The 72,089-nt window shown below is 41.0% G+C and overlaps 2 protein-coding genes across 2 annotated transcripts; one reads left to right on the top strand and one right to left on the bottom strand.

Moving 5' to 3' along the window:
• Nucleotides 1–14,703: 14,703 nt before the first annotated feature.
• Nucleotides 14,704–17,092, bottom strand: LOC109397490 (nose resistant to fluoxetine protein 6). The gene is made up of 4 exons (XM_019669787.3): nt 16,657–17,092; nt 16,265–16,586; nt 15,577–16,201; nt 14,704–15,513 (listed from the first exon to the last, which is right to left on the bottom strand). The coding sequence occupies exons 1-4, from the start codon at nt 16,883–16,885 to the stop codon at nt 14,746–14,748; spliced, it is 1,944 nt and encodes a 647-aa protein (XP_019525332.3). The 5' UTR covers nt 16,886–17,092; the 3' UTR covers nt 14,704–14,745.
• Nucleotides 17,093–28,139: 11,047 nt separating this feature from the next.
• LOC134287887 (uncharacterized) lies at nt 28,140–34,945 on the top strand. Its single transcript, XM_062851033.1, has 2 exons — nt 28,140–28,390; nt 28,452–34,945. The coding sequence occupies exon 2, from the start codon at nt 28,850–28,852 to the stop codon at nt 34,898–34,900; it is 6,051 nt and encodes a 2,016-aa protein (XP_062707017.1). The 5' UTR covers nt 28,140–28,390; nt 28,452–28,849; the 3' UTR covers nt 34,901–34,945.
• The last annotated feature ends 37,144 nt before the right edge of the window (nt 34,946–72,089 follow it).

The following is a 72,089-nucleotide window of genomic DNA, read 5'->3' as shown; positions in this document are numbered from 1 at the left end:
CAAAAACCAACTGGTTTTCAATACCAGCGTTTTGTCGATACACCTCATACTGGTAATTTAACACAGGAGCCGTCATTGAACAACAAGCCTAATTAGAATAATAAAGCTTGAAAAAAAATCAAACACTTGGTTCGCTTTGGCTGATCGAAAAATGGCGTTTTCGCGAAAACCATTCTTGAGAATAATGTTTAGAACTTGATTCAGACTTAACGAGTGACCTTCAGCAAGGTAATATGACCTAGAGGTAACGCGCTTGGTTATCACTCAGATGATCCAAGTTCGAAACTCTTTTATATTTTTGAAAACTTTTTTGTACTTGGTGCACTTTGGCAGAACATTTTCATGGTTTTCTTTGACCAGCATAGCAAGTTCGAAGACACAAATTTCTCCACATTCACATCTCAGGACCTCAGGGCATGCAAGGACATCGTTTGACATAATCACTCTTGCTTTATGCCTCCCACATGCACCGCTAATGAAGAAAAAGTATGGAAAGGGCTGAGCTGGGAGGGCTTCCGCCGTTCATATTTCAAACTATTTTGAGACCTTCGTGCTACGCGTATAGTATGCGTCCTCGTTCATGTGAAGGATTGTGAGTGATATCGATTTCAACTTGATAGACGATGAAAAATCGAGATTTTTTTCACTATCCAACTGTTTTTTTCTGGAACAAAAAAACACATTCAGCCAAACTGAACTATGAACCATTTTCTAATATTTTTGATCAGCCAGAGTGAACTGAGTGCAAAGTATCAAGAAATGAAATGTAATTATATCAATGATTCCAAATGTTTTACATGTTTTCTTAATTTCTGGTGGCTAATGAAGGCTTGTAAGTTACATGTGTGCGGAAAAGTTTCAAATAATCTCCGCTGTTGTTTATTTGTGAGTGGTTGAACTTTAAACTTAATTATCTCGGAATTATATTTTTGGCGCTTAGTTCGGTTTAGCAGAACCCCGGCCAAATATCATTCAAAAAAGAACATTCAAAGCCTATTAAATTTAAATGGAAATTCACTTCTATTCGTTGTTGCCGATCCAAAGTGAAAAGCTATTGGTTTGGTAATGACTGTTTTGGACATGAAAGTAAATTGTAAATATAGATGACAGGTGGTAGAAAGTGTTTCGCTTCGATATGGACCTCTCTAACAGATGTGAAGTAGTGTAGTGGGAAAACAGAGGGTCGTGAATCTCAAGGTCCTGGTATCGAATCTGGGTGTGGTGAACACTTTTTTTTTAATTTTAATTTTGAAATCAAAACATTGTCAACAACGAATGGAAGTGAATTTCCATTTAAATTGAAAAGGCTTTGAATGTTCTTTTTCGAATGATATTTAATTGATGACAAACTGATTAGACAGTAGTGCGAATTCAAGTGCCAATCAGGTCATATTTTTTACCGTGTAGTGCAAATTGAAGTGATTTTCAGTTAGTTTCTCCGGTGGGTTTGTTTTGGTTCTGAAATCAACACTGACAGCATTGTGATTTCAAAGGAAAAGCATTGTTAATCATGTTGATTGGGATGTTGAATAGTTGATGGATTTTTCCCTTACACCGAGCGTGCAGAATTTTTACCGTGTAGATAAATTTATGGAGTATAATTTGCAGACGATGATTGGCTTGACGATCAACTCTACCCAGACGAAGTACATGAATGCGGGTAGAGACAGAAGCAGTTAGTAATGTTAGTGCTGAGGTGGTGATTGATGGCCATGTTTTTAAAGTTGTTGAATAATTTGTTTTTATTGGAACACATATGACATGTGACAATAATGTTTTCCGTAACGTGAAAAGACGTATTGCAGTTGCGAATAAGGCTTTAATTTCAATTTTTGGTCAGTTGCTCTTCCTCCCGAGAGCGGCTGACACCTGACCCTCTTCTGAGCATATGCCCTAAAGGACCCGGAAGCTTGGATATCGGCTAACAGCAATTAATAATGGCCCCCCAATCGGACTGGAAAAGGAACAAGAGCCGCACATCAACATCCTCGTGCTCATCATTCTACCCATGGACAGGGTAGAAAAGTGACAGCAGCTCAAAGACAACTAGTTCGATATAGTAGAATTAGAATAGAATACATTTAGGCGCTGTACAAAATGTGAGTGCAGCTGCCAAGGAATCGCTCACGCAGTGCCCTAGTGGACAAAAGAGCTGTAAAAATAGGTTAAGTGGAAGAATGAGAAAAAAGCGATCAACTTGCATCCAGCTCATAACAAGCCTAAGCTCATAACAAGTCTACAGCTGATGTCGCGATACAAACAAAAACCTGATTGAGGAGTCGTACTGTGTATAACGCTACAACATTCGGAGGGCTGATGCACTATCTTTCCTTCAACATGTACATCTGGCACTGGAGAGATAGATTCAATTAAATTGGTGAGTTCGTTTCATGCTATAATTTTATTGTGACATTTTATTAAATATCAATTTTGAAAATAATACGAAGTTTTTCGATAGTATTATTATTGCGTCATGCGTTTATATTAGTAAAAAAAAGTGTTTTATTACAATAGAGGTTGCATGCATCACATTACTTATCAAAGTTAACCCAGAGCATGCCCTTTCCCAATAACAATGGTAATGCTACTTTTCATTCGCAGGTACATATTACGCAGGGTTATATATTGAATATTCCTGAATCATTCTTTCAATATCAAAGCTGGTACTTATTTAGTAAAACAAACAAAAGTGCCTCCATGAGCAAATTACATAACCGCAAACATCGAATCGCTTTTTGCATTATAGGTATCGAACGATACCATCATTAATCAATGCCATCGTTACAAATCCCAGTCGATGCCCATCTAGAAAGGCTTTTCGCCACTCAACCAGCCGTTGTTAGGAGTATAGCTATCCTATATTCATTAATCACTCCAATTAGCGGTATTGGCTTCGACGCGAGAATTTGACTGTTTTCGGAAATCATTTTCTTGTGTTATCTTCTACGACTCCAACATCTACGGTTTTCAAAAAATAAAAAATAAAAAAGCGGAGGCTCAACATTACGGAAAATATTTTCTCACCAAAAGCCAAACGGGTCCTTCCCTCTAATTCACCCTCAATAACTGTTAAATTGTAAACGATAAGTATAAAAAAACATATTCTCCTGTCAGGAGGCTCGTCATCCGCGCGCGCTGGCTGGTACCGAACGATCCTCATCGTGGTGGCATCGTCGCTTCGGTTCGCAACCCAAACATCCCGGAGGGGTGGGATGATTTATGCTCATTGATGTTTATTATCGAGAGACGGCCCGATGTTGAAATCTGCCAACCATATAGTGGGATATAGAATAAGGCTGATGGGGAGAGCAAAAAGAAGTCAAATCTTGAGCATTCTGACATATTCGATCTGTTTTCACGTTTAGACCTATACCCACCAGCGCTCTACCGTTGATGCTCTGCTTTTGAGAAATGCTATACTATTATTATTCTATTAGGAGCAAATAGATGTCGGAGGGGTCATCAGTTCCTCTGGGTTGGGTTTTTCAGAGCTGGCCTAGTGGTGAAATTTAATAGACTCTTGCTAAAACCGGAATTCGGTTAGTTTCACACCCTCAACAGTTTCGTGGTTGGGCCAAATTGATCGCTGGTCTTTTATACTGTGGCAAGAAGTGTGCCATCCTGAGATACCCTCATTTCACACTGGAAAGTATTGGGTTTTGAAAATAGTTCACGTTACCGTAAAATAGAGCAAGGCGGGCGTGAGAACCTGTGAGAACTATTGTTAGACTATATTTTGTTATGTTTCACCTGATTCTGAATCAATTCAGCATAATGAAGAAGACAATTGTTCACGTTTTAGACTTTCCTAGTTCATCAACACAAAAACAGTTCTTGGCGAAACAGACATCACACTCTACACGCCTCCCATCGATCACCTTTTTCAACGGCAGATTCAAATATTCGGTAGTAGGTCGATTGGCCACTTGCGGCGCTGTCATAGTTTTTGCTCGTTTAACGTTTGCTCATGTTTGACGTTTGCTCACTGCCGCCCGGCCAAACAAAATAAATTTAGCATTGGGCGATAAATAACGTTTTCGTGACGATAGTTTTTAATGAATTTTCTTCTAAGTGTTACGCCTGTTTCTCTGTGGCGTAATGTTTCGACTGGGACAAAACCTGCTCATCAGCTTTAGTAGGTCGGCTCCAGAGGCACGTTCTCCTACATTTGGGAAATTTGCTTAGTGTTCTATGAACACCTTCACAGTTATTAACTGAGATCATCCTCTACCAATGACCCATTGCGAACATATTTCATACCCAATGAAGTCAATGAAATATCCATTACGATTTTCTTGGATCGACCGGGAATCTAGCCCGTCACCCTCAGCATGAATGGTCTTGCTGAATACCCGAGCGCTTACCGCATCAGATGCGTCCTAAAAAATGACAAAATATAGAATTTTAAATCATATACCTTCAAAATTCAATTAAATTTTGCGTCAACACGGTTTTCGTCAGTACGCTCAATTGTATCTGTATTCTAATTAGGTGTTTTTTATTGTGTGGGTTTTTAAAGAAACTTATTTTTCATTTCTTGACCTGAAAATAAATCAATTCTTTGTATGCATGATGCATGAAGCAGCATCCACTTGAACAACAATGGCGAGGATGTGTGTTGTCAAACAAAAGTGACATGACCAGATTTATTGTCGAAAGGGTTGAATTGAAAAGGGGTGGCCTTACGTAACGAGAGATGATGATCCTTTTTTCTCAACCATGCCAAGCGGCTTCCACTTTCTGGTATCTGTTTGTTTGTCGGTTTGTTCAAACTGATGTGAAAATGAAAAAAATAAAAACATGAATAGCACGTGAGTGATTTGATTTATGTGATGTCGTCGTTGTGTGGGCCCATATAGCCGAGGCGGTAAACGCACGGGTATTCAGCATGACCATGCTGAGGGTGACGGGTTCGATTCCCGGTCGGTCCAGGATCTTTTCGTAAAGGAAATTTCCTTGACTTCCTTGGGCATAGAGTATCTTCGTGCCTGCCACACGATATACACATGCAAAATGGTCATTGGCAGAGGAAGCTCTCAGTTAAAAACTGTGGAAGTGCTCATAGAACACTAAGCTGAGAAGCAGGTTTTGTCCCAGTGAGGACGTTACGCCAAGAAGAGAGAGAGAGAGATGTCGTCGTTGTACACGATGGACGTTTTAAACTTTTGCACATTGACCGTGTGTGTATCATTAGTGTGGAAACGATTTACACCAATTTACTGCCAGATAGGGAATCGCGCCACTTGGGCAGTGGCTTCTATTTTCGTCTGTTTTCTATAGAAGCCTCAGTCAAATTTGAACCAATTGAAACAATTTTTGGAATGCGGTGAGATAGGTATAGTATCTACCCGCGTACAACATTTCAAGTCAACTGGTTCAAAATTGACTGAGTTATAGTGGAAAACAGACGAATATAGAAGCCACCGCCCAAGTGGCGCGATACCCTACATTTCCGGAAGTCAATAGCGTACCCTTTAAAGTCTACTGTTGTAAGTGAAGCACCGGATCCATACAAGTAGAAATCACAACGCTTATCTATGTGTCGAAAGGGGCACGCGTTCTTTTGAATGTTTGCTGTTTTCTGTATCATTGTCGGCAAGTAATCGTAATAGACTAGAATGAGTCTTTATCCATCGTATGTAATATATGCACATTGTACATTAAACTGTATTCTCCCTGTGTCCCACTAAATTCAGGCAGACATGGGCAAGTCATTTAAGGTTTTTGAAGGAGGAATTATTGTAGTTTAGGAGATACTAGTTAATTATCACTTTATCACCCCACTTTTCACAGAACAATCGTAGCGTGCCTGCAAGTAGTTGGTGGGTCGCGAAACGAAGGGGAACCATGATTTAGGAAAACGATTTCGAAAATGTCGATGGATATCTAAGTGTACCATTCACTCACAGCTCTATAGAACGACTTCATATGCAATGCAAATATACTGCATCACTTTGTCAACGCGTCATCTGGTGCGTACAAGAAAAAGGGGTGAATAATTTTGTTGAATGGTAGGTACATCCTTGGAGGTGCATCACACAGCTCAGTGGAGAGCTAGGTATCAACTGGTAGGTAAATGGAAATAAATTGTAAATATGTTATACCTAGATTGAATAAAGGAGAGGCACTGAGCTGGTAGCGATATCAGTCAGTGCCTGGGTTTGGAGAACAAAGCCTCGCCTGCGTTTTTATTTCCAACAGGTTATGGGCCCAGGGACGCCCTGGTGGTGGTTCGGGAAGCGAGGAGACCGAGATGCGGTATCCAAGATACGATGAGGAGGCCAATACCCGATCAGGTGTCAAGATGCGATGAGGCCTGGTGCCAATATTCGATGAGACACCATGATGCGGTGAGGGGACCAACACTCAATGAGGATTGACAGCCGTGTGGGACCTGCGCTGGAACCAAGAGGCAGAGGGCGCTGGCTGATCGAAGACGCTGGAGCTGGATGGCAGAAGGTACTCGGGGCGAAGACGCATTGAGCCAGGAGGAGCTTGGTAGCCTCTTAGTAGCAGACGTAGCTTGGAGCCAGTGCACTGCAGTGCCTGGTATCAGAGTCTGCTTGGAGCCAGGAGGAGTCTGGTAGCTCGGTTGCTAAGGAGGAGCTCGGTAGGCTGGAGGAGTACGTGGCCAGGTGAAGCTCGGGACGCGTCGGAGAGTGTGTGATGAGGAGGAGTGTTGAATGGTAGGTACATCCTTGGAGGTGCATCACACAGCTCAGTGGAGAGCTAGGTATCAACTGGTAGGTAAATGGAAATAAATTGTAAATATGTTATGCCTAGATTGAATAAAGGAGAGGCACTGAGCTGGTAGCGATATCAGTCAGTGCCTGGGTTTGGAGAACAAAGCCTCGCCTGTGTTTTTTATTTCCAACAAATTTTGCCATTAATTCAACGATCAATTCAACGAAACTTACAAATCGATAAATATTCAAACTTTTGTGTGATAACAGCTGCCATGGGGAAATTTAATCATTCCTAAATCAATAATTCTATCTTGATCATGATGCACTTATAGGAACAATTTTCCAATTAACTATCGAAATAATTTCCAGGAGAAGGGTTTATCACATAACAAATCTTCAAACTCCCATGCCCTTAGAGGTCACCATAAAAAATAAATCAATTTGTTATTTTCTCAGTTTTTCAATTAATCAGCTAGCAGGACTCACACCAAATAAAACAAAACAAAAATCGTTTGATGAATTGCTGCACAAAGTATTCGAAGATAGTTACACAATCCAAATGTCTGTGTCTACTTGGAGGTGTGTGACCCAGAGATCAAGCGAAATCCATTTATCATGTTTGAAACAGACGACGTTCTTCGCTTAAGGTTGATCGGGCGCCAACACTTTCATCTGCGCATTTCTACTGCCTAGCTGGGATGATAAGACCGTAGAATTAAAACCGAAAACAAACAGAAATGACGTGAAGATGACTAATGAGTGGGAAAGTTTATGAGAGATTGAGACACAAAATGAAGATATTCTACAATTGAGGGTTTTGCAAACAATGCTTCAGGAGTTTGGCATTCAAAACATTGTATCTAGGGTGTCTGTACTAGTAAGAAAAACTATTTCTACAAAAATAAGAAGAAGACTGACGAATGTCATCGATATGTCTAATAGTCCGAGTCGATTTTTGCAAAATTTCGATTACACAATCCCGAATAGTCACAAATGGTTGCAAATGGACCCAAAAGAAACCCTGCAAAAAAAATCTAAAAAATCGGTAAGCTAGTCCGCAATCGACTTGAAGTTTCATATGGAAATTTTTATATCTCAGTATGGGGGAAGCGAACTTTTCAAACTTTTCAAGAAAAAGGTACTTTAAAGCAACTCTAAAAACCCGCTGCCCCCCTGAAGATTTAGGGCATATATTAGTGAACATTTTGTTAGAAGACAACTTTTTGGTTGCACTTAAGATAAGGGAGTTATTAAATTTCGAAACAATGGTAATTTTATTCGCATGATTTGTAACTTCTTTAATTGTCATCACTGCACGTTTTGCGTGTGGAAGAGGGTGGTAACAGCACTCTGCAGCGTCACCACCCGCCGCTGGATGGAGACGCCAGTAGCTTATTAAAATGGGATAGTTTGGATGGTAAATAAATCTTGCGATATCACACGGGTCTCCAGTTACTATAGTGGTTAAGGCTATGGATCGCCAATCCGAAGACAGTGGGTTCGATTCCCGGGCGGGAAAATTTTCTCGCCTCACTGGGCATAGTGTATCATTGTGCTTGCCTCACAATATACTAATTCATGCAATGGCAGGCAAAGAAAGCCCTCCAATTAATAATTGTGGAAGTGCTCAAAGAACACTAAGTTGGAGAGAGGCAGGCCAAGTTGCAGTGGGAACATAGAGCCATACAGAAGAAGAAGAAGAAGAAGAATCACTTTATAAAAACTTGATATATTCGGCAAAGTTGTTAGCATGGTCAAGAGCTGTCCAGTGATGAACTAAATCATTGTCAAATCCATCGCTGGGCGGCGCTAGTGTGCATACAAACTGCATGCAGAAGTATAAACGTATATGTGTGTATCTCAGTATCGTGATAATTTAAGTAGGGGAGCATTCACTTAGTACGTCACGCTAAAAATGAGAATTTTTACCCCCCCTCTCCCCTTCGTACGGGTTTTTCCTATACTTATTACATTGCTTGTCACACTTTTCAGAACCCCCTCCCCCTCAAGCGTGACGTACTTTATGGATGCCCCCCAGGTGGTATCTTCGACAAAGTTGTTGGCTGGGCCACGGGCTATCCAGTTACGAACCGAATACAGTCTAGACTCCTAGTACACGGCTTCCATCTAAAGGTTACATATTACACGGCAAACCGTGTTGTAGGAATCCCAGAGATTTCGCCTAATTGGGGGTGGGAACGAATATCTCAGGCGTAATACAAGATAGCGCCATACTTTCTTTGGCAAAGTTGTAGTACTACAATATATCTACCACATAATGCCAACTAACATCCAATTATTTGGCAATTTTGCCGATAGAGGCGCTATGTAGAAGTGGTTGCTATCTACACTCGCTAGTAGAAGCTCTCGTCAGTTGTCACATGGGACATCTCAAGATCTACTTCATTTGGAACAATGTTGTCTTCGGCTAAGAAATTCAGTAGATCAAAAACTATCTGATTATTCACCAATTATTTTGTGATTTCATCGCTAGGTGGTGCTAGTCGTCAAGTAAAGTTAAACTTCTCTAGCTCACGATCCAGAGCAGATAGAAGAGTGTCGTCTTCGGAAAAGTTCTTCAGGAAGTCAAGAGCTATCTGATAATTCAACAATTCGTTGGTGCTTTCGCCACTAGGTGGCGCTAGTTGTCAAGTAAAGTTTCAAACTTCTCTATCTGGGGACCCAGAGCAGATAGAAGAGTGTCGTCTTCGGCAAAGTTCATCAGGAAGCTATCTGGTGATTCAGCAGTTAATGAGTGATTTCACCTCTAGGTGGCGCTAGTTGTCAAGTAAAGTTAAACTTCTCTAGCTCACGATCCAGAGTAGATAGAGAAGTGTCGTCTTCGGCAAAGTTCATCAGGAAGCTACCCAGCTAACACAAAGTCTTATATGATGTTGAATAGGATGCTAAAGTGGAGGCCATATGCGTACCTGCTTCCATTTAACCGTGTGTAAAGTGTGCGTATATCGCCTCCACTTTTGCATCCTATCCAACATCATATACGATCGTGTGTTGACTGGGTAAGAGCTATCTGGTGATTCAACAGTTAATTGGTGATTTCGCCTCTAGGTGGTGCTAGTTGTCAAGTAAAGTTAATCTTCTCTAGCTCACGATCCAGAGCAAATAGAAGAGTGTTGCCTTCGGAAAAGTTCTTCAGGAAGTCAAGAGCTATCTGGTAATTCAACAATAAGTTGGTGATTTCGCCACTAGGTGGCGCTAGTTGTCAAGTAAAGTTACAAACTTCTCTAGCTCACGATCAAGAGCAGATAGAAGAGTGTCGCCTTCGGCAAAGTTCTTCAGGAAGTTAAAAGCTATCTGGTGATTCAACAGTTAGTTGATGGTTTCACCGCTAACTATATGGGGATCCAGAGCAGATAGTGTCGTCTTCGGCAAAGTTCTTCAAGAAATCAAGAGCGATTTGCTGATCAAACAATTAGTTTATAACTTTGCCGCTAGGTGGTGTTAGTTGTAACAATAGAATTTTGAACATCTCGATCTCGGGATCCATATCCGATCCGATCCTATCGGGATTTAAGGACAAGGTATTTGGAGTACATAGCTCAAAATTTATAGAGCACCGTTTTTTAGAACCGTTGAACGGATTGGATTAAAATGCAGCACACTAATTGTTCAGTGGTTGTCAACAGCGTGATGCATTTTAATCTAAATCCGTTCAACGGTTCTAAAAAATGGTGCTCTAGAAATTTTGAGCAATGTACTCCAAATACCTTGTCCTTAATAGAAAAGTGTCTACTCAGTTTTAAACTTTCTTTCTCGAGATCCAGACCAAGGTTGACAATCGTCGTTCTCTTTACCGCCGCGCAAAGAAGAAAATAAAAACATCTTCTCCCGACTGAAAAACTTTGATGACTATCGTTTTCATCGCCTACAAAGGGTTCCACGGTGAACCTCAATGATGAATAATCGACCACCAACGTTTTTGTCGTCCTCTGTGTTCCTTGTAAATGAGCAACGACATGCCAAGCAAACGCCACCAGGGAGTTGCTTTTATTGTTTCAGCGCGTATGATAATGTGGCACCGCAATAGATCTGTTGATAAGAGTAATCCCAAGTAATACACTTGTCACATAAGAGTCAAGGCGGTTCAGGTTTTGGTTTGGTTTGGGACATTGTCTAATGATAGATTAGTTTTCATACTTTACAGGAAAAATATAGAAACCGAGCCAAAACTACTTTTAGTATGTATTACGGCGTGTGCCAATGATAGGAACCCTGTACCAGTTATGGAAATAATTGTTAGTATGGGTTCCACTTCGCACTATTTACATGCATTCCTTACGGGATTAGCCCTAACTGGTACACTATGGCGAAATAGGGTACAAGAAAGCCGAAAAGTAAGGGAAATGAATTATTTGTATCATGATTTGCGCAAATTATGAAGTTTAAATGATTACAACCAACTTTTGTGATCGTGATATGTTGTTCACGATTGTTTTCTTCTTGATTTGCATCATTAAAGGTTGAAAATAAACTATGGCGAATTTGAGGTACTATAGCCATAACTGATACACTGAGCCTATTTAAAAAGTATCGTCTAGCAATTTTCTGCCACAATGGCACCCACGATCCCAATGATTTGCGTGCAAATTAGCAGTGATGTTATTTATTCATAATCAAATTATTAATGCTCATGTTGACCATTAGCATTTATTCATTGTATTCATTTAGTAGTATGAATCGCTAATTATTGCACGGCTAAAAACTCACCTTTGTTGCACACCCTTGTGCACACCTCATAAGAAAAGCATTGAGTATTCAATAATTGGCGAATTTTTAGCCATGCAACAATTAACAATTTACCCTACAACATCTTTACATACAAGGAGATGGACAAAATGATCGGGGCAGGCAAAGTTTTCATTTTTAAAAATATAATCAACTAGCTGTAACTTTTCGAAAAGTGGGCTATTCTATACGAAATAAGAAAGATTCTAGTAAAAGGCATAATTACCCGATTTTTGTCTTTGAACTATCATATCTCCGGATTCAATGAACCGAATGCAATGAAACTTTGAGCGCTTTTGGCTTATACATAGAATGATCTTCAATTTGGCTTAATTTGAGATTGTTTACATGGAAACAAATTATAGCGCTAAGATTATTTTTCTAATAAAACACGAAATTAGCCAAAACTTCGCTTCAACATTCAAGATGGTAATTATAGTTTAGTTATATTTCTTCTAATAGACTTGAATATAAGTGTGTTTGGATAGGAAGTAATAAAATATCCGGTAATAAGTTGAAAAAGTTGTAGGATGCTAGCGCTAGGGCATGAATACTCGAAACTTCATATCATTTAGTTCATTAAATCCGGAGATATTACATTTCAAAGTTGGCTATTGGATGGATACGCCTTTTACTAGAATCTTTCTAACTTCATGTTAGTGGGTCGATTCCTTATTTGAATGATGAGCAGGACTCAGACGAGGCAAGACATGTATGGTCGACAAATACCATCAAAAAGCTTGTAAAATCTTCACGCCATCTAGGGTCGAATGGGCATTGAGTTCTTTTGAACCTTTCAAATCAGCAGGGAAAGATGAAACCTTCCCAGCGCTACTTCAACAAGGTAAAGAAGTGCTTTGTCCGCTTATAACTGAAATGTTCAAGGATAGAGTCACTCTGGGATACATACCTAAAGCATGAAGGAAGGTTCGAGTTGTGTTTATTCCGAAAGCTGGCAAAAGGGATAAAACAACTCCAAAAGCTTTCAAACCGATAAGCCATTCCTCAGTTCTATTGAAAACAATGGAAAAGATATTGGATGACTTTATCAAGTCAACCAGCTTAGTAGAGATGCCTCTTAGCAAATTTCAATTTGCGTATCAAGCTGGTAAATCTACAATAACAGCGCTTCAGTCGCTAGTAAATAAAATTGAGAAATCGCTCCAAGCCAAGGAAATTGCCATGGCTGCCTTTCTCGATATCGAAGGAGCATTCGATAATGCATCCTACAGCTCAATGCGTTCAGCATTGGAAGCTAGAGGCTTGGATATATGCATAATAGAATGAATAATGGCTATGCTGAAAGATCGGGAGATTTCTGATGATCTTGGAGGTGCCCAACTATCTGTTAGATCTATGAAGGGCTGTCCTCAAGGCGGAGTATTATCGCCCTTGCTGTGATCTTTAGTAGTAGACGAACTCCTCAAAAAGCTAGCTGATCAAGGTTTTGAGATCATTGGATATGCAGATCATGTGACCATTATTGTACGTGGGAAATTCGATGACACGATCTTTAATCGGCTACAATTTGCGCTCAATATTACGCTAGAATGGTGTAGGAAAGAGGGCTTAAACGTAAACCCCTCAAAAACTACTATAGTTCCTTTCACTAGAAGGAAGAAATTGAGTCTTTATGCAGCCTTATTTAGACGGAGTTCGAATTCACTTCTCAGAAGAAGTCAAACATCTTGGCGTTACTTTGGACAAGAAACTGAAATGGAATTCTCATCTGAACAAGGTTATTACAAAGGGTACTAATGCTCTTTGGGTCTGCAGTAAAGCCCTAGGTAGAACCTGGGAACTTCGACCAAATATGGTGTACTGGGTTTATTTGGCAATAGTCCGACCGAAAATAACATATGCTTCACTTGTCTGGTGGCCCAAAACAAATGAGGTAACCACTCAAAGGAAATTAAACAAGCTTCAAAGGCTTGCTTGCATATCAATAACAGGGGCAATGAAAAGTACACCATCAGCTACTTTAGATGCCCTTCTCAATATACTACCACTGCATCAATTTGCGCAAATGCAAGCGGCAAAAAGTGCCCTGCAATTTATTCCAAATTGGGTGAAAATACAGGGGCTGGAATTGTAGGCCCTGGCATCAATAAAGCTATACCAATGGGATACAGTCCCACTGTGTTTCAAGCAGAAATTCATGCAATTTTGGAATGTGCTTATACATGCCTCAAGAGAAACTACAGGTTTGCCAAAATCTGTATCTTCTCACATAGTCAAGCTGCTCTGAATGCGCTAAAGGCATTCACGTGCCAATCTAAGCTGGTGTGGGAATACATTCTTTCTCTGATGCAATTGGCCATTAGGAACGAAGTTATATTATATTGGATTCCAGGTCATTGTGGAATTCAAGGAAATGAAAAAGCCGACCACTTAGCAAGACAGGGTGCAGCATCGTGTTTTGTTGGCCCTGAACCATTTTGTGGAGTTCCGGAGTGTACTCTTAGAATGAAACTTAAAACCTGGGAAATGTCTATGGTAGAATCTAATTGGAATGCCACGGATACCTGTAGACAAGCTAAAGGATTTATAAGACCCAGTGCAGCAAAAGCCAAGGCCATATTAAATCTGAACAAAAAAGATCTCAGGGTAATAACCGGTCTGATGACTGGGCACTGCCCATGCAGATATCACTTAAATAAGATTGGTAAAATTCAATCTTCTGAATGTCGTTTTTGTCAAACGGAAAACGAAACTGCTGAACACATTCTATGCAAATGTGGAGTATTATATAATTTAAGGTCGTCAATATTAGGAAAAGGGTTATTAGAGCCCTTGGAAATTTGGCAGTTTAATCCGAACAGGGCAATCGACTTCATAAAACGAGATGAGCCTAATTGGGATCAAGTGCTACATCAACCAATGTCCATCACATCTCAATTGTGACAGGATATTTGATAAGCACTAAAGCAAACATGGGTCATGCCCTAGGTCATGCCACAATATTCCTACACAATGGAAGCAGTGGTTTCAAAGGCTCTACAGATAAGGAAAAAAAAAACTTCATGTATACATAGAACAGCCCGATCTTTCCTAAATTTGGACCATTATTAATAAGGGGTGTGTATTACGCGTTGCCTACATAGAGCCAACATAGCCCTTAACGTGCCCAATCGGATCATCCGTTATTTCCATTTCTTGAAGATCTTGCTTGGCTATTTTACAAACAAAAATATAGTAAAAACTAAATACTGCTGAAATTGTTATTGAGTTGTTCATTTATTTAATTCAAATAAAATATTGTTATTTTTTTATATGTAACATCATACAAGCACCCGGCTGTTTCAGGAACAGATTACCCTTTCAACAAAAGTTTGCTCAAAGTCACGAATGGCAACTCGAAACACGCACTCCAAAAAAGCGAAACGCTCGTCGTTAGTCCGATGGCCGCCCAGATTCGGTTTAGCATATCCATAACGCTGAAATATCCTTCCAGTTTCACCGAAGCAATCGAGCTCATCATTATCAGCAAAGAATGCAGTAAATACATTACAAAAGACAATTTGGCCACTGGTTGCCACAGCGGAGCACAAAGGATATCGTTGGCCGGTCCGGCTTTCCCGTTCACGCAAGCCAGTATGATCCACATGATACAAACGCTGAACATTGTTCGATGAAGTGAGGCGTAAGTAGCGTCTACCACTCCGGAGAATTTGTTATAATCTGTGTGGTTGAATCCATAGCTACCACTAAGAACTATCATAAGGCAGACGATACAGGTGATCCAACCAATGATCCAGGATCGTTTGGAAAGTCTCACTCCATTCGTTCCAGTTTCATGCAGAACGTAGCCAAATACCAAACCCCACAACCAAACTGACATCCTGGCGTGCGTTGCAAAATATGTCAAGGACTGCTTCAAAACATGCCTGTTTGGGGCGGATTGACTATTGCGGAAACCATATGATACGTAGAACACAAACACTGAACTCATTGAAAGTAGACCTAGAGCGGTGATAACAAGAAGGAATCGCTTTCCGTATTTCCATAGCGGATAGATTAATGCAGGGGCCACAATATACAACTGCATATCTACCGAGAGGTACCAAGTCCAGAGAAGGCACTGCAATAGACAGGATGAAAGTGTGAGAATTTAACTCCTGTAGAAGTTTTCCGCAAAACTTACCATGTTAGATGGGTTGACGTAGTTTTGAATGTACAATAGGCTGGACCACCAATATTGTGAGCATGTATTTTGCATCTGTAACATATACGGCTTCCAAATGGGCCCTTCTCCCATGTGCACTGCGAAGGATGTGACAAACAGTATTAATGCGGCCAATGGAGCCGTGATTCGTATGTAACGATGAAGATAGAATTTCGTGAAATTGATTCTGCCATTTTTCTTCAATTCCTTCATTAAGTTCCATGCTACAAGAATTCCACTCAGCACGAAAAACGTATCCACAGCTAAAAAACCGCTTACGAACAGCAGCGCTGAAACCGGATGATCGAGATACTTGTCCCGGGATGATGCGTTTACAACTGGAACCTTTGGAATTAGATCATGAACATGGAATATGATGATCCAGATCATCGAAAGTGATCGTATGCCATCCAAGCATTCGATTGTCTTCGTGAACTCTGCTTCTTTGGGTGTTACTCTCAGATTAGTTCTCAGTATGGTTTGAAGATTGCGGTAAAGCGAGAATGAACTGTAGAGACGATCAACTTGGCGGCCTTTAATAACAAGAACAACCTCATAGATTGTGCTAGTTAATAGTAGACTCGCAATTACTGCAAAAATCACTCTGAAAGAATCATAATCTTTAATAACTTGTGTACGCTCCTTAAAAAACACCACATAAACTTACGTAGCCAGTAAAATTGATCTGCTGAATTTGACTCCGTGATAATGACTACAACGCAAGCCACGATCCAATGGGAGATCAATTTTTAAGCTTCTGTTGGCAACATAATCCCCGTAGACCCGATGAATGTCTTCCGGAGTGCAAACCGATGGTACACATAATCCCGATACATAGGATTTAGCCATATCGGAATAATTGATCAGAAACAAGCAATGCTCCCCTCGGATTTGCTTCCATCTAAACTGGCGACACTGATCGTAGTTTCCATAAGCACGGTTGTTTCCAAAGTAGATTCCCGACGGGACCTTGCCCCACGAGTCGAACCCTGTGGAATAGAAATAAGATATGAATGAGTAACAGGACAATTATTTAAAATAATTGATAAAGTCACTGACATTCGAGGCCGTACAAATCGCCGTTTAGATATGCTGTTGCCAATTTTTGCAGGACTTCGATGCATTCACGACTTGTGTGTTCCCGCGTTGGTACAGCATATATTAACAAAAAATCAATGAATTTACGGTTGAACAGCAACTTTTCTTCAATTCCAAACTGGCTACTGTTTTGCATACTGGATGCATTAGAAGTTATAATTAGCACCAATAGTATTCCAAATGACTTCATTGTGAGAATGAACTATTTCACTTTTGCACAGCTTGATAATTTCAGTACATCTGCCTAAAAACTATTACTGCTTCAATATAATTTAAGTAGATGTAAACGACATCCAGTATTGTAAAAGTGTTATCGTGGAGCAATTAAAATATTGCATCATAATTGCTTGTGTTAACACTTAGGGAAACGGTTCCATTTTCGATCCAACCCTATATAGTGGCAGTCTTTCATCAAAGTGAAAATTTCATATTTCAAATAACGATGAAAGTACTTTTTAAAAAGCCTATAAAAGTACACGTTAGATGTAATCAGAGACAAACCACATATCAAATGAAAGTCTAGATTATAAAGAAGTTCATACGTTCAGATTTTCGAGTACTCATCAAGTTGATCAATAACACTTGCAGAAGATAATCAAAATATTTCTTATAGCAGGTAAAACCCATTCGATTGTATAGTACAGTGAACCTGATTAAAGCAAAAACAAGTGTCACTCAGCATCGTAAAATTCAATTACCAAGATAAAACTATCTTTATGGGTTTACAAAGCTGTTAATATTTTTTTGTGATGTGGCGCACCTCCGAGAAGTGACGTTACATTGTTTATCTTATTGACAAAGCACAAACAAACACGCCAGCTGTTTTGCCAAATCTCGCGATCTGGTAGATTGGTATAAGTAACACAGAAACTCAGCTATTGCTGGGAGATACGTTTCGTTGTTATTAAAACATATAACTTGTATTAAGAAAACTGAAATTGTTTGAGTTTAAGATATTTGAATATAATTATTACGTATAGATCGTGGCGGTAAAATTAAATCGTGGGTGATGAACAATGAATTAATTCGAAGAACTAAACTGTGGATTGTTTGAAAAATCACAAAACTCATCAAAATTGTAAATGAGGGGCCCAGAATCAAAGGGGTGTAAGTGACCATTTTGTCGATTTTGAGCTGAGCATATCATAAAATTCTTCTAATTTCAAGCTTTCAGGATTTTTTTTAAGATTGTTTCTACGATGATTGAAAAAAATACAATAAATCTGAGAAAATTGCGTTGATTTTGAAACTCCATACATTTTGTATGGGACGAAAAATTGGTCAAAAACTTTAAACCTCATTTACTCGAAAGTGGGTTTTTGTCACTTACACCCCTTTGCTTCTAACCCCCTCAAATAGTTTTTGTAAGAACTACATTATTTTTCTTTAAACTTTGATAACGTTGCGGATAAATTATCTGACCATCTGCGCTTAGATTTCAATCTGTTTCCAGGAGCGATTTTACAAATGTGCGAACCGGGGCCACAATCTTTGTTGGCTCCCTTTTCAATACAAAATGCTAATATAAAATGTACAAAACCTAGGAAAAAAAATCATCATTCTCACAGAAAAGAAGATGAAATTAAATCTACTACAAATAGAAAAGTAAGAAAAAAAATTGATACTTTTTATAATTTATAACGAAATTCTAGCACTGGAATAAAGATGTGAAAACGATGATAAAGGAAATATAGCCCATACATTCAAACGGAATTAATGGCTACAGAAACGAATTTATAGCGGAAATCTTCGACAAAATTCTAGAGAAATTTCCAGACAAACGCAGAGGTCATATTGGCGAAAGTTTTGAAATTAATTTCTCGCTATCAATCTTGGAGAAGTAACTGAACGATTTTTCGCATTTTTTAAAATAAAGTTCAGACGAAAAAAGGTTTAAATCTAACAAAACTGGTTTGGAAAGTTTTGGTGGCCTATCTAAAGAATTTTATAGAAAAATCTTAAATGAATTGCTTGAAAAATCTCATTAAAAGTTCTATGGTGCTTTTTTAGGAAAAATTGGTGAGGAAATTTTAGCGGCAATCCATTGACAGGCTTCGAATGAAACGTCGATTCCTGATCAAGTTGCTTGCGAAATTTCTAGAAAGTTTTTGACGGGATGCACGAAAGTTGATTTTCATAGTAGTTATTGCAACATTCTTGGAAGTTTATGTAGATTTAATAGGATTTTTCAACAAACTTATTCTGAGTCAGTGGATTTTGTCAAAAACTCTGTCATAAATTATTATTTTTTATCCTAAAAAAAATATTATCAAAATCATAATTTTAAGTGTTGAACTAGCTCATAAGTTAAAATACACATTAATAATAACATTAAAAAATCATAATCACATTTATATAATAAAATGTAAACATCAATTCTTATAAAAAGCTCGTCCTTAATTTTTGAAAGTTTTCTCCATGACACAAAATAAGTTTTTTTTTTCAATTGTCCAGACGATACTTAAAATATTTTTCAAAGAGATTTTTATCTGCGCAACTGTTTGTATTAGTTTCAGGGCAGTAAAACTTGTGAAATTTTGGGAGACACTCCAGTTTGACGTGGAAATACACATAATAGGAGAACTGTGGTCATAACGCCCATAGGGGGCAAGATCCGCCATTCTTGCCAAGCCACGTTATTCAAAAGATATTTTTTCAACTAAATTTGCTAAAATAAGATTGAACACACTTCTTTACATTTGATTACCAAAAAAACAGTAAAAGAGCTTAAAAAAATGCTTTCTGTTACTTTTGATGAAATTTCGGCTTGATAAATTTTTGCACTGTATTACATTATTAAAAATAAATTTCTTCTTGCTATCCTCATACATTGTTTTTTGCAATTTCTCATCGTAATAGGCTGTTTTACCGCACGCAAATCTTCCAGGAAAAGGCCTACTTTCCCACACCAAATTAGTAATGCTGTAATGGTTCATTACAGCACTGATTTGAGTTGCGTAATGAACCATTACAGCACTATTTTCAGCTAACTGCACAGTATAACCTGCTTTGATCAGACTTTCTTAAACATGGCTATGAAGTGCTATGAGCATCAGTGTGCAGTTTGATTAAAAGGTTTTGTTAAAAACTATCGTCAAGCGATAATTTATGAAGTTGCAAAAAACGTTGTACGCAACTCGGTACAGAACTCGAATTTTACAGCACTCGTTGTTATTATCCAACTCGGCGAGCTTCGTTGGAAAATTGTACCACTAGTGCTATAAAATGTTTCATTCTGCACCTTGTTGCGTAAACTACTATTCCATGCGGAAAAAGTATTAAACTCGATCCGAATAAGCTTTCTGCTAGGGTTCAAGCTTCTGAGGAATGTGAGGGGTAAAATGCCCACCCGGAGTAAAATGCCCGTGCGTGTTTAATCTAAGCGTAATGTACTTAATGAATGACCCCATAGCATATTTTTAGTATAGACAAGCTCATTAATCACACAGTCGTGAGTCATGTTATCATAAATATTGGTAAACCAGTTCACTTTACTACAACTAAGACATTGGACCATAGTTGCAGATGATCCATAATTATGTCAATAACAGTTGCCAATAAACCATGGACGCAAAAATATGTGGACAATTTGGCAATCTGACGTTAGCTGTGCACTAGTGGTGATACGCAAATTATGTCGGAAAACTTCAATACTGGGGTTCAACTTGGATAACTAAAAAACCCACAGTTCTAAAACATCTTCGATTTCACACTCTCCGTTTGAAGTTCCTCGCTCTTCGTGCAAACTTATCAAAATATCTTCTATTATTATTATTATTATTATTATTATTATTATTATTATTATTATTATTATTATTATTATTATTATTATTATTATTATTATTATTATTATTATTATTATTATTATTATTATTATTATTATTATTATTATTATTACTTTATTATAGAGATTTTCAGCCCTAGGCTGGTTCATCTCTTGTTTAGATTAGATGTTTTTTTCATGGAGTTAAAATTTCTGTCGGCCCCTAAAATGTGGGGTCCGTGGCTAGCAACTACACACTCAAAAAAATCTGAATTTTAATAGTGAACACAATAACTCGTGACATAAACAAAAATATGACAAATTTTTGAGTCATTGCAAACGCGAGCGCAAAGAAAATCATTGTCGAGTATTTTTTAGACATGTTGGATATGTTTTTAAGGGTTTGCCAGTAATATTCAAACATATCGCTTACTTTTTATTTCCTTGTGCCGAAATTTTACATGAATAATAACGCAATCCGACCGAGCAATATAATAATCAAATTGTACAGAGATTAAGTGATTATTTCTGGATAAACAAGAGACGGACGAAAGCATAGGAAACGATACGATTCTCTGAGATGCTGTTGGCAAAGGCAGGGAAGTGTATGGTGATGTGCCTATACGGAGGATGACACTGTCCGGATTATGTGATATTCTAGTGGAAACTGTTTTTAATCAACTTTTTTGTATCTAAATCGACTTAAACCAAGATAAACCGCCAACAAAATGTGTTCAATCAAATGGTATTTCTAGAGAAAAAAAACCTGAAGAAAAGAGCTCTGAGGTATTGATGTTAGGTTAACAACATGAGAAGCTTGCTGTAAAGTTACAAGACCGCTGGAATCAGCATCGTGTAAAAATAAGATCGAACATATTTTTTGTCGTTTTGCTAGCAGTTATATGTCGGCGTTAAATGACACAAAATTACATCGGTTTTTCGAAGTGTGTAGGCCAGTACACAGATGAGGTGAAATTAATAAGGTTTACACGTCATGTAAACTTCATGCTATGATGGTTTACATGATATATTATGTAAATTTGTGATACATGTCATGTAATCATTCTGAAACATGCTGGATTACATGGCGGAGTTTACATGATATTACATGACATTTACATGTTTACAAGTCCTCACCAAAAATGTAAAGAAAATGCATTTGGTTACTCAAATTGATAGACCCCCCATTAGTTAGACCCACAACAATTTTTGCATACCCCTCGATTTTGGTAAAATGGTGGCTCATTTAAACCGTTATAACTCGAAAGTTTCTCCTCCGAAACCACCTCAAAACGAAATGTTGTTGAAAAGAGGAAAGATAGAGCTACTATTTGCAACTATAAAAAGTTGGGTCCGCCATATTGATTTTGACCGCCATCTTGGATTTTTATACCAAAACTCCTTTATCACCATGATGGCAACCACCAATTTCCAATTGAAAGCTGAAACACTTATATATAACATATCAAAAAATTAGAGATGTCCTTTTCTTCTTTCAAAAGTTATCTGCCGTTTTGTAAACCATGCCACTTTTGCACTTCGGGCCCGGTGCCGGCCGTTTACATAAATGCAGCGTTATTTCGCAGTGTTTATCAACACGAATTTTAAATCTGAACCCACTAATGGAAAACTGAAGGTTTAAGCTTTTCAAAACACTAAAAAAAAGTTATAATAGCAATGCCCGCATCATTGAGAAACAGTCAAAAACGGAAACGAACCTCCGATCTACCCAAATTTTGCGGCAGGTGCCCTTGTGTATACATGCAGGCGTAAACTCGGATGCTGTTGCATGTCGTTGCCGGTGCGCATGGAAATGTATGGAGAAAATGTGATTTGATTTACAAAATTGTCGATAACTTTTGATAGGAGAAAAAGACATATCTAATTTTTTGATATGTTATGTATATCTCAGCTTTCAATTGATGCAAAAATTTTGAAAATCGGTGGTTGTCATCATGGTGAAAAAAATGTTTTGGTATAAAAATCCAAGATGGCGGCTAAAATCAATATGGCCGACTTAACTTTTTATTATTGTATATAGTAGCTCTTTTTTTCCTCTTTTCAACGACAATTCGTTTTGAGATGGTTTTGGGGAAACTTTCGAGTTATAACGGTTTAAAAGAGCCACCATTTGACCAAAATCGAGGGGTCTGCAAAAATTGTTGTGGCTCTAACCAACGAGGGGTCCATCAATTTGAGTAACCAAATGCATTTTCCTTACTTTTTTGGTGAGGACTTTTTTTAAAGCATTTTTAAAGACAAGGTGTAAATAGTGGGCCGGTCTCAGCGAGAATTACCCATGTATTATCCGTCACTACGCGTTGTTGTCGTCCCCGTCCTACCCTTAGGAGTTTGATTGTGGTTCTCAGTCCGTCTCTTATTTGCTGATGCGTATCGCGTCGAGTGACTTGTCTGCCAGTGATGAGAATTAGTGAGCAACCGCGAATGTTGTCTCACTTTGAGCATGCGTGATTCTCTCACCGGATTCTCTGAGTGCCTTCGCGATTAATAGTCATGTTGTGGTAATAGGGTGAACCCGTTTGGTCGTTTGGTTCGTAAGCCGGCTGGAACGATCCGTAAAATGCCTTTCGAGAATATTAAATGGGCTCGTCCTCAGGAGAGTCTCATCTGGGCAAATTGATATTGTGCATGTGGTCTCCCTTGTGGAGTGGCGCTTAAGCCACGTGTTTATAAGACAGATCGTCCGGGCTGGCTACAAGATCCTACTTAGATTCCTCCAGGAGTTTTTTTTAAAGATTTTCTAATAGTTCTAATGGTTTCCTTCAGGAGTTCTTTCAAGGTTTTCTTCTCCTCTCTTTTACCAGCAGTTTCTTTGGACATCTCTACAGGGATTTTAACCGGAATTTCTCTTGAGATTTCATCAGAACTTCTTTCTGTGTTTATTAAAGAAGCATTATTTCAAAACCCTCCCAGAAGTTGCTTCTGGGATTCCTCCAGGTGTTCTTTTTTGGATTCCTTCAGGATTTCCTTCCTGGATTATTCTGGGATTCCTCGAGGATTTCCTTCTAGGATTCATCCAGGATTTTTCCCGGCATTCCTCCATCCAGGATTCTTCCAGGATATCTTCGAATTCTGTGAGGAATCCCTTTACGGATTCCTCCAATATAATACTATTGCAATAGTTATTTCTGGATTTCCTTCAGGATTTTCTTTTTTAGATTTCACCAGGAGTTATATCCAGATAATCTTCCGTGATTCCCCAAAAGTTATTTTCAAGATTCCTTCAAAAAATTCCTTACGGGATTGTTTTAATTATTTCTTCCGTGCTTTCTTCAGAAATTAAACCAGGAGTTCCTTTTGACAAATATCTCCTTCTAAGATTCTTCCAGAAGTTTATTCAAGATTTCTCCAAAAGCTACATCTAGAATTGCTCCAGGTACTTCTCACGGAATTTCTTTTGAAATTTCTCTATTTCCTTTCAAGCTTGTTCCAGGAGTTCCTTCTGAAATTCTTCTGGAAGTTCCTTCAAGAATACCTTCTGAGATTCCTCCAGATCCTTTTGGAATGTTTTCAGAAGTTTTTTTTTCTGGGATTTTCAGTAGGAATTCCTGTGGAAATGTTATCCTTCTCCTGTTAAGGAACCTATAAAGAACACAATGATAAATTCCTTACAAAGTTACTAGAGGAGCTCCTTAAGAAATTGTTGGATGAATTCTTCGAGGAAGTCCTTTGCAACCTTAGCGGCGTGCAAACTATTGGTCTTGAGAAGCATTTGAGCGAAATTGATTTTTGTCTGCGAACACAATACATTATTCTTTACGCAGGATTTCAAAACCACTTTCGCAGATACAGTTGTTGCGTCTGATAGCTACATGCCTTATGAAATGAAGCCGGCATTTATTTCCATTATTTGTTATTTACATTAATGTGAATGGAAAAAAATCATGTAATATTTTATTTTGATTTACTGGATAATGATACTTAATGCAAGTAAAAAAAAAAAAATAATTATGAAATATTTTTTTCAATAGGTTCAGTAGATAGCTACGTAGCATATCATAAACCCGTACCACCCCCCCCCCCCCCCCAATGACACACGTCGTCACAAAATCACAAACACCCCCCTGCCCCCCAAAAAGCTACGTCATTATGGACGACCCCTAAGAGCAAATTTAGCTCTTCTGCACGAAATGGTACACATACACCCATATAAATGGCTGAATGTTAGTGAAATGCCATGCACCCCTTTCTGAGCTGTGGAAACGAAGAAAATCATGCTCTTATTCCCACAGTTGAGTGGTAAGCATCGCCGCCTTGTGAATTATTTTGGCAATTTTTCTTTTACTTTTTCATGAAAATGGTTGACAAATCTTGTCTGTTATTGTTTTTATCTTGTAATATCTTAAGATATTATTGAGCAACTCACCATACAAGATGTTGCTATTGTTTCTGATCTTTTACCTTTTATATCAATCAAACCAATATCAGTTTTTGTTCTTCAGTAATTCAATCAGTAGGGGAGACTGGGGAGACTTGATCCCTTTTTCTTAATTTACCTGAAACTTTAACAAAAAAAAAAACACAAAACTAGATCCGATTTCCGTACAAAATGGCAGGTACATCTATTGCAAGTTAATACACAACAGAATGCCTTTAAATTATTGTTAAAGTTTTCAAAACTATGTTTTTATGGAGGCATGTCTTATGATTTTTTTTTCAAAAATGGGTGACACTTGATCCCCCTTTGAGCACATGGTTTATTTAAAGGGAAAATAATTCCAGAGTCTTCCTATTCATTTTCTTTTCGAGTTTTCTTGTATTTTAGATGAATATGGAGTGTTTGAAATTGTAAGATTTCCTTAAATTTTTAAGGATATGCTGTATTTTAAAAAAGGGGGAGACTTGATCCGCCTTTTCTTGGTTTGTACTAAAGTTATAATTATCTGACACATTTTATCGTTGAATAGACTAGAATTCCAAGTAAATAGAAGCTTCCGAATAGAATTTTATTTTTCACATGAATAATGTGCGTGTAATTCTCGAGGGATCAAGTCTCCACATGTCACTGTTGTGTATACTAAGCTGAATTAATTAAAATATGTTAACAACAGCCTTATTTGGATAAATAAGTTTGAAAGTATTTTATTTAAACTATGTGCTGTGAAATTTTGACACGATTTGGTTCAATTTTCACAAAGTTATTGAGATTTTTCGGAATCGCCTAAAAGATTTCTGAAGGACTGAAAACAAACCATTAGCCGTTAAAAAATAATGCAATGTACAATCGAAATCACTTGTAGCCGAAAATAGTCGTTTGTCCAGGAGAAGTTTTGGAAAAATTATGCTAGAAAAAAAATGTTTTTGATTCCGAGCAAATATGGGGGGAACAAGTCTCCCCAGGGATCAAGTCTCCTCAGTCTCCCCTACCCATCGCCACTGTTTTTTCTTATTCCAGGGTCGTAGATTCCTGCTCCCATTTTAATTCCAGTTTTTGAGCCATTTGTATGGAATTTGATTGATCCTTCACGAACAGTGGGACCTCCGACTTCCCAATTTGCGCGAGATGTTTTGTGTATCTTGTAGGGAATATCATGGGTCTCCGCAGGTTCCATCAGGTTCCATCCAGTCTTTAATAATGTTCATTACTTGCTTATTTTTGAAGTATGTATTGTGAAATGCTCAGGTGACCAACAAGATCGCCTGGCATTAAATTTTCAACTCGATTAAGTCTCAGCAATTCCTTTTCTGCTTCTAATTCCACTCATGCAAAGGAAGTAGATTGAGAATCTCATCTAAAGCTTTTGATGGAGTGCTGCACATCGCTCCTGTAACAGCAATGGACACAAATACTCAAACTGTGAGTGGACTGGACGGACACTCGCTCCGTATGTATATTATATTCCAAACTACCCTATGATAAGAGATCTCCTTGAATGGTCCCCAAGTACGTTTTCCACCCTGATGCACTGAATTCGGAAGTAAACCGAAAAAGTCACTCTAGTGGTGAAACTCTGTTTCCGATTCGGCCATCCCAAATCGTGAGAAAATCCGTTTCGAGCCCTACGTGTCACCCCGGGGAAGAGCCTCTCATAATCATAAATTCAATCTTGATGTTGTTCTGATGATGAAGCAGCAATAAGAGAGAGAGAAAGAAGAAAAAAACTGCAACAGTTCATACAATTCTGAAGTGGGCACTTGGGCGATTGTTCGTCGTGCAGCATATTGTATTCCTACTGTTTTGGGCTCACGTAAGAGGTTTGGCAACCACTTGAAATTTAAATCCCCAGCATATCACCCAGTAGGTATGGCGACCTTCATGGCATTACAACGACGACAATGTCGGGACACAATCATCTTATGAGTGTGATTTTCCGCATTAATTATACCCTATTACCATTAAAGTGTGGAAACTGTGGATTACTGCGAGAGGGAAACGAGATCAAATGACGGAAATCTAAGATATATTTCAAAGATTGCGAGCTTGGGTGTACGCACAAAGACATTAGGAAAGACGAATAAAAGAAAGCTGATGACTTTCACCTCCTAGGCGAGGGATGTTGATGCTGTGTGGGGTAGGTAGAAAACATTTTTCTTTCAGACAACCTCAATTGGAAGGATTAACACGTGCGCATTAGAGAGGCATCGTTATATAATACTTTTTTGTGGTGATCATTATGTGTGTTCCAAGAATCATCAGTTTAGGCAGAACATTGTCAACAGGAATTCGGTGAGCATGAAAAGCGAACAAAAGGAATCAAGACGAGCTGGTAATAACCGCTTAAACAAATCCTTGTTGAATTTATCGCCTCTACCCCGTAGGTCGTGTCTTAATCGAGGAGCGCACATTAAAAGACAATAAAGATGTTTTCAGTCCTATACCGTGTAAGGACCTGCGGATGACGAAGAAGAAATCGCGCCCGTGTCCAGCTGGGGAATCTTTCGATCCTGGCCGTTGCAGCACACGTTGCATTGTTGCTCCCTGTGGCGAACATTACTCAGTCTTTTGTAGTTGATTGTGTGGGGTGATGTTGAGGGAAAGTGATCCTTTAATGGGAGGTCTTGGAATGAAACGTATGCTAAGAGATAGAATGGTAGCACAGATTGGCACGTAATGCAGAAGTATCACACTTTTTGAGGTTGAAAATGCACCAAAACTAAATAAGATTTTTTTTTTGGTAACCACTCAGCTTATTGTTCAATGTTAATTTTACCAAATTTATATTTTTTATCATATCACGTAACAATTGATCCAGTTCGAGTAGAACGCAATCAACAGTTTTGTGACATGTCTTTGCTAAAATCTGCTCACGACACATTGTAGACACATGACCATTGTTGTTACAAATATTTTAGTGGCAGTTCATACAAATGTCTTTATGTTCCGGATAAGTAGAGAGAAATATAGAATCACTTACTTATTTTACTAATTGTTCTAGGGTAGAAATGCCAGTCGTCTATTTTGGCCATAGCTCATTGTAGAGTCTATAGGGCACTGCACTGTTTTGATTTTGTATGGGATTTTGACGTTTCTTGGCCTTGTTGTTTACAAAATTTCTGTAAGAGTGAAAGAGAAGAAGATAATTTCATGCAGTGCCCTATAGCAATCTAAATAGGCATGAATTAATTGCTGGCTACTAGATTATAGTTCCTAGTGTTACGTTATGAAATCTTAAAAAAATGACTGTTCGGAATATCGGGACAACCCTGTACCGCCGAGCATACCGATGCCCCTGTTGCAGATGCGACGAGTTGCGACCAACGTGGGTAGTGTCGGCATATGTCAATAGAACCGTCATTGGGGCTACCTATACAATCAGATCAGGCTGTAGGGAATAGGCAGATGTGTCAGAAAATTGAACGTCTAGATGGATGAAACACGTTTTATGCTATAATCAAAATTGTGAAAATCCGCGTAAAATCAAAGTGAATTTGATCTCTTTTTTTTATTCTAAGCGTAGTGCACATTGAGTTGTGAGTTGAGCTAAAACATGCATTTAACTAAATGAATTTAATGCTATATTTATTATCCTAGCTAAACCTACAATTTGTAACCTAAATTTGTATGATCACCTATAAGACCGCTACAGCTGAATTTGTTAAATCCTAAAATAATAAGTGAAATCCTAAAGCATAGTAAGTTCTACATGCGACATTTGAAAACACTATTAACTTACTCACTATATATTATACATATATTACATGGAATCTTAAGGTACGGGCGATAACTATCCGGTTAAAAAGGTTGCCATCGGCTAGACTAGATTGGTAGAAGAAAAACTTGTTGTAAGTTCTACAAAACAGTAATATTTAACCGACAAATTAAAATAAAATCTAATTTTAGCTTCAAGCTGTCAACAACAAGACTGCTCTGAGGACCGTTTGCATTTCTATCCGAACAATCTTGAAGAACAACTCTCGGATAACCTCGAAATGCCGGAGGATAACGATGCACCGGGAAGTGGCGATCTCACCTGTATGCTCTGCGAGGATCACGAAAGCGTGGACGATATGGTCCAATGTGACAATTGTGACCAGTGGGCCCACTATACTTGCGCCGGTGTCACCGAAGCCGTAAAGGAGTCACAGTGGGTCTGTACAAAGTGCACGAATACCTTGCAGGTGCCAAAAAACTCCAAAAAGGTTCCCTCGAAGAAGACCGGTAAGAAAACTAGTAATAAGAGTGATACTGGGTCTGAGTCGGGGAAAGTGGACGCTATTGTCGCTAGTTTCGAGGAGTCGCTGGCGCAGCTGCAATATGAGAAAAGTGCTAAAGTGAAACAGCTGGACGAAGAAAAAGTTCTGCACGAGAAGCGTCTGCAGATGGAACGGGAACTCCTGGAGAAGAAGCGGCTGCAGAAACGGCAAATGCAGGAAGAGGAGCTGGCACAGGAACAAGAAGTCCTGGAACAACAGCTGCGCGATGAACAGGAGTTTCTACAACGGCGCCAGGAACTTCGAAGTCGGTTCCAGAAACTTAAACTGGACCTTTCTCAACAGTACGAAGAACATGAAGAGACTGATGATGAAGAAGAAGGTGCAGCAGGGGTTGATAGAGCGAAGACCTGGTTGGACACGGTAAAGGATGATCCACGTGGAGCGTATCCGAAGAAGTGTGGCGGACATGAGCCGGTTCTCCAAGGCTCACACACGAAACCTTCAACCGGGAACAACTTGCGGAACGTCAACCGGGAGTTACCAAGACCCACGATGCTAAACGAGCCGGGGATCGAGCCAGCTACCAGTTCCGTTCAACGTTCATTGCAAAATCCACCAGCACCAACGAATGTTTCCCGAGAATGGGACGAGCTTCTGCATCGATCGGACTTGACTGCGGAGGAACAACTCGTCATCCGGAATATTAGGAACCGCCGTAGGCCCGAAGATCAACCTCAAGGTTACGCTGGAGGACGAGGACCTACGCCAGAACAGCTGGCGGCTAGACAAGCCGTGTCTAAGCATCTACCAGCATTTCGTGGGGAGCCGGAGGTGTGGCCGCTATTTATAAGTTGCTACGAGTATACTACGGCCGCGTGTGGGTTTACGAACACGGACAATTTGAAAAGGCTTCAAGACAGCCTTCAGGGACTGGCGAAGGAAGCCGTGCAAAGCCGTCTGCTGATTCCGGATTCTGTACCCGAAGTTATTGAGGATCTCCGGAAACTGTTCGGTAACCCGGAAAAGTTGCTGAAGTCTCTGGTTGCGAAGGTACGACAGGCCCAAGCTCCACGAATGGATCGGCTCGAGACGTTCCTGTACTTCGGAATCACAGTCAAACAACTCTGCGATCACCTCGAGGCAGCTGGGTTGTACGATCATCTGAGTAATCCCATGCTAGTACAAGAGCTTGTCAACAAGCTACCGCCCGAATATAAACTGGACTGGGTCCGGTTCAAGCGCGGAAAAGTCGGTACGCCGCTAAGGAACTTCACCGATTTCATCAACGATATTGTATCGGAGGTCTCTGAGGTAGCAGACTTCACTGGAGCGGAGCATGGGATAATCGGTCAGTCGCTGAAATGTAAGCCGAAGAAGAAGGAGTTCGTTAACACCCACAACGCTCAACCAAACAGGCCAAGCGGGTCGCGTTCGGAAACACATCCGAAACCAAGGAAGCCGTGCGTCGTCTGCAAGCGAAACGACCACAAGGTGCGATATTGCGATGATTTTGTCAAGCTCAATATTGGTGAACGGCTAGAAATCGTTGAGAAATTCAAACTTTGCCAATTATGTCTCAACGACCATGGTAAAGCACCATGCACGTTCAAAGGGCGCTGCAATGCACCAAACTGCACAAAAAGCCATCATACTCTACTCCACCGAGCAGTAGAAAGCATCCAACTCTCGGTAGTCGAGAGTAACGCACATTTGCAGTCGTACAGGTCGGTAATATTCCGCATCGTCCCTATCACGCTACACTGCGGAGACCGAATGGTGGAAACATCAGCGTTCCTCGACGAAGGTGCCTCGACAACGCTGGTAGAAGATTCGATTGCCGACACGCTCAAAGCTGACGGTATTCCAGAGCCGTTAGAAGTTGTCTGGACCGCGAAAATGAAGCGATACGAGCAAGGATCACGGAGAATTTGCCTTCAAATATCAGCAAGAGGAAGTTCGAAACGGTATGCGTTGAACGAAGCACGTACGGTGAAGGAACTCGTTCTGCCCAAACAGGACATCATTCTCAAAGAGATCATCAACCGATACCATCATCTAACAGGACTAGCGATCTCGGATTACGGCACGGAAATTCCTCGCATCCTGATTGGCCTCGACAATCTCCACCTGTTTGCTCCTCTGGAATCAAAGGTGGGGAATTCCGGAGAACCCATTGCCGTACGTTCACTACTAGGGTGGTCCATCTACGGTCCAAATCAACAGCGGACCTCACCGAAGGCGTACGTGCATCATCACTCAGTAGAACCGGTGAGCAATCAGTATCTACACGATTTGCTAAGGGCGCAGTACACCATGGAAGATCCGTACGAGCAAACTGAAGCGATACCAGAAACAGAAGACGTCGTACGGGCAAGAGATATTCTTGAGAAAACGACTAGACGCGTGGGAGACCGTTTCGAAACGGGATTGATCTGGAAACACGATGGCGTAACATTTCCAGACAGTTACCCGATGGCGTTGAAGCGGATGATGGCATTAGAACGAAGGCTTTCTAAGGAATCTCGGCTGAAAACTGAAGTTCACCAGCAAATTGAAGCGTACGTGGAAAAAGGGTACGCTCACCAGGCGACTGAAACCGAGTTGGCAAGCGTAGACAGTTCCAAGGTTTGGTACCTACCGCTGAATGTGGTCCTCAACCCCAAAAAGCCAAACAAAGTGCGCCTTGTATGGGATGCGGCGGCGACCGTCGGAGGCGTCTCTCTCAATTCAAACCTGCTCAAGGGCCCAGATCTCCTCACTTCCCTACTGTCGGTGATCTGCAAATTTCGCGAACGAGCAGTGGCCATTGGTGGCGACATACGCGAAATGTACCACCAGCTGCGTATTAGGGATGCCGATAAACAAGCTCAACGCTTCCTATTTCGCTTCGATTCCACGGATCCTCCTGGGGTTTATATTATGGACGTGGCTACCTTTGGGGCTACGTGCTCCCCCTGTTCCGCTCAATTTGTAAAAAATCGGAACGCTCTTGAACACTCGACACAGTTTCCCGATGCTGCTTCAGCAATTGTAGATCGTACGTACGTGGATGACTATTTTGATAGCCTAGACTCTGAGGAGGAAGCTCTACGGAGAGCCAAGGAAGTGAGGTTCATCAACGCTAAAGCGGGGTTCGAAGTCAGAAACTGGTCTTCGAACTCGCCGCTGGTTCTAAGCGGTCTGGGCGAGGAAGGATCAACCGAATTGGTACACTTTCACCAGGACAAAGCTACCGAAAACGAGAGAGTGCTGGGCGTTATCTGGAACCCGCAATTGGACACTCTGTCTTTTGCTGTTCCATCCGGAATGGAGGTCTCACTGGACAACTCTATCAAACCTACAAAAAGGGTCGTCCTTAGTTCAGTTATGACTTTGTTCGACCCCTTGGGTCTTCTAGCTCCGTTCACTTCGCTGGGGAAGATGCTGGTTCAAGATCTTTGGAGGTCCGGATACGACTGGGACCAGGAAATTGACGACGACTCGTACAACAAGTGGAGATCATGGGTAAGCGCGTTACCAGAGATAGCCAGCTTGAAAATTCCACGTAGCTACTTCGGCGCGGTGCAGTCAACGGATTTTGGACACGTACAGCTGCATATATTCTGCGACGCAGGGGAAAACGCCTTCGGATGTGCTGGATATCTACGGATTGAAGTCGACGGGCTGGTCAAGTGTTCCTTGGTTATGGCACGATCCAAAGTAGCTCCTCTAAAACAACTCACGATCCCCCGTCTCGAGTTGCAAGCGGCTGTACTAGCCTCAAGGATGTCGCAGCAACTCAAACAACATTTGTCACTCCAAGTACATCAAACCTTTTTCTGGACTGATTCTCGAACTGTCCTGTCTTGGATAGCATCGGATCAAAAACGCTACAAACAATTCGTCAGCTTCAGGATCGGGGAAATCATAAGCCTGACAAAGCTGTCGGAATGGAGATGGATATCCTCGAAGATGAACATTGCTGACTGCCTTACGAAGTGGAGAAGCGATTGTGGCCTGGTTCCAGAATGGTTTCGTGGGCCGAATTTTCTCTACCAACCCCAAGAAACTTGGCCGCGTCAACAACTTCCTCCTACGAACACTAAAACGGAATTAAGGGCTGTACATTTGTTCCACGACGTCACGTTCCCAGATAAGCTGATCGATGCTACCAAGTTTTCAAAATGGAACGTTCTCGTCAGGACGTTGGCGAGCGCGCTACGTTTTATCTCGAATTGTCAACGGAAAAAACGCGGGGAGTCCATCGAAACACTCAAGCCGACGAAGAATCAACAACGTTGCATAATCTCCGGTGTACATTCGACGCGGGTGCCTCTGAAGCAAAATGAGTATCAACGAGCTGAAACTCTTCTTTTCCGATCCGCGCAATACGAGTACTTTGGAGATGAAATTACAACACTCCTGAAAAATGAAGACCTCGAACCATCGAAGTGGATAACCCTAGAAAAGAGCAGCACACTCTATAAGCTGACGCCTCTCATAGATAGCGAAAAGGTATTGAGAATGGAAGGGCGGTGCGATAGGGCCGAAAATCTACCATTCGACATGCGGTTCCCAGTCATCCTTCCCCGAGATGGACCAGTAACCGAACTTCTAGTGCGCCACTATCATGAAGCGTACGGTCATGCCTTTAGGGAAACTGTCAAAAATGAGATAAAACAACGCTTTCTCATTATCAGTGTGAACACTGTGTTGGCGAAAGTCGAGCGAAGCTGCAACTGGTGCAAGATACGCAAGAGCTTACCGAAGGTACCCAGAATGGCGTCCATTCCTGTACAACGTCTAACGCCCTACAAGCGACCCTTTACGTTTGTTGGGATCGACTACCTAGGTCCGGTACAAGTCTCGGTAGGTCGACGTTCAGAAAAAAGGTGGATAGTGTTATTCACGTGTCTAGTAGTTAGGGCTATCCACCTCGAAGTGGCCCACAACCTCACAGCGCAATCGTGCACAATGGCGATCAGACGTTTCATATGTCGACGGGGCCCCGCAGCAGAGTATTTTTCCGACAACGGTACCAATCTAAAAGCTGCAAGCAAGGAATTTGTGCAGCAATGGCAAGAAATCAGCGCAGAATGTGCCGAGGAGTTTACTAGTGCTAGGACGAAATGGCACTTTAACCCACCTGCCGCCCCTCATATGGGAGGCATATGGGAGCGAATGGTCCGGACTGTGAAGAACGTCATGGCGGTGCTCAACGACGGGCGTCGACTGAACGATGAAATCCTTCTCACCACATTAGCTGAAACTGAGGATATGGTCAACAGTCGTCCACTTGTCTACGCATCCCAAGGTGCTCTTCAGGAGACTCTTTCTCCTAACCATTTTCTTCGAGGAACGGCTGCAAACGAACCCCACGAAGTACTACCCCCTACCGATCCAGCTAGTGCACTTCGTGACACGTACCAGCGTTCTGTAGAGCTCTCCAATAATCTCTGGGAACGTTGGTTGAAAGAATATACTCCGAGTATCAATCGACGCAGTAAGTGGTTTGATGAGTCAACGCCGTTACGAAAAGGTGATCTTGTGTACATCGTCGATGGAAACCGGCGCAAAGCGTGGATTAGAGGGATCGTCGAAGAACCAATTGCAGCAGGTGATGGAAGGATTCGCCAAGCGATTGTTAGGACCAATTACGGATTGGTCAAACGGGCGACCGCTAACCTGGCGGTACTGGAGATCGAGGGAAGTAACGCTGCTCCGTATTGTGGTTCCGGAACAGGATTACGAGCCGGGGATGTGTTCGGAATATCGGGACAACCCTGTACCGCCGAGCATACCGATGCCCCTGTTGCAGATGCGACGAGTTGCGACCAACGTGGGTAGTGTCGGCATATGTCAATAGAACCGTCATTGGGGCTACCTATACAATCAGATCAGGCTGTAGGGAATAGGCAGATGTGTCAGAAAATTGAACGTCTAGATGGATGAAACACGTTTTATGCTATAATCAAAATTGTGAAAATCCGCGTAAAATCAAAGTGAATTTGATCTCTTTTTTTTATTCTAAGCGTAGTGCACATTGAGTTGTGAGTTGAGCTAAAACATGCATTTAACTAAATGAATTTAATGCTATATTTATTATCCTAGCTAAACCTACAATTTGTAACCTAAATTTGTATGATCACCTATAAGACCGCTACAGCTGAATTTGTTAAATCCTAAAATAATAAGTGAAATCCTAAAGCATAGTAAGTTCTACATGCGACATTTGAAAACACTATTAACTTACTCACTATATATTATACATATATTACATGGAATCTTAAGGTACGGGCGATAACTATCCGGTTAAAAAGGTTGCCATCGGCTAGACTAGATTGGTAGAAGAAAAACTTGTTGTAAGTTCTACAAAACAGTAATATTTAACCGACAAATTAAAATAAAATCTAATTTTAGCTTCAAGCTGTCAACAACAAGACTGCTCTGAGGACCGTTTGCATTTCTATCCGAACAATGACAGTAATACATTATTTTTATTTTCGCATATTCTGTTAGGAGTCAGCAGCGCGATAACAAAAAAAGAACGGAAACAATTGGTGCCGAAATCATCTGTTTTTGGAATAGGATGAACATGGGAGCATAGACTGAAGAAGGGTGCTCATACCCTACCTACCTACATCAACATCCCATAACATCAGGCACACTTCTCGTTGTTCCCTGTAGCCGGCGACTATAATTGCTGCTGCTGTGGCAGTTTGCTCGACTGCGGCTGCTGCTGCTTGCCGATGACGAGTTGCCACGAGTGGAATGATGAAAAGTTGATATCTCTCAGCTTTCTCATATGCCACATACCATCGTATTGTTCAAGCGACGATGACGACGACGACCGTTTGAATTTTTAAGGACTCGCCACTCCTGGCTTCTCCAGTGTTTCCTTTCCGCATCGGCTTTGGCATATTTCATCCACTATCTGAAAGGTATATCTTTTTACACAACCACTCGAAAACAATGGTTTGCGCCAGAGCCTGCGGTGTGTGCCCCTGGCAGGGGGTCGCCTCACCATGTACCAACGAGATCGGGAGTATCAAATGGTTCGCTTGTTGTCTAGCGGAGTGAATACAGACGTGTGGCGGAACAGTTAATAAAATTTGAACGACCTAGAGTGCAGATTTGATGTACACGGGTGGTACAAATTTCGCTAAATTAATACTTAATGTCTGTACCAATTGACGAATTAAAATTTGTTTTTACTTAAATTTGACAGTTCAACACTTAAATTTGACAGTTCTCCTGAGGAAATAATTATCGAACTGTAAAGTTTAAGTGAAAATTAATTTTAATTCGCCAATTGGTACAGACCCTTAGACTTAATACGGAAAACTTAAAAGAATCCTTTCAGAATTCAGGAATTTTATATAGTTCGTCACCATGAGTATCGACCTGGTTTTTGTTTTTGTCAATGTCCTAGATTGTATCTTATAAATTATCTCTCCCGCTTTTTCGTCAATTCAAGTATCGGCCAAATTCTCGGTAATCACCTGTAGTCACAATTTTTCCCCAATGATATTTCCGTATATTATTGTACAGTTCTCCACTTCAAAGTGTCGACCACACTATTTTGTTTTACTACAATACGTTTTAGTATATTTCCTTTGTTTGTGTGGTCCGTCACTGTTGGTGACAGCAAAGAATTTTGTCTCACCATGGTATCAAAAGCAGGTAACATTATATATTGGTTCATCCAATTCTTCTTAGCGCGAGGTGAAGCAAAATCTGTTTCGTTACATAACATATTCACTGAATTCCTATTAAAAAGTTTCGAGGTCTCACCACTCTTCTAAATTGTAAGGTGATCTAGAAGGTGGTACATGTGTTTTGTGTATGCTCACCGTTACATAGATCGCATTGCTTACCAAAGTGAATCCTGATCTATGTAACTATACATCGCTCCCTACTAACAAAAACTCCGTCTCGTGGTAATTGTGAGGAGCACAGTAGTATATTCAACCTCTAGTAGCAACTGTTGACAAACTAACATTCCTTCCCTTCTCCGGTTATCCGTAAGGACGTGGCCGGCGCAACAAATAGTGTTAGTGAACAAATAAAGTTTAAGCTCTCGGAACGTGTACATTGAGGATGGAATGTTAATCCCAAGCCTCATATCTATTGGGTCTCTGTGCAATTCTACTAGGTCTTGTCAATCACGGAGTATCTACTACGTAGTAGCAACTACGAAGTGTACGTTACCAATTCTCATGCTCAATTTAATCACAGAGAACATACATCCAAGCTAGGAAGATATCGTAGTGTGCTGCGCCCGAGACGGTTGCAAAAATATTCGCACTCACGCTAAAACCACTCAGCACCTAGAATGAGTAAGCCCTACTCATAAGGGCATAATTTCCAGACCACACAAAAATGTGTAACAGTTACACATTCTCAAAAACAGCTCGTACACTCGTCTAGATGCGAAATGTCGATATTTTTTTGTTTCCCAAGGTCATTAGTAAACCTAGCTAGATTACCGCGCAATTTTTTTTGTGAATTCACGATTTTGTGGACAGGACACAGGAGCTGATTTTGTGAATGTGCAAGGGTTACACATTTTTGGTGTAGTCTGGAAATTATGCACTTTATTGCTGAGTGGCGTTAGCGTGCTGTTTCAGTTTTTCAACTTGTTGATGCTTTCTGGACGCAGGTTTGAAAATTTGTTTCTGCAAGCCTCGTTGGATAAATGTACGACTCGTGCTGTAAAAATCTTCATTCTGCACCTTGTTGCGTAAACTACTATTGATACTCTTTTCTACTTGTATTGGAGGTGTATAAACGTGTTCATCGGTTCAAAAAAGCTGTGTTTAGAAAAATAGAGCATAGCGCATTTAGTTCGCCACTGGACTATCGCACTAGTGTTTTGTTGCGTAAACTACTATTGATACTCTTTTTTACTTGTATTGGAGGTGTATAAACGTGTTCATCGGTTCAAAAAAGCTGTGTTTAGAAAAATAGAGCATAGCGCATTTAGTTCGCCACTGGACTATCGCACTAGTTTTCACGAGTGCGAAAACGCAAATAGAAGTGCGCGATTGTATCCAATCAACTTGGTGTCTTCAGAGCACTTATTCAGCATACATCGAAGAAATAGTGCACCGAAGACATCAATTTGATTTGATGCAATCGCGCAGTTTTATTTACGTTTTCGCACTTATGAAGACTCTGTGCACAGTCCAGTTGTGAACTAAATGCGGTATAAGTAGTGAGTGAAGAGTGTGCGTCGGATCTGGATGTATAGGTGCTGATGCATCAGGAAGACTTCGGAAATCGTTATTTTGTGATGAGAAATAGTGTAGTAGGGTCTAGAATATGATAGTGGTGCCGATGCGATATTTTAGTGACGATGCAGAATCATGAAGTAGTAAAAGCTTAACAAATGTTATTGCCGATCATTGAAACAACTGACATCAACTCACTATCAAGTGAACATGAAGATGAATTTTGTGCAATCCCCAAGTAACATAACTAGCTGAATAACAGTTGCTTAAGCTAAAGTTTACTTAACAGTAGTTTGTTCCATTCTTGTACACCAAAAATGATTGTTGGGTCGTATCATTTATATATAAAAATGAGTTTGAAGTCCCTTTGAGGCAACAAAACTCACGAACCCCAAGTAACATTTTAAGTTTTCTCATAGCCTACAAGCTGTTGTTATAATCAAACCAATAAAACTAATTTTAAAGCTTAGTAGGCTTAACAGCTCTAATAAAAACGTCTTAAAACCATATTAAACCCAAAAGGGCCCATCCTACAGGAGGTTGTTAAAACCATTCCTTAAAACCTTTGTATAACTACTTGGTTTTGTGGCATATTCTTGTAGTACAATACAGTACAGCATAGATTAGATCTGTTGTGTAGGTCGCAAAAAGATCAACTTGCCGTTTTAAAGTTCTAAGAACGACTTAGATGAACAAATAAAACCAAAAACTTAGAATGAACCTGAAGCTGAAATCATCACTGAAATTGGCAGTAAATTACAAATTAATAATAACGCAAAAACGAATTGGTCATCCATGTCAATAATTTGTAAATTTTCACGGGGAAAAACTCTGTTATCATGACAAAGAAATTCTTGCCAAAAAGTTTACTGGTATAATGCGATATATTGCCTCTAAATAAAGCAAAGCGCCACTTCATTTTGATCTTTTGGCAAATGAAAAATAAAACTTTCAATCCAGCTGGCAAAACCATGTATTCAAATCACAATCCAAACATCAACATGGCGTACACACTTTGCAAGCAGGAATTGATCGTCGTGATGAAAATTATGGACGCCGTCTAGTTAAATCCTCCTGGTTTTGTTCCAGATGGTTCAAGACCAGTAAGTGTAGAAGCAACTTGTCCTAGAGTGGCTGTTCTTTCAGAATATGCTGTGAAGACAAGAAGCTTATACCTACTTATTCTTAACGCATACTTATATGCGCTACTCAAACACTGCTAGGTTTCAAAGAAATGCGAATAGGAAGCAAACAGTGAAGTACTAGATTGAAAGTAGTGAGCTGGATTTTTGTATGGTGAGATGATCAGTTCTCCATTTCTGCAATGAAATGGTGCAAACAACGTGGGTTATATGGTTTCTTGCCAAATTTGATGCTGTTTGAGCAAAAGTTTGGGTAGCTGTGTTGTTGAAGTTGCAAGAAATAAATAATACAACAACACAGTTACCCAAACTTTTGCTCAAACAGCATCAAATTAGGCAAGAAACCATATAACCCACGTTGTTTGCACCATTTCATTACAGAAGTGGAGAACTGATCATCTCACCATACAAAAATTCGGCTCACTACTTTCAATCTAGTACTTCACTGATTGCGTCCTATTCAGACTTAGGTATTGCTCTTATGAACTCTCCGCTTGGCAGATAGCCACCAAAAATATAAACCAACAAACCACTTTTGTATCTCCGTGACTGTATTTAGTAAATAAAAAGAATATCGCGTTAAGTACTGTTCGAAGGGTGTTTATTTTTTTCGCTGTCAATTTTTTGCTGTCCGCGAGTTCTATATTTTATCTCAATAATTATTGCAACTTGCCTCGAAAAGCAAAAAGGGTTTTCGTAAAAAGTGTTTCCTGGGTGGATTGCGGCTTGCGACCGGCCGCGTTCAGCAGCGGTCTCGACTGTTTTTCTATAGTTCGACTAGTAAAAAAATAGATTTCGCGGATGGTGCTTCCAACAGAAGGCTATTTCAAGTGATTGGTAATTTGCGAGTGGTGAACAGATACTCATACGAAAAACCTAGCCTTTCTCGTTGTGATCGCGAGTGTTTGGTTACCAGAAGCTTTGAAGAAATTTGACTCTGGTGACGTCTTGCTGAAATAAATCGTCGATTCATTTGGAAGTTGAGAGGACATCGTCCCCCTTTTGGAAAAAGTGTAATATTCTTCAGGAGAAAATTTGAAAATAATCAACTGTCGAAAGTTCCTCAAGCATACCATTGGACAACGAGTATTACACAACAGATTGGTGAGATTTTTCCAGTATATACTATTTAACATCGAATCTGAATTACCTTTGCAATTATATTTATATTTCAACCACGTATTCAATTGCGTACAATATGGAGCGTTTGGTACGGTATGTCCACGCATCCTTCCACCCCTGTAGATTCTAGAATTGTTTCGACACAAAATGTAGTAACATGTATAATAGCGTGGTTCAAAAAATCGATTTTGCTCCACACCGCTTATTCGATTCCTATCCAGATTATATGCCTTCTCTCAAAATTTGAGCTCATTTGGTTGAAAATTGAGACTGCACAAGCCCTTCAAAGTTTATATGGAAATTACTATGGGAAAACGATGTTTTTCTTTCAATCCACCGTAGCATTTCCCCAAGTGCCCTAGTGAGATAGTCGACCCTACACTCTTAAAAAATATCATGTAAATTTAAGTTCACTTGGATGCACATAAAAGGAGCGGCCCGTTTGACACAAATTTACGTCTTCTATCACAAATAAAGTCGAGCTAGCAATCGCTAGAGCCGAAGCGAGAGGTATAACATATGTAAGTAAAATAATGAACTGGATTCGAACTCTGGTCCGCTGATTGAGAGGCACGTACTATACCCCTCGGCTATATCACCAAGTTATGAGACAAACGATAAATGTAAAACTGTTTCTACCTATCTGGTCAGATACGTTTGTTGACATCTTGTGCAATCAACTCGAACTTACATGATGGATGTAAAATTGAGCCAAATTTGCCATTCAGTCATGAAATGTTTACGTACGTTGATGGTTTACGTCACGTGTAAATTCCTATTTTTTTAAGAGTGTAGGTAATCCTAGGCTACTCTTTCAGCTATAACTTTGCTGAAGACCGCATTCAAATCGGACGCCTCATTAATTAGTTATTGATTTTTATCCAACTTGGCAAACTTTAACAGTGATCCTCTAGCTTCCCAGCAGGCAACATTGCTGCACATGGCGCCAAATATAGCACACTGAAATCATGGCTACTATGTTTCACTGCAAAATGCAGTGATGCCCACCGAATAGTTTAACCATCATAAGTAAAGATTTCGATTCTAGGTAAAAATCGGTAACTAATTAATGAGGTGTTCGATTTGAATACGGTCTTCGGCAAAGTTGTAGCTGATAAAGTAGCCTTGGATTTCCAAGGATCAACCAACTCACTGAGGCACTTGGGGAAATGCTACGGTGGATTGAATGAAAAACATCGTTTTCCCATAGTAATTCCCATACAAACTTTGAAGGGCTTGTGCAGTCTCAATTTTCAACCAAATGAGCTCAAATTTTGGGAGAAGGCATATAATCTGGATAGGAATCGAATAAGCGGTGTGGAGCAAAAACGATTTTTTGAACCACGCTAATGTAAAAGTCGAGGCATTTCCAAGAATCATCTCTGCGGCAAATACTGCGCAGTAGGCCTGGCCGCTTTGACTCTTGTGTCATATTCCTAATATGCCACAAGCTTCAATATTGACAAGAAAAATAGTCGGGTGTAATCTAACCCGACTATTTTCCAGGATGCTTTCTTGTACTGGCTGCGTATGTATTAGATTAGATTAGATTAGATTAGAGAAAATCGCGTTAAGTACTGTTCCTTTGCATTCCACTAAGAATTTGCATCCTTTGACAGATACGTATTTCGACCTCAACTGTAAGGTCGTCTTCAGTGTCTTGTACTTGACTCAAGTACAAGATACTGAAGACGACCTTACAGTTGAGGTCGAAATACGTATCTGTCAAAGGATGCAAATTCTTAGTGGAATTCAAAGGAACAGTACTTAACGCGATTTTCTTTTTATTTACAGATATTCCCCTAACAAGCCCAGGTTAATCATCATGTTTTTAGTAGTTTTTCGTGTTTTTGAGGCTGCTTGAATGTTTGGTTAGTAATACGTAGAGTGACTGGAAGGGAGAGTGGCGTCATGTTCCAATTTTGACAGGTCTCCTGCTCGTTTGGAACGGGAATTTGTATGGATTTTACAGATGATCGCTGTTCCAATTTTAACACTGACGCCACTCTCCCTTCCAGTCACTCTAGTAATACGGTATTTATCAATCGTGATCATTATACGCCGGCTGCGGCTGTGAGCAAAAATAATTTATCAATTGTGCACAACTGTGACATCGGACCCAGAACGTTTGATGCGATTCGCATCTATTCGCTAGCTGCTTCGGAAACCCTGATCACAATCAAACCAAAGACAAATCAAACTCTAGAGAAGGAAGTTTAGTGTAGTCGCCTAGCCAGGGAAATTAAACCTGAGGGTTTTCTAATCAAGTGCATAAACAAAGATAATTTATTATGCCTTTTTCATTGCTTATAAATCTGTTGATCAAATGAAGATCGTATTTCAGTAGCATTTTTGAGTCAGCTTTAATGCTTCCGTTAGTAATTCTGAAGAGGTTCATGGTTACTATTTTTTATGACTTTATGCAGTCAATCAGGTTTAATTGCCGATCGGATTTAACATGCATGCGGCTTCAAGAGAAGTTTTAGCAAGAAGTTTTGTTGCATATTTAACAGTTCGCATACAATAATTTTTTTGCTTGGAAAAAGGCAAATGGATAAGTTTTATTCGATAAACTTCTAGGTATCTACAAAACGTTTTAAAGTTGCATTTGTTGCTTAATCTGCATTTTCTTAAAACTTCTTTAGTAAAGCTAAAATGATTTACCAAATCCCTGACAAAACCTCAATAAATAATATGTATCTAAGAGCAGAAGGCATAGAAATTGTTACTTGGGACGGCTGAACCGATCGGGATGACTCTTGCAGGGTTTGATTCGTATTCATGGTGGCTGTGTTTATAAGTAAAAAAACCCTAATTAATCCACCTAGCGGTGATGGTGCCTTTCTCGTGCTTTAAAATATCCTTTCAACAAAACTCGAGCGACATGTTGATGCATTGACATAAATACAAAATGAAAACTGCTTGCTAAATCTACTCAATATGGATACATTTTATATTAGCATAACATCCAATATTCAGAAAATATAAGACAACGATCCAAAGCTCAAACCAAACAAGTGTCATGAAGCCGCAAAATTTTGAAACGTCATTTTAGATTTTCCGGTCATCATTTTATGACTTCGGATATCTACCCCAACTAAACTAACCGCCATCTTGAACATTGAGACATCATCTTGGATGTTCTGGTATTCATTTTTGGACTCTGCACCTAAAATTACATAAAATAGTCGCCGAATTGAATTTTGGCATGTCGTTTATGATTTTCTTATTACCAGTTTTGGACGAAGACCGGCATTCTTCCCCATTCAAACTATAGTCATATTGCAGACCTTGTGAAACAGCGCACAGCTTGGGTTTTCTGATTACAAATTTTGAATTCTGGACATATTTTCATACAAAATATGCCCATAATGTAAGAATTAAAAATCCTATAAAATAGGCACTAACTTGAATACTGGGCCATTATCTTGGACTTTGGACCGCTATTTTGGATACTCTGGTGGAATTCAAACAAATTTCCCATACCAAATACACTTATTTTACATAGTTTTAGAGCTCAAAATTCCTTAAAACAGCCATCATCTTCTGTTTACGCGATCAAAAGCTTATTTTTCCATTCAACGTTGACCAATCCTGCTATAACTTTACACCTTAGGAATCTGAAATGGTACGATTTGATGAGATCGCTTTAGTTTTGTCTATATTTTGTTCTCATATATGAGAACTTAGACCTATTCGTCACTGTTGTTCATACCTAATGTTTATCAGGCCATTAAACAAAGCCACGATTTAATTTTTCACATGAACGTTGGTTCTGCTACACAACAGCTAGTCTCTAATGTGATCTAAGGCTATTTTCTTGCTAACCGTTCATTAGATTATCAAAAAATCTGCGATCTGATGTGTCGTATGTATGGGTTTGGTTCATTTTTCTACTTGGTAATTTCCGGTGGGATAGCCAGATCTGATTCCATGAGTCATAGGCTATGACACTACTGGTTGTCCCAATTATGGTCTGAGAATATTTTATTGCTATTTATTCACCTTTACCTAATCACCGCGATTAGATTATCGCAAGAATGGGTTTGTTTCACTTTTACTTCTAACCACTTTCGAAGTCACAGCTGAACCCGCAACACTACCGGGAATCTAATGTGGTTTGACCCTATTTTTCCATCAGGTTGTCGATAAGGGCGCAGTATCATAACGTCCGAGGCCATAATGTCCCAGGGCTTTATGGCGCATTTTTTCGGGGCATAACGTCCAAACATGCAAGTATGCCACGAAGTCCAAGGAAAGAAGGCACATAGGATATCATGACGCACCTAAACTTTTGGACGTTATTTCGCAAAAAAAACGCGACTTGATGACCGGGACAGTATGGCCTCGGACGTTGTGATCCGGCCCCGTCGATAAGTCGTGATCAGTCTTCGTTCTACTGCTCTTGTTGTGTGTAGGTAAGAGGTAACGATAGCGCACGAATGTAACAAAGCCGACTGACACCCGACTGCGGCAACGAAAGTGTCGAATGTTTACAAGACTGGTCGTGATTTGATGTACCGCATCCATGGGTTTGGTTAAATTTTACATTTTACTACCCGGATCTGATTCCGGGTAACTACCGGCTGAACCAAATATGGTCTAACATTATTGTCTTGTTAACTGCTCATCGGTTAACCAAAAACGCTGCAAATTGAAGGTGTCACATGCAGGGTTTGACAATTTCGACGGGACTCTCTGAACCAATTCCGGACCACTACCAGTGACGTAAGGCTATTTTCTAGCTAACTGTTCATCAGGTTATCGCAAAAGCCACGATTGTGTGTCACATGCCTGGATTTGGTTCACTTTTACATTTGGCCTCTTCCGGCCACTCAAAACCGATTCCGAAACACTTTCTGGCTGTTCATTAGGTAATCTAAAAAAGCCGCTATTTGATGTGACGCATGTACGAGTTTGTTTCTCTTTCAGATTTAACCACTTCGGCAGGAACCCCGGAACGGGTTCCGGAACACTACTGGTTCAGATATGATCTGAGATGATTTTCCTGCTAATTATCCATCAGGTCATCGAAAATGCCGTGGTTTGATGTGCCGCATGCATGGGTTTGGTTCACTTGTATATTTGGCCACTTCCAGCGGGACGACTAGGACCGGTTCCGGAACACTACCGGTTCAGATATGGTCTGAGATGATTTTCCTGCTCATTGTCCATTAGGTCATCTAAAATGCCGTGGTTTGATGTGTCGCTTGCATGTGTTTGGTACAATTGTATATTTGGCCACTTACAGCGGGACGCCCAGAACCGGTTCGGGAACACTACCGGTTCAGATATGATCTGAGACTATTTTTCTGCTTACCGCTCATCAGGTTATCGAAAATGCCGTAGTTTGATGTGTTGCATGCATGGGTTTGGTTCACTTGTATATTTGGCCACTTCCAGCGGGACGACTAGAACCGGTTCCGGAACACTACCGGTTCAGATATGGTCTGAGATGATTTTCCTGCTCATTGTCCATCAGGTCATCTAAAATGCCGTGGTTTGATGTGTCGCTTGCATGGGTTTGGTACAATTGTATATTTGGCCACTTACAGCGGGACGCCCAGAACCGGTTCGGGAACACTACCGGTTCAGATATGGTCTGAGACTATTTTCCTGCTTACCGCTCATCAGGTTATCAAAAATGCCGTGGTTTGATGTGTCTCATACATGGGTTTGGTTCACTTTGATATTTGCCACTTCCGGCGGGACATCCGGAACCGGTTCCGGAACACTACCGGTTCAGATATGTTCTTAGACTATTTTTCTGCTTACCGCTCATCAGCTTATCAGAAATGCCGTGGTTTGATGTGTCGCATGCATAGGTTTGATGCATTTTCATATCTGGTCCCTTCCTGGGGTACCGTTCCGGAACACCTAAATGGCCATATCTAGCCGCGTAGTTGCCGGCTAAGAATAGGACTACTAACCCCAATTCAAGGTGTCAAGCGACCCGTGCCGAGGAATGAGTGATCGAGGGGGTGAAAAAGATGCTCGATCTTTAACGGAGCCTGTGGGGCACCTGGGCACCCCCCACAGTAAGCTGTCCCTTACCGCGTTAATGCAGAGCTCTGGCGTGGTGGACATTCTTTCTCGTGCGACTCGTGGGAATAAAATATGAGTAATAAACAATCTTCAAAAACAAGTGCAACAGGTAGTAGTGGTGCGATCAACCCCTTCGCAAGAAGCGGGTTGATGCGGTCTCCAACAAGGAGAAGCGAGGAGTCAGGTGCTGGAAGCTGCTTACGCAGCTCAAGCGTGGGAGCTCCTGTCCACTCCACGGCAAGCCAGCCGGCGGAGGTTATGGACGGAGCATGGTTGCTGAGGGCCATCAGCCAAGTAGCAGGAAAAGGACGGCCCGCATTGGAGGTAGCTGAGCAGCAGCTTGGCAAAATAATCGACTTCGCGACAACTAAGTCGAATATAAGCAAGGACCTGAAAACGGCCTTGCTTCGGCTTAGAGCGTCAGTCGATGAGGCCAAGCAGGAGCACGCGGTCGCGTTGCTGGCTGCGGCAGCGGCGGAACCCGCAAAGGAGAAAGCCTCTAAGCTTACGCAAACGGAGGCCTTCTCCTTCGCGGGTAGTCCGAAGAGTGTGGAAGCGAATGCTCGTGACAAACGTGACAAGCATTCGCAGAAGCGGGCGAGGCAGCCGTCAGGTGAGGAGCTGTCTGGCGGTGCCCGCAAGGCCAGGCGCATAATAACCCCGAAAGCCGGTGGTTATGCCGGAAAGTCGGACCCCAGCCAGGGTTCCCGGAAAGCTGGGAAGGGTGGGCCTGAAAAGGCCGGCCCGTCTCGGATTGATGGGAACAAGGGGTTGCGACCAATGGTGGGCCCTCAGCAGCCACAGAGCAGGGCGGTCCAAGGAGAAGACCCTCCTTGGACAAAGGTGGAGCGGAAGAGGAAGAAGAAGGGGAATCCGCAGGTAGAAGCGCAGGTCGCCAAGCCAAGGCGTAGGAAGGCAGGTGCCAGGCGCGAAAAAGGTGACGCAATCGTCATCAAGACCGAACAGTCGAAATACTCGGACGTCTTGAAGGCGATGAGGTGCGACGCCAAGCTCGAGGGTCTTGGAGCCGACGTACGCAGTATCAGACGTACTCGTACGGGCGAAATGATCCTGGAGCTTAAGCGCCAGAAGGATCACAAGGGCGCCGCCTACAAGAGGCTGGCAGAAGAGGTCCTTGGAGATGGAGTGGAGGTGAGGGCTCTTACGCATGAGGCGACTCTGAAGGTCAAAGACCTAGACGAGACCACCGAAGCGGAAGAGCTCGTCACGGCACTGCGGCAACAGTGCGATGTTCAGGTGGCCGCCACAGCCGTCAGGCTGCGGAAGGGGCCAGCAGGGACACAGATAGCTCTGGTTCAGCTACCTGTGGCGGATGTTAAAAAGTTCGTTAAAGTAGGGAGTATTAAGGTGGGCTGGTGTGTTTGTCACCTGACATTCCACGAGCCACCTGAGGTTTGCTTCAGGTGTCTGGAACCAGGACACAAGTCGTGGGACTGCAAAGGCCCCGACAGGCGCAAACTGTGTAGGCGATGCGGCGCTGAAGGTCATAAGGCCCAAAGCTGCACGAGTCCGCCCATCTGCATGATCTGTACCGGGAAAACCTCGAAAAACAGACATGCGATGGGTGGTCCAGGGTGCCCGGCCTTTAAGAAAGCCGCAGTGAGCAACAAATCACAGTGCAGGTAACGCAGCTGAACCTGAACCACTGTGATGCGGCTCAGCAACTGCTTTGTCAGGCGGTTTCTGAGTGGGAGACGGATATCGCCATCATTTCGGACACATACCGAGTACCCGCCGGCAACGGCAACTGGGCCTCGGATGGGACCAGGAAAATGGCGGCGATATGGACGACGGGTAAATACCCCGTGCAGGAGTTGGTGTCTACTACCTATGAGGGCTTCGTGGTCGCCAAAGTAAACGGGGTCTTCTTCTGTAGCTGTTATGCGCCTCCGCGGTGGCCGATCGAGCGGTTCACGCAAATGCTGGACCGCTTAACGACCGTGCTAACAGGGCGAAGGCCGGTGGTAATAGCGGGTGACTTTAATGCCTGGGCTGTGGAATGGGGAAGCCGTTTCACGAACCAGCGGGGTCAGATCCTGCTAGAAACACTGGCCATCTTAGATGTCGACTTGGCTAACGTCGGTACCAAGAGTACCTATAGTCGAAATGGAGCGGAGTCAATTATCGACGTGACCTTTTGTAGTCCTGGCCTAACAAGTAGTTCGAACTGGAGAGTAGATGATGGCTACACTCACAGCGACCACCTGGCGGTTCGCTACAGTATCGACTACAACAACAGCAGACAGCGGATAGAAGAAGAGGCGGCTAGGCCAAGGCCAAGCCCTCGTAGGTGGAAGACATCATACTTCGACGAAGAGGTATTTAGGGAAGCGCTCCGCCGTGAGCGAAACTTACTCGGTTTAGACGGCGACGAGCTGGTAGCGGTGCTCTCACGTGCGTGTGATGCGACCATGCCTAGGAGAGTCCACCCTAGAAATGGGAGGCCACCGGCTTACTGGTGGACCGACGCGATTGCGGACCTGCGCCGCGCCTGCCTACGGGCTAGGCGGCGGATGCAGCGAGCACGATCAGAGGAAGAGCGAAACGAACGGCGGGTGGTGTTCGCCGCTGCAAAAGCCGCGCTCAAGACCGAGATAAGAGCAAGCAAGAAGGCCTGCTTTGAGGGTCTCTGTCAGAGTGCCAATACGACCCCGTGGGGTGATGCCTACAGGATCGTTATGGCCAAGACGAGAGGTGTGATGGCTCCTACAGAGCAATCTCCAGAGATGTTGGAGGGGATCATTGGAGGACTTTTTCCGCGTCATGATCCTAGTCCTTGGCCTCCTTTCGTAGGACAGCCGGGGACTGGGGCTGGCGATGAGGAAAGGGTCACCGATGTGGAACTTGCGGGGATAGCTAAGTCCCTTAGCGTAGGTAAGGCCCCAGGTCCGGACGGAGTTCCGAACCTGGCCTTAAAAGTAGCTATTGCAGAAGCTCCCGAGATGTTCAGGTCTGCTATGCAGAAATGCCTGGACGAGGGAGTTTTCCCAGAAGCTTGGAAGAGGCAGAGCCTGGTACTATTGCCAAAGGCGGGGAAACCACCCGGAGACCCGTCGGCATATAGACCAATATGCTTGATTGACACGGCGGGGAAGGTGCTCGAAAAGATCATCCTCAATAGAATGTTGAAGTTCACTGAGGGCGTAAATGGTCTCTCGAGCAACCAGTATGGCTTCCGGAAGGGGAGGTCCACCGTAGACGCTATCTTGTCGGTTACAAAAACCGCCGAGAAAGCACTCGAGCCTAAGAGGAGGGGAATTCGCTTCTGCGGGGTAGTGACTCTGGATGTAAGGAATGCATTTAATAGCGCCAGTTGGGCTGCTATTGCCGATGCGCTCTTGCGTCTGGGGATACCGGAGTACTTGTACAAGATTCTCGGAAGCTACTTCCAGAATCGCGTACTAGTATACGACACGGAGGTGGGTCGGAAGTGCTTTCACATAACCTCAGGAGTCCCGCAAGGTTCCATCCTGGGTCCGGTGTTATGGAATGTCATGTACGACGAGGTGTTGAGGTTAGAGTACCCAGTGGGAGTGGTGATTGTCGGATTTGCCGACGATATTACGCTCGAAGTCTACGGTGAAACGATCGAGGAGGTGAAGTTGACTACCGACCACTCGATCAAGGTTGTGGAGGCGTGGATGCGGTCCAGAAAACTGGAGCTGGCTCACCACAAGACAGAGGTGACGGTTGTTAACAACATGCAGTCGGCGCAGCAGACGGAGATCAGTGTAGGAGAATGCACTATCCTGTCGAAGCGCTCTGTCAAGCACTTGGGCGTGATGATCGACGATAAGCTTACCTTCGGTAGCCACGTCGATTATGCCTGTAAAAGAGCCTCCACAGCTATTGCGGCACTGTCCCGGATGATGTCCAATAGCTCAGCGGTGTACGCCAGTAAGCGCAAGCTTCTGGCTAGTGTTGCTACGTCCATACTTAGGTATGGCGGCCCGGCGTGGGGTACCGCGCTAAGTACTGAATGCTACCGACGGAAGCTGGAAAGTACTTACAGGCTTATGTGTCTGAGGGTTGCAAGCGCGTACCGTACCGTGTCACACGACGCTCTCTGTGTCATTACTGGTATGGTGCCTATCAGCATTCTTATCAGTGAGGACATGGAGTGCTTCGAAATGCGCGGCACAAGAGGCATACGCAAAACTGTCAGGATGGCCTCTATGGTAAATGGCAGCGCGCGTGGGACAGTTCCACCAAAGGAAGGTGGACCCATAGGTTGATACCGAGGGTAGATAGTTGGATTAATAGGCGCCATGGGGAAGTTTCATTCCACCTGACACAGGTCCTTACAGGGCATGGTTGCTTCCGACAGTATCTACACCGTTTCGGGCATGCGGATTCTCCCGAATGCCCAGTGTGCAATGGTTTAGAGGAAACGGCGGAACACGTGTTGTTCGTGTGCCCGCGTTTTCGCACAATGCGTGACCGCATGCTTGCCACATGCGGGGAGGACACAACTCCGGACAACTTGGTCCAGAGAATGTGTAGGGATGAGATTAGCTGGAATGCCGTTTCAACGGCAATCACCCATATCGTCTGGGAGCTACAGAGGAGGTGGCGCGTGGACTCGGAGAATGGCTAGTCCAGATGCAGTACAAGAGGTGGTCCAGGGGTTCGAAGTCGGCTTCGTAGGTCATACCGGTGCCCTGCGGTCGAGATCGACCCTTACAGCGATTAAGTGGCCGCGGAGAGGAAGTCCCGGTAGCGGTGCTGTCGTGGCGTCGGTCTACTGGGTTGGATCTGAGCCCGCGGTTGGAAAGGGGTCCCCGGCAAGGGTCGGGGTAGGTGAGATCCTGCTGTCTGCAACCTACGGGTGCATCTGATAGGGCCTGAAGGGTAGTGATACCCTTCCTTTGCGGGCAGGTCAGATCGGGTTGCACGTGGGCATCAGTTCTTGATGTCCGCTCAGCAGTAGGACGCGGGCGGGGTTGACCCTGCCCGCCTTCCGAGGACAAAGGGAGTGGCGAGGACCACTCGGGAAACTGGCTAAGCGCCAGCATGCTATCGTGATGGACTCTCCAGTGCGAGTCATCGATGTTCGTTGCTGCTAGGCTACGGCAGCTAACCTTGAGGGTGCGATATGCACTAGCCCCTCTCTGAAGCAATACCTTCTTGGTGGTTCCGGAGAGACGTAGGGTTTGGCGACCATAGGAATGTGTTTTAGTGGGTCGAGGAGAGAATAGTCCTGGCTTCTACCGGCATTGTAGAAGACGGCCTCATCCCCACACTACCCTAACCTTCCTGTTAGGGTGTCTGATGAGCAGATTTATCCCCCTATGGTTTAGAAGGAAAAAAAAAAATGGCCATATCTCCGGAACGGCTGAACCGATCCGAACCATTTTCAATAGGAAACAATGGGACCAGATTCCGCGTCGAATGAACCGTCGGTCATTGAAATCGGATGAGGTTTACTGCCAAAAAGTGATGTGAGTTTTTTTGTACACACACATACACACACACACACACATACACACACACACACATACACACACACAGACATCACCTCAATTCGTCGAGCTGAGTCGATTGGTATATAAGACTTGACCCCTCCGGAGGCTCTATCAAATTTTCGTTTTTGGAGTGAACATATAGCCTTTCGGTACACCTTGGTGTACGAGAAAGGCAAAAAGTTACGAAAATCATCAAAAATATGAAAATGGTGAAATAACTGATTTTTTATGAATTGGGAAGGAAATCAACACGATCGAAATGAAACCAATCTAGAGTGCGGTGCTGCAACCACCTCAACTAGGCCAGACAAAGTTTGCCGGGCCAGCTAGTGTTATATATTTTCAAACATACTTATTGCAAATGCTCAACCGAATACCCGTTCATTGCATTATTTGATGGAGATCAATTTTAGTTTTATATCGTTTCAGAGGGCGAGTAATGGCGCTTAAATCTAGGCTTATATTAGCCAGGGTACATTAATTCTCTCAACCAAGTCACTCCCAACGAATATCAAATACATGCCGAACGGTTGGTATACGAGATGTCCCCGTTATATGGCTAAAAACAAAACAACAACGCTGCACAGTCGGCCTGGCTGCTTTAATGGTTGAAATACATTCTCGATGTGCTCCACTTCCACATATTATTATTGACAAGAAAAATGATAGAATTATTCGATTCTATCATTTTCCAGAATTCTTTCAATGAATGGCTGTGTGTAGACTAGACTAGACTAGACTAGACTAGACTAGAGAATAGACAAACATTCTCTTGAAAACTGTGTAAGGTATACATTTTATATCGTATTCAATAGCGTTGAGAAAACTAGCGTCACCTAAGTGGCAAGTTGCTACATTCAGCGGCCCAAGCAACACACATGTTACGACAGTGCAAATTTTGATTGTATAGAAGTTCATTTGATGTAATTCAAACATTATGTCGGAATAACGTCAAATAAACTTCTATACAACCAAAACTTGCGCTCTCGTAACTTTTATATAACATGTGTGTTGCTTGGGGGTGAATATGCTTAGGGCCTGTCCATAAACTACGTAGACTCTTAGGGGGGACGGGGGGGTCTGGCCAAAGTCTACACTCCATACAAATTTCGAAAATTTTGTATGAACAAAAGTCTACGAAGGGTGAGGGGGGGGGGGGTCTGAGATGGCCGAAATAAAGTCTACGTAGTTTATGGACAGCGCCTTATCTAGATAGGTTTTATATTCACCACTGACAGCATTTCAAATGACCGTTAAATTCTTTACGCAGCTTTAAAACTGGACTTGGATGTTTGTTCTCTTTGATTTAATTTATCTTATGCAAAGTAATTACTGACAGGTTTGCGTGTCCTAATTATTGCGGATACAGGCTTCATATGGTTTACTGCCGAGTACTGTATTTCGGTCGACTTAAGCTATGTAAAAATGAGTTAGTCAAACTTCCCACAGAAACAATCGTACGGATTTGTTTTAATATCTCGATCTGGACCATGCGGGTTACGCTCCGTAATTTCGTCAACCGTCTCTGTTTAATGGGTAAACCAAATTGTTGCATCACTATGATGACGAACACTCATATTTCACTGTCAATCACCCATGCGCACCGAACACAACCAACGACATCCTGCGTGAAGTGAAATCCTACGCTTACGCAAATTTTTGGTACGGTTTTGTAGAAAAGAGAATTTATGATTATTGCAGCGCTGCTGGTGGCCACGAAGCAGCTTTATGAGAACATAAATTAAGCATCAAAAAGTATTGCAGGGAATTTGTTTCGCTTACAGTCAATTGTGGCCCTACACTCAGAAATAAAAGTATACACAGAATTACTATTATTTATGCATTTTGTATCCGCATCTCTCTTACTCTCTTTCTGTTTTCATGCTATCTGCCGTTTAGCCTGGGTTGAAGAGAAGTGTTTCGTCAACCCAGGCGAAGCACCAGATAGCATGAAAACAGAAAGAGAGTGAGAGAGATGCGGATACAAAATGCATAAATAATAGTATTTCCGTGTATACTTTAATTTCTGAGTGTAGCCCAAACCCGAAACGATCAACAAAAGGATTTAACCAAACATCATAAATATCCATTTGAATGAGGCATTATGGTTTGGGTATTAATTGTTATTGTCACTCCGGTCGGATGGATGAATGCACAAGTTTTGATGACATTCTGATTTGCTATGTCATCCAAAATAATTTTAATGCCTACGTCGATAGAGCACACATTCAAAGTTTATTCTCACTTTTCCCTCGGTTTAATTAGCATGTGATCTGCTTCGAAGTACACTTCTCGATTGTCGACCATAAATGCATATGAATACGGCCTCGGAACATAGGTGACAATGCGGTTCATAATCGTAAAATTTTTAGCTCACGCTCTGCGGAGTCAGTTCCGAACAAAACCATGAGACATAGTCGAATTGTGCACATTTTCACATATTTTGCAGTTCCACTATTCACGGTAGTAGGTACTTCTATCACCTATCCTACATCGACAGGAGCGAAATTTATTGCAGTAAATTTATTGAGGAGCAAAACTTGGCAAAGGGTTACCACATGCATGCGTCACGCTGCTTCTGCTCACCGCACTAGGCTCATGCAGCTGTCGTTGTCTCAATCTGAACGGCAGTCCCTCCAAGTCGACCGGTGCGGTGCTAAAGGGTGATACGGTCAAAATTTGGTCACACAACTTTTTTCATAACTTTAGACTGCGTACACCAAAATAGCTAATTTTTGGACCAGTAATGCTACATTATATGTAGCTTATACCATAAAATTTTCATCAAAATCGATTAAGTATTGGTTGATATATAGATAAAACCATCGACCTACCTTTTTCAAATTTTGTACAAAGGCGCTCCATAGTAAATTTTCGGAAATTTAAGGTCAGTAAAGCACAATTTTGATTATAGAACTACCAATACTGCTCCGATTTTTATCAAAATTTTACAGTATAATACTATTATGAAAATACGTTCTTAGTAAAATGTTGAGCCATTTTGTATGAATACTTTCAAATTTGTAGCAGTTTGAATATGAAAAAAACTGACTGGGTGCCACTTAAGCAAATATAACTTTGTAACGGATGGATCAAATTGAATGAAATTTTTACACAACATTTTGACATGCATACTTCACATACAGAAAAATTTTCATTGAAATCGGTTAAGTATTTTTGGCTCTATAAATAAAACAGTAAAAATGTGTTCTTATTTGTGAAAAAAAAATTTAAATTGCAGATCTCAGGGTTCAACAATATCTCCGCAAATACTAGACCGATTTTGATGAAAATTTTATGGTACAAGCTACATATAATGGACCATTACTGATCAAAAAATCAGCTGTTTTGGTGTACGCAGTCTAAAGTTATGAAAAAAAATGTGTGAACAAAATTTGACTTGACTTGACAAAATTTGACAAAATTTGACCACCGAAACAAGTATAACTTTGTAATGCCTGGATCAAATTGAATGAAATTTTTTCACAACATTTTGATATGTATACTTTACATACAGAAAAATTTTCATTGGAATTGGTTCAGTATTTCTGGCTCTATAAATAAAAGAGTAAAAATGTGTTCTTATTTTTTAATCCTCTTTGTACAACATTTTAAAATTGCAGTTTTCAGGATTCACAATATCTCCGCACATACTAAACCGATTTTGATGAAAATTTTATGGTGTAAGCTACATATAATGTACCATTACTGGTCCAAAAATCAGCTGTTTTGGTGTACGCAGTCTCAAGTTATGAAACAAATTGTGTGACCAAATTTTGACCGTATCACCCTTTAGAATGGTGTGAGCTTATCTGGACCACGCCATGCCAAGCCTTCTTGAAATTGAGACACAGAGAAGAAACAAAAATATGCGCCTCGACGGCCTTTTGACCTACCCAAGCAGCAAACCTGCTCGATTCCTTTTACCTCACGTTGTTGATATCGGTTTCTTTTTTCCTCGTCGGCTGACGAGTCAATTATTCATAACTTCGGTCGTGACCGTTTGTCCGGACTGAAAAAAAAAAACGATTTCGTTTGGACTAATTGAAATATCACTTTCTGTTTCGCGGTGCTTGTGAGCTTTTTTTTCCAAGCACTAATTATGATTTTGGCAGATCGTTGACGAAATTATTGGTAGGTGAAAACAAGACTTGGCTCGAAAGACGGAATGGAAGAATCCCTGCTAGCAACGTTCACGCTTTTCGGTAATTATAGCCGAAATCGTAACGGGCCACTAAACAGGTGATTGATTATTTTAGCAGTTGGTCAAATAGTTCCCATGAGATTCTATGCAGTGGAACGTGACTCAGAGTGAAACAGTAGATCAAAGAAGAAATGATGATGTAATCAGAAAACTAGGGTCTGGGACCATTTGGGCAGGGGGACCTATTTTGGGCACTTGCTGTTATAACTTAGTCAATTTCGAACCAATTGATCAGACTTTTGGAATACGGTGAGATACTCACAGTATCTAGCCATGTACAAAAATGCATATCAATTGGTTTGAAATTGACTGAGTTATAGCAGAAAGTGCCCAAAATAGGTCCCCCTGCCTGAATGGTCCCAGACCCTACATATCAGAGGGCATTCATGGCTTACATGTGGATGGGTCATATGTGTGGAGTAAGATTATAGAAGTCAAGAATAAAACACTTTTTAATAGTTATTAATGCAACAAGTTACAAAAAGATGATTTATTCGGCACGAGTCGTACCTACATTTATCTAGTGAGGCTTGATGAGTTGAATAAATACGAAAAGTGCTGAAAAAACTAAAAGTTTTGCAACACAATTTTATGCAATAATGTTTTTATTATACAACACAACTATGTGCCACAACTTTTCGTTTCAAGGAGGTTGAAAGGATACAGATCAGTGGGTGAAAAAAGGTCTTAGAGCTCAACAAGAGAGCTCTATGTTCATACAGGGGATAGACAAAATGATCGGGACAGGAAAAAATTTCACTTTAAAAAAAAAATCAAGTTGCTGTAACTTTTCCCAAAGTGCTTCAAATATTTTAAAATTTCCACCGTATGTTGATCAACTAGATGTGTATCAGTGGTCAAAATTTGGAAAAGATCGGGCGATTCTGCACGAAGTTATAAAGGGTTCAGGAAAAAGGTATAATTATCCAATAGCTAACTTCGAGCTGTTATATCTCCGTATTCAATGAACCGAATGCATTGAAATTTTGACCATTTATGAATTATATAATAAGCATTGAAAAACTTAGATTAGATTATTTTTCTAATAAAAAACCAAATTATCCAAAACTTCAACATCGTTTTAAAATTCAAGATGCTTATGACAATTCATTTATATTCCCTCTAATTGCCTTCAATATGAATATGTTTTAAACGGAAGTAACAATATAGCCGACAATAAATTGGAAAAGTATTGGGATGCATTTTGAAAATGGACCAGTTTACTAAAAAAATCATAAAACAAATGTAATCGCTATAACTTTATCTGGAGGCAGCTTTCGACTGAGGTATCTGGACACCTGGGAGGATTTTCGGCGTGGCAGTCGCAATTGCAATCAAACGATCAGATATTCTCCTTCATCCGACGTTTCGATGTGTATTACAACTTCTTCAGGGAAATAGGGGTGTTAATCGCTTTCGTTTTGAAAGGCTTTGTGGAAGCATAATCCGTCCGAAAAACTATTTAAAAAAAAACGTTGAAATCGACTTCTTGAACACTACTCAGTAGTGTTGTTAGAAGTGCGAACCGAATTCGGCAAAAATAACTAGTGGTCAAGAAGTCGATTCCAACGTTTTTTTTAAATAGTTTTTCGGACGGATTATGCTTCCACAAAGCCTTTCAAAACGAAAGCGATTAACACCCCTAATTCCCTGAAGAAGATGTAATACACATCGAAACGTCGGATGAAGGAGAACATCTGATCGTTTGATTGCAATTGCGACTGCCACGCCGAAAATCCTCCCAGGTATAACTTTATCTTTTGTATTCAATTTAAATCAAACGTTTTTCAAAGCTCATTATATAAGTCTTAAATGGTCAAAATTTAATTGCATTCGGTTCTTTCAATTTGGAGATATGACAGCTCAAATTTAGATATCGGATAATTATACCATTTTCTAGAATCTTTATATCTTCGTGCAAAATAGGACAAACATTTACAAATTTTGACCACAGATACACAACTAGTTTATCAACTTACAGTGAAAATTTAAGAATATTTGATGCACTTTGGGAAAAGTTACAGCTAGTTTATGAAAAATGAAAATTTTGCCTGTCGCGATCATTTTGTATATCCCCTGTACCGTAATCCGGGGTCAAATTGATCACATTTAAACAACTTTTACGGATAACATCAGTGTCAATTCAAATATTGCCAAAAATATTTCTGTAAAACCAGTACTCTGTGGATCTCCATAGAACAATGTGACAGAATTTTGTTCAACAAATTTAAACTTCAATTTAACTAACTCCAAATATAAAAAAAATGGAAATGTCACACGACCCATATAGCCGAGGCGGTAAACGCACGGGTATTCAGCATGACCATGCTGAGGGTGACGGGTTCGATTCCCGGTCGGTCCAGGATCTTTTCGTAAAGGAAATTTCCTTGACTTCCTTGGGCATAGAGTATCTTCGTGCCTGCCACACGATATACACATGCAAAATGGTCATTGGCAGAGGAAGCTCTCAGTTAATAACTGTGGAAGTGCTCATAGAACACTAAGCTGAGAAGCAGGCTTTGTCCCAGTGAGGACGTTACGCCAAGAAGAGAGAGAGAGAGAGGAAATGTCACTTTGGGGCGAAATTGATCAGTACACAATTAAGCATCGGTTGGGAAGGAGAATTTCCTTCCCCGCTTAGTTTTGCTCTTCTAAACCCGAATAAAGCATTTAAAATCTTATAACTAGTGAATTAAATACTTGAAATGCAAAATTAAATTTTCAAATTCCCCCTTAAACGCCTAAAGGTAGGCAATTTCATTTGAAATAAGTGATTTCTATCACACTAAATGACTATTTCATCATAAAATGAACTTTTTTTTTATTACTATTTCATGTTCTGATTAGCTACATAACTTCCTAACCAAGGCTCCACAAAAATGTTAAAACAAAGAATTTACGGGAAGTCCGATTGTTTAGTAGCGATGAATAGTATCTCTCCCATTAAAACTTCACTACCGACTTGTCATCAAAAATGAAGTCTACACTCAACTGTGTCCGGATTCAGAATGATAGTTGTATTTCTCATCAGCTTACATCTAAGTTTCCTACAACTAGAGTTACCTAGATTTACGCTACCTCACACAGACAGTTTATTGACAATATTTGGAATAACCCAACTGAGGCATCATAAACATAGCTCGGGTGACGCCCTTGCAAAGGTTGCAATTCGGCATAACCATAAGACATGCTTAACGGTCTCGCTATGTGAGTAATAAACAATAATAATAAAAATCCTATGACTAATGCGTAGCAGGAATGTTACAGATGATTTCAGCTAAATGAGAAATACATTGCAAATTCCTTGAAAAAATAAGGCAAAACTAGCTTTTTTCTAAAAATTTAAAAGTCTACAGTCTACACTCATCTCTAGATAGCTACGAACCAGATGACGTAAAAAGTTACGGCGCTTAAGAGTTCCTAGTATGGAATTACAATCTAGTACCCGAATGATCAATTTCACCCCGGTTTACGGTACATTGGGCAAACTGGACACTGCCCGGGCAGGTATCACTTGAAGAATATTGGCCAGATTCAGAGTGATATCTGTCGTTTCTGTAATACGGAACGTGAAACCTCGGAGCATCTGCTTTGCAGTTGTGGTGCTTTATACACGCGCAGGCAAAGATTTCTAAATAGTGGCTGGAGGCAAAATCGAAATGCCGCTTTTGTGAAGCTTTTAGTCAAGTGTGAATTAAATCATACATTACCAACCGGTTCGTATTGAAAAATCGCAGCAGGCGTTGCCGCGAACGGGTGTGTTTTTATTTTGCTTGTCACGTTTTCTTCGCGTTCGCAAATTTCACGGTTCCGCTGGTGGTTTGGTCGGTACTACGCCACCCGGAAAGTTTTGTCACGTGTGGACGCGTTGATTTGGCTTAGTTTAGAATGCTGAACTGTGAATAAATATCGAAGCAAAGTGAATTTTGACTTACCAGTGAGAAGAAAAACAACGTGGGTGGCGAGTAAGCGTTGCCGCGAACGGGTGTCAAATCCGCTTGTTATTTTTTTTTTTTTGCACGTTCTCAAAACGAACTTTATTTGAAGATTGCGCTGGTGGTTTGGCAGGTATTACGCCACCCCGTCAATTTTCTTCGTGTGAAAGTGTAATTCTTCAGCGTAGTATCCATTATTCGGGAGTTTCGGCGTAGTGCCAGTAATCGCTGACTCGGTTGATCGGTCCACGTCGTTTTAAGTGTACGCGGCAATGAAAACAATCCTATTTCGGTCGTTGCTGCATCGCTGGAGAAATAAAAGTTCAACTATATCACGGCAGACTATGAAGAACTTGGTGAGATCTTTCTAATTAAAAAACGTCATTTTATTCATACATGTGATATTTACTATACCTAAATACGCGCCAGAAACAAAAATGCAAATTTTTGATTCAGGAAGTGTTAATGCATTTCAGATATCCAATTGATATTCGGATGCATCAATGCGGGGCTTACTGTTTCAGAAAACGACCTCAAGATGTACGTGGAAGCCCTGTCATACTTGAAATGGGTCGTTGGAAGTGCAGTAGAGCTATCACCTTCCATATCCAGGACTAAAACTGTTTGCGTCTATGAATAAAAGTTAAAAATAGACGCAGACATTTTTCTTCCATAAAAGCACTGCCGGTCAGTGGGAGATGGATTGTACATACACACATACACACACATATGGGAAACCGTGACATTTCCAGCCGACTGGATGCAAGGCGTCTTAGTATTGCTGACTGCACCCCAAATTGGACTGACACAATAGTGTGCACACACCTTCAAAGTGTGATTGCTGCGCAGGACCACGTCGGATCGAGTTGGGGTCTTCGGTGCACTTATTCCTTGTGAATCAAGGAATAAGTGCACCGAAGACGTCGAGACGATCCGAGGCAATTGTGCACTTTTATCACACTTTTTAGGCGTACCAAAAATAGTGTGATAGTCCAATTTGGGGTGCAGTCAGCAATAAAGGAACCCAAAAAGGGTGACCAGACTGTATGCGATAACTGGCGGGGTATCATGTTACTGTGTATCGTTCTCAAAGTCCTCTGCAATATGACCCTTAACCGGATACAGGAGAAGATTGACACAACTCTCCGACGACAGCAAGCAGGATTCCGTGCCGGACGATCCTGTGTGGACCATATTGTCACGTTCCGTATCATCTTGGAGCAAATCAATGAATTCCAAGAGTCTCTCTACCTGGTGTTCATTGATTACGAAAAAGCTTTCGACCGTCTCAATAACGGAAACATGTGGGAAACCATCAGGCGCAAGGGTCTCCCTGAGAAAATCATCGGCCTCATTGAAGCACAGTACATGGCGTTTTCGTGCAGAGTACTGCACAACGGTGTTTTGTCCGATCCCATCCGGGTCGATGCTGAAGTGAGGCAAGGATGTATACTATCACCGCTACTGTTTCTCATCGTAATCGACGAGATCCTGGTTGGTGCGATTGACCGTGAGCCAAATCGTGGATTTCTGTGGCAACCCATTACCATGGAGCACCTAAATGACTTCGAACTGGCTGATGACGTTGCTCTCCTAGCCCAACGGCGCTCTGATGTGCAGAGCAAGCTCGATGATCTTGCCAATCGCTCCTCAGTGGCAGCTCTTACCATCAACGTCAACAAGACCAAATCGTTGGATGTAAACACGGTCAACCCTTCCAGCTTTACGGTAGCTAGGCAATCTGTGGAGAATGTTGAAAGCTTCCAATATCTTGGTAGCCAAATGGCGGCCGATGGCGGCACCAAGATCGACATAGGTGCACGGATCAAGAAGGCGAGGGCTGCTTTTGCGTTTTAGAATGTATGGAAAAACAACCAGATCCGTCGACGCACCAAAATCCGAATTTTTAACTCGAACGTGAAATCTGTGCTGCTATACGCCAGTGAAACCTGGTGTGTATCAGCGGAGAACACTCAACGGCTGCCGGTCTTCATCAACAGATACCTACGGTATATAATTCGTGCATGGTGGCCTCCACGCAGAAAAATGGCGCTTGTTTAAAACAATAAAACGCATGGTTGATTTTCAAACTGAGAATTTACTTATTCCAAAGTTATATTTAATTGTTTTCATTTAGAGTTTATCGATAAAAACAACCGATTACCATCATTTCATATAATGTCAAAAATTTCATTTGTTTCAACAAAATAAAAACCATAAACATGGTCCGAAAGCACTCACACACCTATAAAATGCTTACCCCAACATCGCCACAACGAAGAAGGTGCAGCAAATCCATCACGCCAACTTCCAAGTGCAGCTTTGGTCGTGATGGATAACGCGCAGGTACTCACGACAGCATCCACAAAAAGTTGATCGGCTTCGCCTTTTTTGCCCTTTTTTAGTCGTCCTGCTCCCAATCCGCTCACCGACGGTCTAAAAATAGATTTCCGAGCTGCCGCAGGAGCTGCCGTCACCAACACAATCGCATTCCGGCTTTGTTAGTCACAAAAGTGCAGTCGTTTAAAACAATCTGTTATTTTATGTTGAAACTACCAAATCTCTGTTTGTTCTAACAAACTGTCAAAAATTTCGTCAAATGAAAACATTTGTATTATCAAACAGTTGCAACAGTTCAGTTTAAACTAGAAATCAGTTTGTCGCTATAGTAAACTGAAAAATCGGTTGATTTGAACTAGAATTTAATTATGTTTACAATTTATTTTTCTGCGTGCACAATTGGATCTCCAACGTGGAGCTCCATCGTCGATGTCATCAAAAGCCGATAACGACAGAAATTCGGGAGCGAAAGTGGAGGTGGGTCGGGCACACTCTACACAGGGGCGGAAACGAAATCGGCAAACAAACGTTAGACTGTAACCCAGCAGGACATCGCAGCAGAGGCAGACCCAAAGGCTCATGGCGGCGCAGCGTCAATAACGAAATCAAGCAAGTCGACAGAAATTTGACCTGGCCACAGGTCAAGGCGATGGCTGGCAATCGCACAGGATGGAAATCTTTCAATTCGACCCTCTGCACCACCGTGGGTGCCCAGGACTAAAAGTAAGTAAGTAAGCTCAGGAAAATAACTATCTCCTCGGGCCCCTTTGAAAGGCATTACGTCCGGCATAGACTGGCGTTTGAGACTATCTATTTGACACTGCACAGTGGTCCACGAACCAGATTTACGAGGAAAGATGCATTCAACGCTGTTGGGTTGCGGGTCTTCGATGCCAGTGGACTGTAGTTTGGTGATCGCTCCCAACACGAACCGTGATATTCCAGCAGGTGTAGTGGGGGGGGGGGGGACTAGTAGCAGAGTTCACTCCTCTGCAGGATTCCACATTTTTGGCAGCAATTCCTTCTAATGAGGAGGTAATACGCGCGCGACGTGGTTATAAAACTACCGACATATATTTACATTACAAACTGTACATTTTATTTACAGGAGTACACACTTAAATTCAGAAATTGATCTCGGTAAACGGTTTACCGAGAATCCAACAGCTGATATCTCGGTAAAATATTTACTGATTCTCGGTAAAAATTTTACCGAGATTTCGGCAAACCATTACCGAGTCTCGGTGAACTTTGCCGAGATCTCGGTAAAAAGTTGGATTACCGAGATCTCGGCAAAGTTTTAACGACATCTCGGTAAAACTTTTACCGAGATTCAGTAAAAATTATTACCGAATTCTCGGCTGTTGGATTCTCGGCAATCCGTTTGCTGAGGTCGGCGATTTAATTTACGTGTGTACACGACAAACATTTAACATATTGAAATGACTGCTGGGGCAAGCCCACACACTAAGATCAGCTCGGTATTTTCCCCATCTTTTTACTGAGTTCTCAACAGCAGATTTAACTCGGTACGCTCGGTTATTTATTTTGCGGATATTCTGTAAATGAGTTACCGAGCTCAGCTCACAAACTGTCAAAAGTTACTGAGTCACGGTAAATATCGTTACTGGTGAACGGTAATACGATTACCGAGTGTACCGAAATAAATCTGCTGTTGAAAACTCAGTAAAAAGATGGAAAAAATACTGAACTCAGTGAATAAATTACTGAGCTGGAACATCTGAATCTTAGTGTGCAGCAGCGATTGCCGTCCGATACTAAGGAGTGTATCGTAAAGTAGTTGAAAATGTTTAAACTAGCCTCAAAAATAGTTTAATACAACTTTTGAGTAATTTTATTTTTGGAGATACTGTATAAATCCTTGAAAAAAGAAATGGCTTTTATGATTTTTTAAAAATGTTCTTTTAATTGGGGGTTTAACCTAGATTACTAAACGCATGTTTTTAAATTTTTGCACACCTTCAAAAAAATTGAAATTGCGAAAAAAGTTCGATAATGTTCAAAAATTGTTAACTTTTTTGTGCAAATATAATAAGCTTCAAAATCCTCATGATATACGCAAATTATTTTTTTCAAGAAAAATCTCCACTGCATTTAAGCGCAATTCTTAAAAATGAAAAAAGGCCATTTTTGAGGAACCCCTTTTTTCTATGCTCCTCCAAATCATGTTTACGCAATTAAAAAATACATAAAAAGAAAAATTCGCATTTGTTTAAATAGAGTATGTTTTTTAATTTATGGACGAGTAAGTTAGAGCAAAAAATAGAATTTTATAACATTTTAAGATATTAAAAGCAGAACTTTAAAGTTTGATAAAAAAATATACGTTTTTTGGAGTGGACCATTTTGTAGATATAGGAGATTTTTCTATCGAAAATATGAATTTTGAAAGTCGGAGTTGAATGATATGTTATGTGCACATAACTGTTAACAAACACCAATATTTTTCAGATTTTTCATCGTACAAATTTTACTCGCTACAGATTTTTGAAGTGTTGAAAAATCTTAATAAAAATGCATTTTGTGCAGATTTTTATTTTGTGAGGTGTATTCATTTAACCATATTTTCAATAATTCAAAACATTTTCCAAATGTTTCCAAGGTATTCTAAACTTAACTATATTGTGAAGATTTCATAGAAGAACCGAAATGAAAAGACCAACCCAGCTTCGAGATAGAGCATTCTGAACATTTTCAACTACATTCCGATACACTCCTTATACTGACGAGAAGTGATAAATTAGCTCACAACCTCCGTATGACGTCGTCGATGATCGTTGCCGTAGATAAACGAATAGAAATTTCTCCAAAACACGATACTCGTAGTTGTGGTAGTATAGAAGTACTTCATTTCCAGAGCGAATGTAAATCAGCAGATTTCCGAATTGGATGTCACTGATGGTTCCAATGACAGTGGTGTATTTAGGGCGGGCACCGCTAGTCCCAAACAAACGCCTTCAAATGAGTTCTTAGGCAAATAAGAACTGATCAATTTATAAAACGGACAACTTTACAAGGCTATAAAAAGAAGACGCGTAGTTTAAATTTAACCACCCTTGCTTCGTTGTTCAGTACATCATCTTCCATTATAGTAATGATTTTTGAATCGAATAAAAATAGTTTGCCCCCACCCATCATAAACCCTTTTTAAAAAACTATGATTTTTTTCTTAAACGCCTGTAACTTTTGAACCAAAATAGATAACGACCATCTCAGCGCACGAAAGGACGCGTCTTCAAAGTTTCTTGGGCTACTTTGATGAAAAATTGAAACTGAAAAAGTTAACGCCAGAAAACCGGTTTTTCTTGAACCACCCTAAGCTTATTCAGAAAAATACCTCTAGATCGGTCTATTTTAAAGCTACATAAAAAGTGTCTTCAGCAAACTTGCTCAAAATTGATAGATCTACAACTTTCCCGAAGAATGTATATAGTTAGTCATGCAAATAAAAAAGTTTGGTTACCAATTTCTTTGAAAATATGGACCACCCTAATTTTCATGTATATTAAAAAGAGGGCCTTAGTTTTAGGAACAACTTTGTAGAAGACCATATTACTATAGAAAATCATTTGAAGGCGCTGGATGCATCTTTCCTCGTAAATCTGTTTCGTGGACCATTGTGCACTGTCTTTGAAGGAAATACCAATGAACCCAAGTAACCACGATGCTGAAGCCTTGTTGCAAGCAGATATACGGTGTATTTAGAGCAATAATTACTTTATATGCAACCTTAAGGTTGATTTGAAGCGAAGTTAACTTGAAACTTTAATAGATTTCCTGAAATGTCCATAGAAACCCCCTAGAAGCTTGTGAGTCTCTCTGGAACGCCCTTGAAACCCTCTAGAACACGCTTAGACACCATGAAATGCCTACAAAAACCCCTTAAAGCGCCCCGAGACCTCTTGTATCGCCCATAAAATGCTCTGAAAACTCCTGAAACACTCTTCGGCAAGTCCTCTGAAAATGCTTGAAAACGCCCGTGAGGGTGCAGTCTTGTTGCTCCAAAGAACAAAAAAATCTAAATTATCAACACAGGGTCAAAAACAGCATATTTTTTACTTCCGCTTAAACTTTTTTTTTTAGTCCAATAATCCATACCCCTAATTTTCTAACTTTTCGCGCTATAAACCAATGGAATTAACAAGCAATTTCTGTGAAAAGGGTTACACTATGATTGCATATATTTACATTTACATTGCTCTACAATGCTAAAGAACAAAGGGTAATTTTAATCGACAACGGATTTCAATTCGTTCAAGCGATTGTTTGCTTGTTTGTCTGTTTACAGATTTTATTTACAGCAAATTTTGCCACTCCTTGTCGTTGCTCGACAGGGACCTGGCTCGAAACTTTCTTATCGTTCTTTTACGGTCCTATCATGCGCTATACTTTCGTCTCTACGATGTCCTTCCTGTAAATTGCTGCTGCTGTGTAGCATCATTTCCCGTACGTACGCCGACATATCTGATGAATTAGGGGTATCACGATAATCTCACCCACCCACTCTCGATGGACGCTGCTCCAAATGCGGATGTGTGTATAGGTTTTTTGCTATAGATTTGTCTCTAAGCATATGGTACAACTCTGAACGATGCAAACAAATGAATGGTCTGTTCATGTTGAACTAAATTGTTTAATCTGATAAAATATCTAATTAGACCGTTGCTGGAAGAGTACAAAAGAAATCATCAACAGTTCAGTGATTCGGAAATTCGAACAGATGAATGAGCGTGTGATTTGCTCGTCTCGTGTGTAGATTCTATAACGGGCAAATGTAATTGGAAAGGTAACAGGATATCATTGAAGCGGTAATCATCGGGACCAGTTTTAATAGTGTGGTTTAGTTAGATAGCAAATTATTACGCATTTCATATTTTTGTTGATAACTATCACAGTTATGAGGGTTATTGATTCATTTTGGTTTACAACTTGTGCTCTTCATAAATACATTCAGACATACATTTATTTGCTCAACATCACACACATCAACATCACACACATCAATAAGACACAATCAACTGTAATACGCCACAATACTCGGTTCATGGTCTTCCGTCTCGCCCGCCTAATGTTCGTCTGGTACACCAATTGTGCTCTCTACGCTCCACGACTTCTTATGCCTACCGTATCAACCAAGTTTGCAGGGTTGTTGTCCGGCATTATTGCAACATGCTTTGCATACAGCTGCAGGTCGTCCTTACACGCTTAAATGGCTACGCCCAGAAAATGTGTGCGGGATATTTTTTTTAAAGACACGAACACGTTCAATGCTTCCAGTGAGCTATACGCTCTTTGAAGAAACCACGACTCTAGACAACACTCAGTGGCATAGCCGCAAACTTTTCCTGACAGCTGCACCGGGAATCGAACCCGCGTTCCCTAGCACGATGCGACTGAGTTCTTGGGGACACTAGCCGCACGGCCACGAAGCCACACAAATGTGCCAATGTTACACATTCTTTGTGCGGCATGGATGTTTATTGAAAAATAGTACTTTTATTTTGAAGAGTAGCACGCGTCGCTCGATAACTCCGAGTGCTTGCAAGTCCTCTTGAGCATGGCCCATGACTCGTGTTAAAAGAGGACCGCCGGTCTTATTAGAATTTGGTGCTACGTATGGACTTTTTAATGGAGTAAGCCAAATCAATGAGCTGTAGGCTGTTGCCTATTCGTAAGTTGATAGGTGCTGCCTGAACTTTACAATAAACTTTCTTAATTATTCCTGGCCTGCCTGAGCTTTTAAGTCTTCTATGATTCGTCGTCGTCCCCTCGAAATTTAATTAATTTGCGTGAAAAATTAGCATTACATCGTTAAAATTCACAAAATAAAAAGCACAGAGAAGCAGACGTCACACCCTACACGAACTCTATCGATCACCTTTTTAACGGTGAATTCAAATATTTAGTAGTTGATCAATTGGCCACGAGCGGCGCTCACATCGTTTTTGCTCCTGTTCGACGTTTGCTCACTACCGCAATCTAGCGGTTGCGCGGCCAAGCACAGCATGATTAGTATTGGGCGGTTACGTTTTCGTTTCCCAGATCATCTTCCGTCGTCTGTCACTTAAAACGAATGAGTTCGTGGGAAGTTATCAAGCCGGCTTCATCGACGGCCCAACGCATCACCTGTTGATCGACTTCAAAGCGGCATACGACAGTATCGACCGTGCAGAACTATGGAGAATCATGGACGAAAACGGCTTTCCTGGGAAGCTGACTAGACTGATTAAAGCAACGATGGGCGGTGTGCAAAACTGCGTAAGGGTTTTGGGTGAACTATCCAGTTCATTCGAATCTCGCCGGGGACTGCGACAAGGTGATGGACTCTCATGCCTACTCTTCAACATCGCCCTGGAAGGTGTGATGCGACGAGCCTGGCTCAACAGCCGGGGATGACCACAAAATCCGGACAATTTGTGAGCTTTGCGGACGACATGGACATTATCGCCAGAACATTTGGAACGGTGGCAGAGCTGTATACCCGCCTGAAACGCGAATCAGCAAAGGCCGGACTGGTGCACACTGGGGCAGGATTGAAAATACACGGAAAAAACCTCTAGCTCGTCGAGATGTCGAGATACGCACTTGGTGTCTTCAGAGAAAATATTTCTATGAACAAGGTCGATATTTTAAACGGTAGCATATTTTTCTTACGTTATTCATATAAAAGTCCTATAAGTCATTTTGGCCATCTTTCATTTTAGCGGTATGGTGTCTTCGGCAAAGTTGTTCGGCTATTTATGCTAAAAAAGTTTGCCGAAGACGTCAAATTTCCAAAGCCTACTGTTCTTGAGATATTAGTCGTTTTATAAAATACCTACCTAAAATCGAGTTTTTTCATTAAATTACGTTTGTAAACAAATTTAATGTCCGTTTTCGAGTTATAATAATGAAAAATACTAAAATAAAACATATGTAAAATAAATTAGTTGGAAAAAACAAAATATGCATTGATTTTTCATAGAAAGTTCCTGAAAATCACGAAAAATGTATATAGGACGTTCTTGCAGTCGGGCAAGTTCGGGCAAGTTTTTTCATCGGCGATCACCTAAAAAATACATAAGCTTTCATGTAAATTTTTTTCACCGACATGATATTTGATGATTTTTTTTAAATAGCGTTCAAAGTTTACTGTTTTGTGTGAATTAGTACAACATTTTTGCACATATTTTACCATGTTGTATGTTGCCAAGTGAACCATGAGAAGTATAAATGCAATCTAGTTACAGGTTTAGTCATATTTAAGCTTCAAACAAATTGTAAAACACAAAAATGTCCGAAACGCCAATAAAAGTGAGTTTTTAGATCATTGAACACACAAAAAATATTTCTATTAAATAAAATTATATAAGATAATGATAAAACCAAGGCTAAATGGCGTGTTTAGGACATTTTTGTATTTTACAATTTGTTTAGAGCTTAAAAATGACTAAACCTGTAACTAGATTGCAATTATACTTCTCATGGTTCACTTGGCAACATACAACATGATAAAATATGTGCAAAAATGTTGTACTAATTCACACAAAACAGTAAACTTTGAACGCTATTTAAAAAAAATCATCAAATATCATGTCGGTGAAAAAAATTTACATGAAAGCTTATGTATTTTTTAGGTGATCGCCGATGAAAAAACTTGTCCGAACTTGCCCGACTGCAAGAACGTCCTATATACATTTTGCGTGATTTTCAGGAACTTTCTATGAAAAATCAATGCATATTTTGTTTTTTCCAACTAATTTATTTTACATATGTTTTATTTTAGTATTTTTCATTATTATAACTTGAAAACGGACATTAAATTTGTGTACAAACGTAATTTAATGAAAAAACTCGATTTTAGGTAGGTATTTTATAAAACGACTAATATCTCAAGAACAGTAGGCTTTGGAAATTTGACGTCTTCGGCAAACTTTTTTAGCATAAATAGCCGAACAACTTTGCCGAAGACACCATACCGCTAAAATGAAAAATGGCCAAAATGACTTATGGGACTTTTTTGCGAATAACGTAAGAAAAATATGCTACCGTTCAGAATATCGACCTTGTTCATAGAAATATTTTCTCTGAAGACACCAAGTGCGTATCTCGACATCTCGACGAGCTAGAGGTTTTTTCCATGTATTTTCAATCCTGCCCCAGTGTGTGATGGTGAACGCCTCAAAAACAAGGTACATGCTGCTAGGCGGGACCGAACACGACCGGATCCGTCTGGGTAGTAATGTTACGATAGACGGGGATACTTTCGAAGTGGTGGAGGAATTCGTCTACCTCAGATCCTTACTGACGACTGACAACAACGTGAGCCGTGAAATTCGGAGGCGCATCATCAACGGAATTCGGGCCTACTACGGGCTCCAGAAGAAACTGCGGTCGAAAAAGATTCACCCACGCACCAAATGCACCATGTACAAAACGCTAATAAGACCGGTGGTCCTCTACGAGCACGAGACATGGACCATGCTCGTGGAGGACCTACAAGCACTAGAAGTTTTCGAGCGACGCGTGCTAAGGACGATCTTCGGCGGTGTGCAGGAGAACGGTGTGTGGCGGAGAAGGGTGAACCACGAGCTCGCTGCACTTTTACGGCGAACTCAGCATCCAGAAGGTGACCAAAGCCGGAAGGATACGGTGGATAGGGCATGTTGCAAGAATGCCGGACAACAACCCTGCAAAGCTAGTGTTTGTAACTGATCCGGTTGGCACAAGAAGGCGTGGAGCGCAGAGAGCACGATGGGCGGACCAGATGGAGCGTGACCTGGCGAACATTGGGCGCGACCGAGGATGGAGAGCAGCAGCCACAAACCGAGTATTGTGGCGTACTGTTGTTGATTATGTCATGCCTTAATGATATTGAACAAATAAATGTACAGTACTGGACGATATAAAGTGCGCATTGGCTGTTTTCCATACAAAATGCTCATGTTCAGGGGGTCGAATCTCAGCTTCTAATGCAACGATTGATCCCACATTTTGTCTGGATATTCGTAATAACTTGAAATTTGATCTGTGAAAAAAGAAAATATTTCTGAGCAAAACTTTTAAAATATCGTAAAACTTCCATTTCAAGAAAAATAGCTAAATTGAGATATTTTAATTATTTTGTAAACGGATTACTTGAAGTAATTGGTTTGTTCAGAAAAGTTGTGTGTTTCGTTAGACTAATCAACTTTGCAAAAGAATATATTTACCTAACAATTGAAATTTCAAAATTATACCAAAATAAAAAATTTTCATTTTTTCTTGATATGGAAATTTTGCGATATAATAAAAAGTTTTGCTCAGAAATATTTTCTTTTTTTACAGATCAAATTTCAAGTTATTACGAATGTCCAGACAAAATTTGGGATCAATCGTTGCATTAGAAGCTGCGATTCGACCTCCTAAACATGAGCATTTTGTATGAAAAACAGCCAATGCGCACTTTATTTCGTCCAGTACTGTATGTATGTATGTTTTCGTGACGTAAAAACTGAAATTTGTTCCAAGAGTCATGTCTGTTTCTCTG

Source organism: Aedes albopictus, chromosome 2, assembly GCF_035046485.1.
Source record: "Aedes albopictus strain Foshan chromosome 2, AalbF5, whole genome shotgun sequence".
NCBI lineage: Eukaryota > Metazoa > Arthropoda > Insecta > Diptera > Culicidae > Aedes > Aedes albopictus.
The sequence above is the reverse complement of the archived record's forward strand: the minus strand, read 5'-3'. Positions and strand labels throughout refer to the sequence as shown.

Coding starts and splice junctions, on each gene's coding strand:
- LOC109397490 (XM_019669787.3), bottom strand. CDS start 16,885: ATGAAGTCATTTGGAATACTATTGGTGCTAATTATAACTTCTAATGCA. Junction 16,587..16,656: donor CGATTTGTACGGCCTCGAAT/GTCAGTGACTTT, acceptor TCTATTCCACAG/GGTTCGACTCGTGGGGCAAG. Junction 16,202..16,264: donor AGATCAATTTTACTGGCTAC/GTAAGTTTATGT, acceptor TGATTCTTTCAG/AGTGATTTTTGCAGTAATTG.
- LOC134287887 (XM_062851033.1), top strand. CDS start 28,850: ATGCCGGAGGATAACGATGCACCGGGAAGTGGCGATCTCACCTGTATG.